The sequence below is a fragment of the Citrus clementina genome, unplaced genomic scaffold (assembly GCF_000493195.1).
Source record: "Citrus clementina cultivar Clemenules unplaced genomic scaffold, Citrus_clementina_v1.0 scaffold_7, whole genome shotgun sequence".
Taxonomy (NCBI): Eukaryota; Viridiplantae; Streptophyta; class Magnoliopsida; order Sapindales; family Rutaceae; genus Citrus; species Citrus x clementina.
The window spans coordinates 3,027,932-3,099,262 of record NW_006262075.1 but is presented as its reverse complement, the minus strand read 5'-3'; the positions used below and the strand labels follow the sequence as shown (position 1 = coordinate 3,099,262).

The 71,331-nt window shown below is 33.3% G+C and overlaps 6 protein-coding genes and 1 pseudogene across 8 annotated transcripts; 4 read left to right on the top strand and 3 right to left on the bottom strand.

Moving 5' to 3' along the window:
• Positions 1-3,738: 3,738 nt before the first annotated feature.
• LOC18036618 (cyclin-dependent kinase inhibitor 1) lies at positions 3,739-5,815 on the bottom strand. Its single transcript, XM_006425803.2, has 4 exons — positions 5,221-5,815; positions 5,029-5,084; positions 4,624-4,818; positions 3,739-4,371 (listed from the first exon to the last, which is right to left on the bottom strand). Exons 1-4 carry the CDS (start codon positions 5,509-5,511, stop codon positions 4,302-4,304), a joined length of 612 nt encoding a protein of 203 aa, XP_006425866.1. The 5' UTR covers positions 5,512-5,815; the 3' UTR covers positions 3,739-4,301.
• Positions 5,816-20,512: 14,697 nt separating this feature from the next.
• Positions 20,513-26,226, top strand: LOC18036606 (methionine aminopeptidase 1D, chloroplastic/mitochondrial). 3 transcript variants are annotated; one of them, XM_006425800.2, is made up of 10 exons: positions 20,840-21,363; positions 21,836-21,905; positions 22,056-22,284; positions 22,694-22,855; positions 22,955-22,996; positions 23,468-23,539; positions 23,875-23,954; positions 24,223-24,320; positions 25,145-25,192; positions 25,788-26,224. In XM_006425800.2, exons 1-10 carry the CDS (start codon positions 21,249-21,251, stop codon positions 25,931-25,933), a joined length of 1,062 nt encoding a protein of 353 aa, XP_006425863.1. In that variant the 5' UTR covers positions 20,840-21,248; the 3' UTR covers positions 25,934-26,224. The 3 variants fall into 3 exon arrangements, with proteins under 3 accessions (XP_024036319.1, XP_024036320.1, XP_006425863.1); XM_024180551.1 differs by lacking the exon at positions 25,145-25,192 and having other exon boundaries at positions 20,513-21,363; positions 25,788-26,226; XM_024180552.1 differs by lacking the exon at positions 21,836-21,905 and having other exon boundaries at positions 20,838-21,363; positions 22,064-22,284; positions 25,788-26,225.
• A 2,752-nt stretch (positions 26,227-28,978) lies between these two features.
• Positions 28,979-31,082, top strand: LOC112096754 (annotated as a pseudogene).
• Positions 31,083-31,526: 444 nt separating this feature from the next.
• On the top strand, positions 31,527-41,105 carry LOC18036605. Its single transcript, XM_006425798.2, has 12 exons — positions 31,527-31,966; positions 32,079-32,180; positions 33,484-33,564; positions 34,274-34,383; positions 34,470-34,605; positions 34,792-34,890; positions 37,860-37,965; positions 38,051-38,496; positions 38,604-38,738; positions 38,849-39,046; positions 40,097-40,423; positions 40,788-41,105. Exons 1-12 carry the CDS (start codon positions 31,676-31,678, stop codon positions 40,878-40,880), a joined length of 2,124 nt encoding a protein of 707 aa, XP_006425861.1. The 5' UTR covers positions 31,527-31,675; the 3' UTR covers positions 40,881-41,105.
• A 176-nt stretch (positions 41,106-41,281) lies between these two features.
• LOC18036603 (patatin-like protein 3) lies at positions 41,282-44,311 on the bottom strand. The gene is made up of 7 exons (XM_024180804.1): positions 44,177-44,311; positions 43,893-44,074; positions 43,600-43,789; positions 43,349-43,510; positions 42,939-43,238; positions 41,918-42,099; positions 41,282-41,681 (listed from the first exon to the last, which is right to left on the bottom strand). Exons 1-7 carry the CDS (start codon positions 44,309-44,311, stop codon positions 41,624-41,626), a joined length of 1,209 nt encoding a protein of 402 aa, XP_024036572.1. The 3' UTR covers positions 41,282-41,623.
• A 3,323-nt stretch (positions 44,312-47,634) lies between these two features.
• LOC18036602 (patatin-like protein 3) lies at positions 47,635-54,729 on the bottom strand. Its single transcript, XM_024180835.1, has 8 exons — positions 54,704-54,729; positions 51,916-52,024; positions 51,632-51,813; positions 51,338-51,527; positions 51,090-51,251; positions 50,681-50,980; positions 47,909-48,090; positions 47,635-47,692 (listed from the first exon to the last, which is right to left on the bottom strand). The coding sequence occupies exons 1-8, from the start codon at positions 54,727-54,729 to the stop codon at positions 47,635-47,637; spliced, it is 1,209 nt and encodes a 402-aa protein (XP_024036603.1).
• Positions 54,730-57,274: 2,545 nt separating this feature from the next.
• On the top strand, positions 57,275-61,198 carry LOC18036594 (nodulation protein H). The gene is made up of 6 exons (XM_006425795.2): positions 57,275-57,865; positions 58,478-58,812; positions 58,892-59,150; positions 60,126-60,305; positions 60,396-60,551; positions 60,753-61,198. Exons 1-6 carry the CDS (start codon positions 57,836-57,838, stop codon positions 60,924-60,926), a joined length of 1,134 nt encoding a protein of 377 aa, XP_006425858.1. The 5' UTR covers positions 57,275-57,835; the 3' UTR covers positions 60,927-61,198.
• The last annotated feature ends 10,133 nt before the right edge of the window (positions 61,199-71,331 follow it).

The following is a 71,331-nucleotide window of genomic DNA, read 5'->3' as shown; positions in this document are numbered from 1 at the left end:
AATTTAAAAATAATATTTATTTTTACGATATGATAAAATAGAAATATTGAAAGATAACTAGAAAATTATCTATATAAGTAGTCATTTAATATTCTATTTTTTTCTGACATCCGATCATCATAATGAGTGTAGAGAGAAACTTAAAAGATTCTCTAGGATAATTTATGATTTAGAAGGTAATCCACACAACTCTATAAAAACAATTAAGCATTATGAATCTATATATACTTTTATATATTTAATTATTGATTCTTAGTAATACAACATAAACGTTGTTGAGATTTAGGTGATGGTTTCTACAAAATGATTATTTTTTAGCATGTTAGATGTGCTTTTGATTTCGCTTTTTAGTGTTGTTGAATTTAAATCTGATATGATGATTTTACTTTGGTCATTTATTTTTAGGTCCGGTTATATTAGAATTATTTTATAATAAAATATTATTTCATAACCACATGATTAAAATTATAATATATTATTTATTATTTATTATTTTACGTATATAGTTATAATTCATTGTTACCGGTAGAACAACTTTAATATGACCATGTACTGTCACTTTTCCATCTTGTTTTGTTTGCTGCAAGCTAAACAGGACGTTTTCGTCGCATTTCTTGTGATATTTGTAGAGTAGTCTTGAAATCAACGTTTCGCAGGAAGGGGACCCACCTGGGCCATATGCAACGTATGGGTTTACGTGCTGTATTGTGCAGCAGATTGAAGAAAAAGTTAGAAATTAGCGGCCCCTGAGCAAGCTGTGCGATGCCATTCACGGTCTCACACTCAGCCTTTCTTCTGCTGCTTTCGGCACCTCTATTATATTATAATTTTATATTATTGTATATATAACGACATTAAATTGTACATTTTATTTCTCTATTACTGTTTTACCATGAATTCATTAATTTTATTAATTCTTGTTAGTGTTGCCTACTGAAACAAATACCATCAAATTAAACCATCAACCCTAATCATTCCTACTTTCGCCGTAAACACAATCTACGAAATTCTTCGACAAGCAGTACCAATCTCAATCTCAGAGCCTCTATCGCCAACTCTTGTGTGTGTTTTTCTTCGGTATCAATTTGCCATCTTCGCACACAAGTCATTTTTATTTTTTTCCATCAATCCCTTCTTTTTTTTTTTTTTCCAATTGCTTATGCAAGACTCGTTGAACATGTTCAATATGCATGCAGATTCGTTGCAGTTATTAAAATCAATATTCTTATTTGATGTCAAAGTTGCCAAGCTTTCTTAATATTATCTCATTAACACCTTTATTATCTATGAGAGAACAAGATAACGTGATTTTTGTATTAAAAAAAAAAGATAACGTGGTTTTTTCTTCTAGTGTTAGATGATAATGATCAATAGTTGCCGTAAATTGTTCTGTAAATTAAAATTTGGTTAATCATTCATCCCATCATTTATCTTCTCCACTAATCAACAGATTCCTACCAACATTCTTTTTCAAATTCTAATTAACCCAAAATGTTATCCTCTTTCAATTTTTGTACCACATATGCATTTATAACAATGTACCGATAAGATTTAGTATCATATAAATTGTTATCAACAATTACTAATCGCAAAATAAACCTCCACTACCAATCGTTCGTATGTGCATGTATGCCCATTCTCTTCCATGCATGAAAAAAGTATAAAACCGAAATCTGCTAAGTATTTAATTAGGAAATCAGAGGTTAAGTCGAACTAGATTTCGAAGAAGTAATGTCAATTCTACTTCTCATTTGTTCGTTTGATAGATAGAACAAATTAATGCTATGTATACCTTTTGACGGAACATTCTAAATATTGGAAGAACTCATTTAAGACGGTACATTGTATTGTATTCACTAAAATACATAACTAGTTAAATTTTTTTTACTATATTAATATCATTAAGGTGATATTTCTAATCTTACAATTAATTGATTTGACTTTAAGTCATACAAATAAACTTGAACATTTTACCTAATGAAAATTTGAGGAATGTATAGTGACATGAAGTGAGATATATGACATGTTATAAAGTAATTTTACCAAGAAAATAGAGATTTCTAATCGTATTTGAAGCAAGCATGGCAGGTTACTGTGTGCCAGTGCCACCTCCGGACGCATAACCACTGCCACTTCCTTGCCCAACTCGAGTACCCCCACCTGATCCTGAACTTGCCCCATACCCAATACCAGTACCACCACTACCAGCTCCGTAACCAACCCCAGACACACTAGATCCACTCCCATAACCATATCCAGTGCCAGCTCCTAACTCAACTACAGTGCCACGTCCATACCCGAATCCACCAGCCCATTGCTCATTGAAGGTTACTGCCGATTTAATCAATTCATCATTGAAAACCAATGCATTAGAAATGTTTTTATCCTTTGAACCAATTGATCACTTGTGTTTTTTTTTTTTAAAGTACCTAAACTACAAATTTATGCTGAATATTTAACATCAAATATGTAAGGTAAGAATTTTGAAATCTGATGTCTAAAAAATATATTTTTCTCATGTTTAATTGAGACTCTTTAACTAAACTTCATAATCTTAATTTGGTAATGAAACTTGATCCCCTTGATTTGACTCTTTAACTAATTTTTTTTTTATAAACTTTTGAAGGGATGAAAGAAACTTATTTAAAATAATTTTTTTAAAAAAATACCTTAATTAGGGGCATATAACAAATGGTAGCTCTCTATCTAATTTAAAACAAAAGACAGATATAATATTTTCTTGAATAAATAAGGGCATATAAGGTTCGAAGATTTAGCATTGAGATAGATTTTTCCTTTTTTTTATTAAAAAAAAGAAGAAGAAGAAGTGAGAGATTTTTCATGTCAAATGTACTCAAAAGAAAACAGCCGAATTATATACATAGTCATTTTTCATCGATCTCACGTCCTTCTAAACTTATTCTACATCCAGTTTCATATAAGTTCCTTTCCAATTAGACTCCGAGAGCCGACATAGAGAAAAAAGAATCAAATGGCTTTGACACATTGAAAACTGTGTTATTTACGCTTGGGGGCTTATGAAGTTGGACAAGGCTAGGTTGCAGAAGCTGCAACTGACAGCCTCGGCATTTTCACCTTGCATGAACAGCTGCCTTGGCCTGGGTTGCATCAGCACCAACACGCGTGGAGGATTCCCATTGGCTATGTTACTTGCACAAGCTGTAACATAGCAAGGTCCGAAAGAAGTTTGTTTGCACATCAAGATCAAGCGATCCAGTAATTGAGTTGACACTGTTATTTTACTTTTGTACAAATAAACAGTACCGAAAATTCACGTGGCAAATGGCAATGGCATTCAAGTATATATATATCCTCGCTCCCGTGATCGGACTTGCATCAAATTCAAATAGATAATTACATTTTTTTTTTACTGTACTTCTTTTTACCAGGAAAAGAATAAATAATAATAAAAATTATATTATATGTAACTTACATCTAATTTAAAAGTTGTACCAATGACTCAAGATATGCATTTAATCAAACACCACTTAAGTGATTAGGTATTACTCATGGATTGATGTAAGATACAAATGACACAATTATTGACAATTAATTAAAGAAATATACAGGTGGAATTTGGAAGCATACACAGACTACAAAGTAATTCCAACATGGAGATAAAAGACCAAGACTTCCAAACGTGAACACGTGTCCGTAACTTACAAGGCAATGTGCGTGCGCCTGCCCCTCCTACGCCCAACCATTTGCTTTGCCTTGCCCATCAACCCCTCCGAAGCCCCACGCTCCACGCCCCTCACCCAACCCCACTCCCCTTCACTCTTCTTCCTCCCTCACTCTATCCATTTTACTCATAAATGATATCCATCAATCGTAAAAACAAACTAATATAAATTCTTTTGTTTCTTTTCAACTTAATTTTTATTAAGAAAAAAGAAAAAGAAAAAGAAAAAGAAAGAAAAATGTTGAAGGACTACAGACTGCGAATCCGTACTAAATTACAAGAGCAGTAGCAGAGAAAAAGACACGAATTTTATGGAGGCTGAATTTAAAGCTAAAGTAAATAATAACACTTAGTTTATTCAACCATTTTGTTCCTCACAGTTTTTGCAGTTCCATTTCGTTACTTGAGGAAATCTCTCTCTCAGTCTCGGAGCTTCTTTTCCAGTACGGCTGACGAGCTGTACAAAAAATACGAAACACACCTTACACTAAACAACAGAAACTAAATCATCAATCACTGATACCTAGAAGTACAATACGTATATCTGCAGAAGATATCGCCATTGTTTTTAATTTAATTTCTTCATTGGTAATCTTCTTCATGGCCTCAACCCTACCCACTTGTAACGTCCTTCCATTGGCTCCTCTTTCACGAAGTCGAAGTTATACCTGTAATTGAATTTTTAAGAGTGTTGCTAGCATGCATCTTCAGGTTTGGTTGCAAAGAGAGTGCAAATTCGAATTTTTATTGGCCAAAAAAAAAAAATAAAGAAAAAAAATCCAAGATATTGTATAGAATAGAAATGCAAGAGTTAAATTCTTGGTAAACAAACAAAGAGACCGAGTGAAAATTATGTTCACTTTGATGCGTTAGTTAACAATGTGCATGGCAAAAGAGGCATTATTGTTTTGCGTACTTACTTCTGAGAAAATTGTTTTACGAGCTTTTTCTCAGCTTCAGCGAAGAAGTCCTCAATTTCAGACTTGGCAGGCATGTTCTCCACCGTTGATCTACGGCGAGAGTTTGCCTCTGATGATGGCTTCGCAGTTGAATCCAGGCTGTCTGATTCTTCTCCAGCTTCAGCTTCAAGCTCGCTGGACAGCGTCGCGTCTCTCCTGAGGTAGAAATGATGTATTAAGTAGAGCAAATTAAAGTAAATGAAAGAGAGAGAGAGAGAGAGAGAGACTGTTATAAATAAATGGATCACTCCATTTTGAATTCGAATTTTTGAAGAGATGTGAGTGAGATCAAATGATTACAAGAATCTTGAAAATAAATTTAAAAAAAATTATTTATCTCATATTAAATTAAAACAAAAATTAAACCTTTCTCTGCATCCATAATACGTCGATGTTTCAGCTTCCACATCAGCACTCTCATCCTGCAAAAAGAGATGAAATTCAACGAAATTCAAAATTTAAATACAACATGTTCGCCTCAAATTAAATGCGCCACCAAAACAATCAAATCCAAGAATTCAGATAAGCATACTGGTGCCAAACGGAATTCAATTTCACCTTCAGATCTACAAATTCTATTCTCTCACTGGATCCGTGACTGGAGCAACATGAAGTCGAAACACGATCATGATCAGATAATTCTAAGCCAGGACTTGAACACCGATTCTCCGTCGTCGTTTTCTCACCTGTATCAATTGTACGATTCCTGAGCTGAATATAAGACGCAAAGCTTTTGACTTCATCACACTCTAGTTTCCTTCTCTTAGCTAACTTGGAAGAAGTTGCAGCCGCCAGGGCTTCAGCTCGTGCTCGCGTTCGCGTTCTTACGCCAACTCGAGCGACCTCCATCACTGGAATTTCTGTAAGCCCTTGAGCCCTCAACTTTCTCACCGCGTTTCTATGTTGCAGTTTCTCTTTATCCTCTCTATTTTGTCATGGTTTGTTAATTTGTACGTCTATATGGACTATCGTCGTGGTCCAGGCTCCGTTAACAAGGACGGGTAATCTGTAACGGGGAATTTGACGGCGCCGTTCTTTATACCATTGGAGGACTGACAAGTGGAGTGGGACTTGTGAACTGTAGAGAACTGCACAGGAGTGATTGCTTTTTTATTTTTTTTTAGGGTAATATAGGAAAATCGTACTGTTTGAGTGAAAGAAAGTTGCACTAAATAGAAAGGACGGATAATCGTGCGGTCATAATTGAATGGAAAGAATTACAGGTCCCCGTTAGGTGGGGAAGCTGGTCTTAGGCAAAAATGGTGTGCATTAATTTAGAATTACTTATTTGTCCTTTTCCTTTTCCTTTTCCTTTGAACAGGTGTAAATAAAAAAATTAAGAGTATTACGGAATAACCTTTATAAATTATTAATCTCTATTATATAATAATTATCAGGGTCTTAATTTAGGTTAATAGGGTAAATTAATAATTTCGGTACATTAATAAAATAATACTTGTTTTCTTAAAACCCTTATATAACTTTATGCTCACATTCATATTAAAAAATAATAATTTGTTAAAATTACAAACATAAAAGTAATTAATTGTTCTTCCTTGAAACTTAAATGTAGTTGGATCTCATCTTTGATTTTGCTTCTTGCTTCTACAAGTTTAAGGGGTTGAATTCTCAAATTGCCATAATTCTTAAAATTTTTGGTTAATTTAATGCATGTTTAGTGGACTAATTCATTATTGATTAGATTGGTAAAATACAATAAATTTCTAGTTTATCAAATTGTATATACACTTTATAATTAATAAATTATTAATTACTTTGTCGAGTAATTAATACTTCTTTAAATTAGTAGATTTTGTATGGTCCGACATTATTAATTTGTAGAGGTTTTATTGTAAGTGTGAAATTAAGTTTAACCCAAACATGGCAATGTAATGATAAAAATAACAGTTTGATCGGATTGTAGATTGTCATTTTTATTTTCAAATTCAAATGTTAATAAAAATATCATCAAATCATGGTGCGGAAAACAAAAAGTGTCATAGGCAAATCTAATATGATCTATCTTATTTTAAATAAATTCTATTAATATGATTGATAGTTAATAAATTAAAAAAAATAGTTAAATTCTAATCATATACTAATACTAAAAGACAGATGACACAAAATCTGTAAAAGATCAGGAGTGCTCAGGAGAGAATCATAATCCAATCCATATTAGGAGAGAATCATAATCCAATCCATATTGGTTGAGCGGTAATGTCCTAATAACGACTCAATAACCTAGCACCTAATAACATCAATTTGCAAGGTCCGCACAGCAAACAAACAAACAACAATGCGCTGTCCGGATTAGGACTGATTTAACAGAGAATGTGTCAGCTGGCGGCCGCTTTACTTTACTTTGAGCTATAAGGCATTCTCTCTGAAACACAAAACAACAAAGAAACGTATGACGAAGCGTAAGAGCATATTAGTAGATGAACGTTGTTGAAGAATTTGGCCTCTCCTTAAAAACTCGCCAAGATAATTAAGATATAATCTTCAAAAATTAAGATATTAAGGCAGCCTGATGAAAAAATTAGAGCGTAGATAATGAAAATAATAAACAAGAAGGAGTTCGAGACTGGGACACGCGCGGGAAGCGTGGCCATTTAATTTCGGACCATGAATGCATTACAATTAGGTAATATCAAAATGAATGGTGCAATGTTGATGTCTTGCATGCTTAATACAGTGAGTGTTCATCTCACACGTGTACCCTCAATAGGGCACAATTTGTTGATCCGACAGTCCAAATTATAGGCAAATATGGACCACCTTTTTTCACATACACGAAAATTTTCACTCTCATCATTAATCAATTCACCAGCTGCCTTTAAATAAATATTTATCAGGCAACGTAACAAAAAACATATTTCTATATTTCTCTCTGGATTTTGTCTCAACTGCAGACAAGCATTATATATAAGACATACACGACGTTGTTTATTACTCTGTTGTTTTGATCTTCTTGGTAGCTACATACGAAATTGCAGTGCTGGTTCATGACTATTACTGATGCAGCAACTTTCCTTATTTACTTATAAACTGGAATTGGATAGGGCAGAATCATAATCTCTTGCTAGCATATTTTTTTTGATAAAATCAGACTGACAGTTCAGGTGCCCCAATTTTGGAGAATATTATTGTATACCTTATCAGGGGTCCGTGCATTTCTTCCGTAAAGCTTCAAAAAATCTCTCAGTACAATTACATTGCATGCCATGGTCTCTTTGATGATTGCATTTTGCAGTAAAGATGTAAGGCTAAAAAGATTGAGAATTTAATTCTTACCGAGAACATTCATACTTTGATTTGGATGGATCACTAGCTTGGTATTATATAGTATATGGTATATATGGCTGCATATATGTCATCTATTGCCGCATTACATTTTAACATTTTGGGATGTCCAAATTACAATAGCTGGAGTATTTCCTACAAGTCGGTGTTATATTTGCGAAAGACAGTAAGAATTTTTTTAACGCAGCAAATTTTACCTAACCGTAGAAGTTTAGGTAAAATTGAGATTATAAAAGAAATCATATTTGATAGACTGAAGAATTTTGGATGTTTTGGAAAATAAATAATGTTCTGATCGATCGATTGGTCAATGCTTTATTGGACTATTACTCCATAACTGTAGCTATAATTTAATTAGCTAGAGTACTCTTTATGTTTAATAGTTGCTCACAAGACTACATGTATGGTGAAACCCTAACCGATTCGATTTGATGGCTTAACTAAATATAAGGTTATATAAAATCTAGGCCTGCAGGTTTCCTGTAAAGAAAACGAGAAAACAATTTTCTCTTCTCTAAATCTCACAAAAATAATAGGTACAAGCGTAAGTAGTGATATTTCTTGCCTTTATTCTTGTTCCTTCTTTTTTTCTTTTTAATAAAAAATATCAGTTTCTAATTCACAATTAGCTGAAAACCTTGGTGGTGGGATATAATAAAAAAGCAATGTAGAATAATTTTTGTCCCTTGACTTGTAAGTACGACAGGAGAGAACTCAAACTGTTAACTTATATGATTATATCTCATCTTTCCATAGTTGTAGCACAGACCTGTTTTTCAAATAAATCCATTCTCAATAATGATAGTTTGAGTTCTCCCCTGAAAGTAAAATCAAAATTATCCAAATGGAATTAATGATGGTATGTTCTTGATCATATGAGACAGAATGGGAGAGGAGAGAGAGAGAGAGAGAGACATCCCAACTGTAAAGAAGATAAATCACTGTAATCGGTCTCTAAAGTGATTACCAATAAGACAATAATCTACAGCGCGAAATTGCCCATGAATGAATCTTTGATATATGGTTTAAATTAAAGGTCACAGGTCACCTAACGTTATGGCCCCTTAAATCAAAGATGAAAAACATAAAGTAAGATTCCTTTCCCTTGGAATGTGATGTATAATTTAAATTAGAAAGGGAAGGGACAAGGGCACATGGATCTTAGGTAAGGGTGGGCACAGAAAACTAGAGAAGTAATTTTAGTCCCCTTGTGCTTATATTAATGTAATATAAAACAACAATTCTAGTGGCAGTCATATAAAGATAGTGTGTTAGCTAGGTCCTCCCCTCTGGGCCTCGCCAATTGCTATGGCTAAGGTTCAACTTTAATCCGAAAGTGCTTTTGGCTTACTTTAAGTTGAAACTACACGTATATATAATTCTAAAAGTAGATTGAATGATTAAGGGTGACCTTACCAAAATATTCCCAATCCTAGTCTGTAGTAAACTTTTCTCCTTTCCATTTTAGTTACATTTTATGTATGTTCCAAAGGTAACCGATTGTATGTTATACAATATGAGTAGTTAGAGATATTCTAAATTTTTTATCTTAAATAATATGTCATTTATTTATTAATTAATAATTTATTATAAAATCTAAATGAATTAATTATATTATTTTTACCAACCAATTGATAAATACTACGTCATTTAAAATAATTTTTTAGAATAAAAAATTTAAAATATGCATCATAAATCATAAATAATGGCTATGGTGTTGGTACCTTGCAAACACTGCATTGAAATAATCATGGTCGTGAATAATGATACTCCAATTGACGTAACCAATAAAGAGTTAGAGATGAACATATACGGTAGGGATGGCAATGGGGTGGGGTGGGGGTGGGGAGGCCTACCCCATTCCCCACCCCGTTAGAAATTTTTACCTCCATTCCCCACCCCATTCCCCAATAAATTTAGTGGGGTGGGGATGGGGAATCCCCATGTGAGGAATGCTTTCCCCATCCCCACCATATTCCCCATTTATCTATTTTATATTAGGTATAAATACATAATTTCAGTAAGTTAAAAATTAGAAACTTAAAATAAAATCATCACCATATTATAAAGTATTTAAATTCTTTTAAAAAAATATCTAAAAGTTTGAAACAATATCTTAAAATGATATTAAAATTAAAAAAATATTTAAAGAACGTAGCACTTTAAAAGAGAAAAGAAAATATAACAATGTTTTATAGTTGAAAAATATTATAGGGTTTTCTTTCATTCATATCCTGTTTATATTGCATAAAAATTAAAAAAATATTAATTGACATTATAATTCATAAAATAAAAATTATTAAATAAGAATTAAAAATATATTTATATATAATGGGGATTGGGGTGGGGGTGGGGTGGGGAGTGTAAAACCAAACCCCATCCCATTAAGAATTTGGGGATTATTTTTCTCCCACTCCCCACCATATTCTCCAAAAATTATTCAAAATTTTTCTCGTTTAGGGTGGGGCTTCATGGGGCCTCAAACCCATGGAGGATTTTGCCATCCCCAATATACGGACCCATTTGCAATCCGAGGTATTATAAGCTGATGATGATCAGGTCAATAAAACTATTAAAATGGCGGTGGTTCCAAAGGGTAATAAAAAGGCAAGATACACCTGGCCATTAAAATTATTAATGATCACATAACATTACTTGCGATGTTTACAATACCAAGGAACTTTATGGTTTGCTCTCTCTTTATGGTGCTAAACATTAGAAAGATGTGTAATCAAGACTTGCTTAAAGAACTGGGAAAGTGATGAGAGAGAAAGAGAGGAAAGAAAAAAAAGAAGAAAAGTGGAAATAAATTAAAATGAGGAATCTCAAGGTAGACGATAATAAGATGGAAGAAAAAATTGATATGAAAAGAATTGGAGTTCTTGCGAGGTTTCAGATGCGATGATTCCTTTCATGTCCAAGACATGTTTTCTTTCCTGCACATTTATAGGGCTTAAATGGTCCTCTCCTCTGTATCAATTCCAAAAGAACTTCTTTTTCTTTCCAATGTCAGAGTGATCAAGCTCTTTTACCTTTAACTCAAACATTTTTTGGACCCTCCCGCCTGTGGCGATTGGCCTCCCCTTTTTAAAAAGTGCGACTTTTTGCGGCTTATGTCTTTTTATTTACTACTTTTTGAAGTCATACATGCATATGGGAGACTGTGATCAGGAGTGTCCCTATTTAATTTCATTCTAATTAACATGCTTTTTAAAGCTCCACAAAATCTTAATTTGATCAAATTGTGTATCGCCGTGGGGTAACCTATTTGGTAGGTGACTTTGCGGCACATTGTTTGATGTTGAAGTTGGGTTTGGCTGGATCGATTTCGACAAATAAAAGTAACATTTCCAATGATTAAATATCCGATACCAATTTGTTTGTGAGGTTTAAAACTTAAAAGGGAGTTTTAAGTATGGAATATCGAAACAATTATATTGCAGGGGTGAAATAAACTGTTAATTCTTCAACAAAATCAGCATAAAATATATTCCATGGTTCTGGATTTTTAATTTAGTGGACTTGACAGCAAATCAAACCCAATCAGCTCCCGTTAAACATGCGTATAAGAAGATTGCTGATTGCAGCATAAATTTCTCCCATCCCACTTGATTGCCATGGAGAATCTGTTTTTCCACTTACCAAAAACGAGAAGTGAAAGCCCACCAAAAGTGGGGTTTTGACGATCGGGTAAGAAAGCACTTTATTATCTCCGAAATTCAAAAACCATGTTCGCGTTAATTAGTCCCACAGAAAATAATGCGTGCAAACAAAAATATAAAGACAACTGTTTCCAAATAATAGACCTTAGCTTTCGCTATCCTTTGGGAATTCTACTGACTCAAAAGAAGGATCTCTTCATTACAACACACACACACAAGCGCATCCCATGGCGATTGGCCAACATGGGTTTTTGTTTGATGATCATGATCGATCAATGTGGTCCATGCATAACGACCATGTGCAGCGGTTGAAGTGACGTAGTGTTACTGTGGTCCATTTTTCAGCTAAGTTTGAGACTTTGTGTATGTGGGGATATAACATGCCTCTGTCCTTGGCTCAATTAACCCTAATGCCTACCAGCTTTTTGAGCCTGCTCCAGAAAATAGAAGCTATCATTTCTTCATCAGTGCTTAGGACCACGTATCTGTTTCTTACTAAAAGTTCTCGTAGCTTGGGTCTGGCCATCCCAGTATAGTGTTTGTTGGGTGCCTTTGCTACTAGCTAGTTAGTTGCTGCTGGTGCAATTAGACCTCGCATGCATGAGCATTTGTCTTCAATAGAAGGTTTGGCTGAGGCTCCTACAACAAAATTGATTTATTACGGCAGAGGTTTTACCGCAAATTTCAATTAAATACCATTAATTATTATTAAAGACGGCATGTCTAATAGCTATGCCGTTATTCACCACCAGTAAGATCAATACTATAGCAGGCTTTTAATATATGCTGTAAAAAGTATTAACATATCTCATTTTAATGGCATAAGAATAAAATATGCCGTGGAAACATTTTTTTTATGGAAAAAAAAATATGCCATGAAATGCAGTTGTTTAACAGCATATATATATTTGCCATGAAATATACAATACCTTTAATAGCATAAAAATATATTTCGTTGATATAAATTAAAGAGTTTAACTATTGGCACGCCTCTAACATTCTTTTTAAACCCCTTTTCTCTACATACTCTTCTTAATTCTTAAAATAACCCTCATTTGTTGTACTTTCTTAATAAACCCCTGCATCGATACTTTAAAAAAAAAATTGTTAGGCGCTCTCTCTCACCCTTCTCGCATTTCAAACCACTTTCAATCTCTTCTTGATTATAGCATTCATGAATTTATTATTTTTATCTATATTTGTCTTTGTTTTTCCTACTAGGTAATAACTATACATAAAGACATGTGTGCGAATCTTTAAAAAAAAAATTGGCCTAAGTAAACAAACTTCACAAAATTATATTTCCTACAAAAACTTTGTTTATATTTAGATCAAATTCTTATTCTATGACAATTCATTGTTTTTTCAAATTTTATAGATTTAGTGAGTTTATAATGGAGAAAAAATAAGAAAACATAGGTGGGTTTAATTAGATAAGTTTTATTTTTAATATAATTTAAATATAAAGGACAAATTTGTAAATAAAGAACAAAAGGGGTTTCATAAGAGATATAAAGGGGTGCCAATGGCGTCACTCTAAATTAAATCCTATATATATCTTAGAATTTTATTCCAACCCATTATATATCCATTGACTATCATATTAATTATTCAACCTCATCCTTCTATCTACATTTTTTTTTCCTTTCTTCACGGTAAAATCATTTTTTTTTTCTAAAAATTTAATCTATTCTCGCAATTCAAGGGAATTCTTTTAATTTGATGATGGAAAATACTTTAATTAAAATTGGATAAGGTAAGCTGATATTCTCTATATATTGAATTGGCCGTTTTACTGGAATAAATTATATATTACCATTTTTCTGCTTGTGGTTTTATTTAAAAATGAGACTTATGTTTTGTGCCCTAAATCGATCTCAAGCCTACTCTCTCTTTAATTCATAATTCTTCATCTATTCATCTAAACCTAGGTATTGGGGTAGTTTTCTTGAAGTTTACCCACAGCCCATGGTAAGAAATCTCCATTGATTATAATAATGACCCCTACATTAACGAAACTTGTTCTATTTATTTTCTCTATTATGAAATTTTAAAGACTTTTTAAACAATTTTACAATCAATTCTTCATTGATTTTGCTTGTTGAGTTTTTTTTTTTTTTTTTTTAGGATGCTTGCTGAGTTTTTTCTTTGAACATTGGTACCTGGGTTTTCTCACAGGAGCAAATTTGAAATTGAGTACTATTAATTCAAAGAGGAACCTAGTCAAGAAAGCTGTTTATCCATTATCTTCTTGATTATTTTTTTTAATATACGATTTTAGTTCCATTGATATATTAATGGCATGAAAAATATTTATTTTATTAAGATGTTTTCAGTTCACATAATATGTATGTGTATATATATATATATATATATATATATATATATATATAAAGCAATCTAGATTAATTTCTTTGGATTTTTTTTCTTTTTATCTTGCTGAATTTACTAATTTTTTTGCTAAACTATGTATAATGTATTATTAGTTCTTTTCCAAACATGATGAATTCATTTAATATTTTGCAGGGCGCTAGAGCTAGAAGAAGAATTGTTCTGAGGGCCACGGCTTTCGCATCAAGGATAGAAAATTATAATTTTAGTTTTTAAAGTAACAAATTTTTTTCTCTTTCTCTTCACTTGCCGAGTTGTTGTGTCAAAATAATAGAACTTAAGAAGCTTGATTGGTTGTCTATTCAAAATTCAAGTTATACAATTTTTGTTCCAATGTATCAAATGCAATTTTGTCATGTGAATGAAATAGAGAATAAATTTGAGAAGCATGAAATCAACTACAAAAAAAATTAATCGTATTTTTGTGTCATTTAAAAACGAAAAACTTTCAAGATATAATATTTTAATGATATATTCAGAAATGACGTTTTAAGTTATTACAACAATTTAAGTTTGGCGATAAAATGTAAATTGACATTATTACCTTAGTTATTAAAGCAGATTAATGAACACCGTTGAAGCAATTATTAATGGCTTATATCTCTTGCCATATAATCTATTTAATAGCCGTCAATTTTGTGCCATTAAAAGGGTACGATTTTCCACCGCTCCTGGATCAACGGCATACGAATCTTTGCCATCTTAACCATTTAACGGCACGTTTTGATTGCCGTTATAAGCTCTTTTTGCCATTAAAAGGGTACGATTTTGGCTCTTGCTAATTTACATTTATTATAACTTATAGTTCAACTAAAACAATGTAAAAAACATTCATTGATCACCTCTCTTGTTATTGTTTCATGTTTTAGCTGTATTGTAAATTACAACAAATATAACTTAAGAAAACTCAATAGATATATGATTGAAACAACTATATTAAATGTTGCATACTTTGAATAAAGTAAAGAGAAATTATCCACTAATCACCTAGTTTTTCAAACATTATAAAAAAATATAAATATTTTTATTTTTTTATTTTTTTTAACAATAATCCATCTGAAGTTTACAAGATATATCACTTTTCTACTATGTCATAACCCCCTCAAAAAATTACTAATGTAAGACAACTAAAATTATCATTTGAACTAAATCTTATTACTATTAATGCTATTGTTGTTATTACTGGTCTTTTTGATCATCATCACAAATTAGTTTCTCCCCCCAACTTTTTGCAGACTTACAAAACACAACAATCTCTCTTGATTAAAAATTTCAAAATTAAAAAAAGAACAATTAGTTATGCAAAAATGGCAACTAGATTGGTTCTTCACCTATGTGATTCCATTCCAACTTGACCTCTGAAGTTTATTTAGCAGAACCGACTAGTGACACTTTTTAACGCTGACGAAGCCGCCGCTACTTCTTCAAACCGCTCATTTGTTGTATCAACACCTGCTCCACCATGTTCTCATCTTTGCTTACCTCTAACATTCTAGTCTTAACCCTACTTATAATTACAATTGTTATTTTAACTTATGAGATGAGGATGTATGAGTGAAATGGTGAACCGTTCTTGAGCTCATCTTTTACGTGAAAAGATTTAAGATTTTTAATGTGCAGATGGTGATATTTCGATTTTTGATGAAGAATGAGTTGAGTTGTTTAAGAGTTGAAAAACAATCAGTTACAATCCAAAGAAAACAAGAAAATTAGAAGCTTGGAATATTGAATAATAAGTCTTGAAAGTAAATTAATCAATTAATTGATCATTCCATCATAATCAATGTTTGATAGTGCTTTTATTTCACAAATTAATATAGTAAATTAAAATGCTCCTTTAGTTTCCTCTTGTGGAGAGAGAAATTGAATTGCTAGTTGGTATACTATATATGATGTAAGGTGGTTACGTAGGATGAGAAAGATACTTTCCAGAAGTTATAATTTGGGCTATAGATATCTATTTTAGGCATTTAATATATAGTTTGAAAGCTTGCGACAAGAAGAATCAAACTAGAATAACCCTAGTCGTTTAGCTTATGGTCAAGTCAGAAATTTCACTTTTTTCTTAGTTATTTTTCTATTTTTCTCATTACTTTTAGGATTTTTATCTTTCTTTTAGGTATGGCATTTTGGTTTAATTTATTTTTTTTCTTATTTAGATTAGGAAAATTTAGTCATAAAATCATATTTTAGCTTTGCCTACTAGGGTTAGTATAAAAAGGGCTTAAAAATTTTGTTCATTTAGACTTCTCCAATAAGATTATCATTATTTAGAAACTTATTTTCTTTAATCTATCAACCTTTTACATTTTCGTATTGTCAATTTAGTATCAGAGTAAGTTGTTCGTCATCGTGGTATGACCAAACAATCAAAGGAACGTCTATTCTGAAGGCGATGATCAAAGAATGTAGGCACGGGCTATGAAGCATGTCAATAGATGGCCAGAAAAGTAGCCTTCCAAGCCATTGAGGAAGCTTGTAACTTGAGAATGGTGTTAATAAGGTAAGCGATTGAGGGTCTTAAGCTTTTTGTGGACAATATGAACAAGAAGAGAGATCAACGGTAAGAAGCTATATCATGAAGAAGTATTTCAACGAATTAATCGTAAAGAACAACCTCAAAATTATTAACTATGGGGAGATGCATTAAGGATATAATCATGAAGTAATGCTTTAGGGTGCCAATCGCAATGCGTTGCCTTAGTATCTAAGGCCTACGAGACTAATGTCTGTGTGTATGTGTGACGCCTTAGTAAGCGACTCGGGTGAATTCTTTTCCAAGTAAGGGGGATTGATGTAAGATGATTGAGTAGGATGAATAAGATATCTTCTAGAGGTTATATATTGGGTCATATGTGTCTATTTTAGGCATATAATATATCATTTCGAATCTTGCAATGAGAGGATTCAAACCAAAGCCAATTAATTTTTTAACCCTTTGGTCGAGCTAAAAATTCTACTTCTTTTCTAGTCATTCTACAGTTCTAAGTTATTTTTCTATTTTTTAATTTAGGGATTTTTATCTCTTTTTTTTTTAGGAATTGGATGTGGGTGTTATTTGTTTTGTTTTACTTATTTAGATTATGAGAATTTAATTATAAAATAATATTATTTGATTTACCTATTTTGATAAATTCGTAATATTTAAGGTTAGTATAAAAGGAGTTCAAAACCTTAATTTTATTCATTTAGACTTTTTCAATAAAATTATCATTATTTAGAAACTTAGTTTTTCTAACCTATCTTTCTTTTACATTTCTACATCATCAATATATCCATATCACAAGTTGATCAATGATTCAATTAAGTAAATTTAACAAGACGGGTTGGTGCTCATGAGATCATATCGTTTGCAAAAGAATTATTAAAGCATAGACTTTATTATAATTGTCACCAACTGAAAACATGAGAATCTCAACCAAGAAAGAAAAACCAAAGTGGAAACAACAGTTAAGCTCTAGCTTTTAACAATTGCATCAAACAAACTCTAGCTTTTAACAATTTCATCAAACACAATGCATACAAAGAATGTTCATGGAAAAGGTTTTGAAAATAAACGTTGTTAGTATTAATACTTATTCAATGAATAAGGAAACAAAATTACCAATCAGATTTTCCCTGAGTTTAAAATGAAGAAATTAAAGAAAACGAAAGCGGACCCCGATGACGGTGATGCCAAAAGAAAACGTGTTTTTGTAATTTTGTGGGAAAAATGAGGAAACACGCAACTAAAGATACCAATATTTCGATTCATTTATTGATGAATGCCCTCGATATCTCCTTTAATTTCTTCTCAGATACTTATCATCACCTTGGCAGTTTTGCACAGAATTGCCGGCGCTGAGACCCATGTACCTATAATCGCGGACATAACCTGGAGTCCTCAATTAATATATACCTACGGCAACGGTATCTGCGCATCGCACATGGATTGATTCATTCCTTACTCAAGACATTAATTTGTATTACTTTACAAGCATTTAATGTCACAATTCGCTTCTATATGCTTCTCTCTTAAAATTTGTGAAAATTTTGTGATTATCCCATAATTTTATTATATCATCAATCTCTTTCATTGTATGGATTGCATTGCACATTTAGTTTACACGGTATTTAATTCTCAAATCTCGATTGGCAATCTTTTGGTGCACGAAAAACCATTTGCTTGAAAATTGAAAATGGGATTGAGATCGAGCACGAAAGCCACATTAAAAACTAAAAATATCTCCGTTTGAGCTTCAATCCTTCATTTTATGTGTCTCAAACTCAGACGTTGAAGGAGGAGTGGACGGTAGTGGTTAGCTTAATTAGCTGGATTTCAGATTTCTTGTTTTATATAAATATATATATAGATATAGTACAATCTCTCACCTTCCAACACGCGGTGTGGACAGTCAGCATCACTATCTTTATTAAAACGGGCTTTCTAGGCTTCCACTGAGTTTATATAATTAATTTTGTCACGAAAACATACTTATAATTAACGGTAATTCTCGTGGCACTATGTTGTGGGACGTATTCTCAAAAATATGTTTATACCAATATATGAAGTCATCTTTCTTTTTACTTACATTCTTTCAGATTGTAATCTTTTAACTTATCCTCAGTCTTGTTCTTATCAAATAAAACTTGAATGTGCTTTGTAAATTAAAAAAAAGAAATAAATCATAGCGACTAACAATAAACAAATTCATTCTCATACTAGAGAAAAATTTATGCACTTGGTATCGTAGTTCATGTGTCATTATAGCGCAACCCTCGTACTGAGTTGCCACCTTCGAGTTTGAAACCCTGAACATATTGCCGGTCATAAGTCGAACGAAGATGAGGAGGACGTTAAGTCATCATGCCCCTTATACCCTAGGCGACACACGTGCTACAGTGGCCGGGACAAAGGGTTATGATCCTGCAAGGGTGAGCTAACTCCAAGAACCCGTTCTCAGTTTAGATTGTAGGCTACAACTCACCTATATAAAGTCGGAATGGCTAGTAATCACCAGTCAACCATATGGCGGTGAATTTGTTCCCAAACCTTGTACACATCGCCCATCACACTATGGGAGCTAGCCATGCTCGAAGTTGTTATCTTAACTGTAAGGGAGGTAATCAGTTGTATATTATAACAAAATTTATATCTAGTGTTGGAACTGATACGTACTCTTTAAAATATTTAGCCACATGTGTATTTATATTAATATATTGTTAAAATTTAATTAATTTTATATTTTTATCTAATAATAATTATTTTTTTAATACAATAACTATACTATCAATTATATCTTTATAAAAAATAATAAAAGATGAGGTCAGTAGTAAATTCAAGGAGAATATTACGTATCCTTTCTCTCTCTCAAATACTTTTATTCCCTTTTAAAAAACTAACAATATAGATATAGTTTTCCATAAGGGATATTATCATTTTTCCACCAAAGTTATTCTGACACATCATGTCAGTACCACGGTTTGGTAAAAATATCATTTTACCACCAAACGTTTAAATTATTAGTATTTTTCCACCATTACGTTAAAACTCAGTTAATAATTAACGGAAAATGCATAAAAAGTCAATTTTACCCCTAAATCGTAAAAGATGATTTTACCCTTTAAAAAGGAAGAACAACAAAAGATGATTTAATTATAAAATTACCCCCAAAAGACGACAAGATAATTTTATCCTTTAAAAAGGAAGAACAACAAAAGACGATTTAATTACAAAATTACTCCCAAAAGACGACACTGCTGCGAGAGTGAGAGAGATATGGGTCAGTAACAGTGAGCGAGAGAGGGCGGAAATGGAACAAGAAACGAGAGAGAGGGGGTTGATTTCGATTTCTAGGGCTTCCATGTCCAAATTGCTTGTCTTTTTTACAATTGTAAAACGCAACGTTTTGGCTTCGTGTGAGATGTCCAAAATATCCTTATGATGTCAACATAATTTTTATTTAGTTAACAAAATTATAAAAAAATACTAATAATTTAAATATTTAATTATAAAATAATATTTTTATTAAACCGTGATATTGATATGATGTGTCAAAATAATTTTAGTAAAAAAATGATAATATCCCTTCCCATAAAAACAAAATAAACAAGGAAAGAGATCAATCGGAAAGGGACAACGGAAGGGATGGGTCCCAGAGGATGGGCCACGGGCACTGACAGTTGGTTCTGAGCCAAAGTACCTTCGCAGGCATCGGATTCCAAAATTTGTCCTCGCCATGGCAATTGAAAACGACAATTCGTCGTGGCATGGACGGGACGCATTTCATGCAGGGACACCGCAAAATCTTATTATTTTCACTTTTTTTAGATGCATTTTTTTCCACTCCCATTTTCGTGAGAAATTATCAGGTTATACAGCCACCACCAACAAGTCATATAAAATTGGCGTGAATTAGCATTCTCACTAGAGTGTCTGTCACTTGGCTGTTGAGTTTTGATTTGAAATTTGGGGGGGCTGGGATTCATGTTGTTTCGATATTTTGTGAATTTGTCTTGCTCAAATGGGTCGGGTTGTTGTTTGGTTAGTGGAGAAGACAAAATTAGTTGGGTGGGCTACTGAAGTTTTGTAGGTTATACATCCGAGGTGGGCAGACCAGCTACAGTAGCTCATGATATGGTTCAAGAATATGAAAGGACCCGACCCGTGCCCGAAATAAGGAGCCTACAGCCGAAGCAATGTTCACGCATGGACCCTGGATGCTGGTTCAGCGGATACGGGGCTAGGTCTTTATTCCCTCGACATCCTAATCCAATTAGTTGGGTTGGCTGCTGAAAGTTTTGTAAGTTACAACGTCCATTCATATAATTTAGTACTTCATTCAGAAAATCTTGCTATACGATTACGATGTCGGTGCCTGTAGTAGTTTAAAAAAAGAAAGGATATCAAATTTGCTGCTCGTGCTTTCATTAAATTATTGCGTGGTTCAGGCTCCTGTGGTGTCAGTCGCTAATACTCTTAGAGTACATGCATAGTCTGCATATAGAAAGGTTACAGCCCAACTTCAGACAAAGTATGGGCTTCATGTTTAAAGCCCGGTACATAGGCCCAATAAAAGCCCACCCGGCAGCTGCTCTCAAAACGTATAGATAGACGAAAGGCGAAAGGAGAGCGCCAGACCCAGTGCCTGAACAGATAACAAAACAGAGGGAGGGGAAACAAGAAGACAAGCTCAGCTGCCTGAGAGTTGTATGTAATAAAACATTAAAAAGTTGAAAAGAAAAGAAAGGATGGTAGGCGGCGCTTGCTCTCTGCAACTGCAGCCAAGACTACTTTCTTCATTCGTGGGTAATCGCTTCATTCACTCAACTCAGCCTCTTAATCAACTCTTTGGCTACAACTCAGGTGAGTTGCCATCATATGTGTTTGTTTATTTATTTATTTTGTATAAATGGAGAATATCTTCCAGGAACAAAAGTTTTCAAGCAAACATAGCAGATTTGATAAAGTTTCTTAGGATGACCTGACGTCGAGATGCCAATTGAGTTAGGGGATAACAGGAGGCTAATTATCTTTCATCCAAATGCTTTAATATTAGAAGCTGAAGATATTGTTTATTTAATTAAATTCCATTATTTTTGGATTGATATTGCAGTTCACTGTAGTTTGTCTCCTTTGGGGACTTTATAACCTATGAATTAAATGGTGGTTCCCTTGTCTATATCGACATGCTGTTCTGAAATACCCATATCTTCAAAAATCAACTGGAAATTTGTTTGCTTAATTAGCAGCTTTCTTTTCTTTTCCTGGGTCAAGATCTGGAATCATGCTCTTTTTTTTTTTTTTTCTCTCCTGCTTCTCGCTGATTTCCACGCAGGAAAGAATCAAGTTTCAATGCAATTATCTAGAACATTTTCTGGCTTAGCTGACCTCTTATTCAATAGGAGGTATGCTTCATAATACTTTGTATGTTCGCCTGTGTGCTTTTTCTCTATATCCCACGCTATATCAAACCGCTTTCCCTTATTATAGTTGTGCATTATACATATAGACCCAGGATAAATATGCACTGAGAGTTTTCCTCTTGAAATTGAAAGAAATCTAGACGTGGAGCCGAACAGAAGACGTAAGAGACTAAGGCCTGGGAAGGTATCTCCGCATCGACCTGTTCCAGATCATATACCAAGGCCTCCCTATGTCAATTCTCAGAAACCAATTGGAATTGTAAGTGGACCTGAAGTGCATGACGAGAAGGGGATAGAGTGCATGAGAGTTTCAGGCAGATTGGCAGCACAGGTTCTTGAATATGCTGGGACTTTAGTTAAGGTAATATTGTGATTCTTTTTACCTTGTGTCTAACTTTGTTCTTCCTTTAAAACATTATTTCAATCGCCAACCAGATCAGATCATTATTTTGCTATGCTTTGTTTGGATAACTTCGGCAATCAGTAAATTTTAAACTGAGTGTTTTTTGTTTGCATTTTTCTTTTTTTTTTTAAGATTTTATAAATTGAGATTTTTTTCGTTTTTCTCTTATTGCCATTGTGAACATCCGTTATGGTCTTTGAACTGTATTCATAATACAACTATGTCTTCATAATCTGTCAGTTGATTTTTAAAAATTCTGGTAGCTACTGAATAGAGTTTTCAGAGATAAAGTGTAGATAGTACTGCATTACATAGGAGGTCCGCAATCTACTTCATCTGCACTTTGGGTTATTGCTTCCATTGCCAGCCAGGTATTACAACAGATGAAATTGACAAAGCAGTTCATCAAATGATTATTGATAATGGAGCATATCCCTCACCTCTTGGCTATGGTGGGTTTCCAAAGAGTGTCTGTACATCAGTGAATGAATGTATCTGCCACGGAATACCGGATTCCCGTGCACTTGAGGTTCTTTCTGTGTAAATTTTTCAAATTCTTAGTCCTATTGTGCTAAGTTAGCATTTTCTTAAATTAGTAGACATCGCTAATATGTGCTTCTGTTTGCAGGATGGTGATACTATAAATATTGATGTGACTGTTTATCTAAATGTAAGCATATTTCTACATGCAACTTTTTACCATACATAATTTGAATTAAATGAATCGACCCATGAGATTAATAAATGCTGCAACTTATGCACATTGTGCTGACATTTTATACGAGTTCTTTAACTGATTCAATGGCGCAATAGTGGTATCATAATTGATCATGCGGCAAAGCCATTGTTTTTGATAAGTTTCACTCTGCTCCTTCAGTAAGGAGCTTTGCTATATGATTAGTTTTTGAATTTTACATTATCTCTAAATTTCATGTTTTCCTGTGCTCGGATGTGTCCTGTCTTGTTATACAGCAAATGATAGAACCTGGGTTTTGGGGAGCTAGTGGGAGCTTACCCCTACCTCCTTGTAATGTGCTTCACTTAGCGTTATCCCTGTTGCGAGTAGATTTTCTTTGGTGATTTTTCTGTAACTTGTCTTGTTTGAGATTTGGTTACTAGTAATTTTTTTCTTATTGCTTAGGGTTATCATGGTGATACATCAGCGACTTTCTTTTGTGGAGATGTTGATGATGAAGCCAGAAATCTGGTGAAGGTAGTTTGCTGGAACTTCAAACTTCACAGAGTTCTATGTTTTCTCTTCATTTGTGTGATATAAAAATATGATGATATACATTATTTTCTTCACCGGTGAAGATGATTTGTTATTACCCATCGAGATTTTTAATAGTGTTAGATAAATGCTTTCAAATTAATTCTCAGTAATACACAAAATCATTCTGTTTCAAGTGCTTGGTTATTCATAGTTATTGTACTCGTGCGACTTTTGTCTATTGCCCAATTTTAGTTTAGATAAAGCTTAATTTGTTTAGGGCAGGCTTCTTCACCTTAATTATGCTTACAGGGATGAACATTGGGTACATGCTCTAGGTAACCAAAGATTGTCTACATAAAGCTATATCGGTATGTGCACCGGGAATGGAGTACAAGAAAATTGGCAAAACCATTCAGTAAGGCACCAGCTCTAGTATATTTTTTTCTATCATTTAATTTACTGAGAATAAAGATTCTATAAATTTCTACATTCTTAATGCCGTGGAGAAGAAATATATCCAGTGGCTATAGCTAGGTGGTTTGGAATTGCAAATGTCACTTTAAAAACTGTTAGCATTCTCATTTTATTGCTTAACTGTTGAAGGTATTATTAGCATTGTAGCTTTTATGGATATGGAATGCAACAAATCTCGATTTTCCGCTAATTACTATTGTTTTCTTTAGGGACCATGCAGATAGATATAATTATGGCGTTGTTCGACAATTCGTTGGCCATGGGATTGGACGTGTTTTCCATGCGGATCCTGTTGTTTTACACTATAGTAACTATCCTGAGCTTTATCGGTCCTCTATTTTGTTTTTGGTATAGACTATCATTGTCATCTGTGATTTCTGTTACTGGCTTGTTTGCAATGTTGTGTGTACTTTACCTTGGTGGGCAATGGTGTTGCTCTAGTATTCAGCCAGTGGTGCTGTATTTGCTAATGACGTGTTATGGTGTTTTTCCTAAACTGTACTGTATACATAGCAGTCATTGCTGTCTTGCTATTTTGATAAGCCAAATTTCATTAATCTTTATCTTCCTAAGGTTTTGTCTGATAACAGGCAGATTCCATCTTGTGTGGAATAGACAAAGACCACATGTTGTGGGGAACTTTTAGGGTATGTCTTTCGCAATTTTAGTGGAGGTTTATCATAAGTTTAGAATTCTATGGGAGGATTCTGATGAGGTTGAGAACCAGGTGGGATCCATATGCAGTTTAGCCAAACTTTTGGGGAGTTCAATGGAATTATCCTTTCTTTTCCTCTGTCCATTTCATTTCTAATGCTTTATTGATAGCCTTGTAGCATACAAGGCTTCCTGTATATGTGGAAACCTCTGTATGTTTGCAACAATGTATTTCTAGTTAAACCTGTCAAAGAACAAATATTGTGGATGTTTTGAAGCATCTTTGAGTTGATCAACCCGTCAAAGAGGGAATAGTGTTTCATGTTTTATCTGTCCTCTTTTTTCACCCTTATCTTTGGAGAATGACTTCATAAACATGCAATACTGTAAAAGGAACTTTTCTCTCTGCACATATGCATGCATTAAGTGTGAAAGTTCAGTGAATGCTGTTTAAGATGACGTACTTGTACCTTTCAGGGAACAATGATCATGGACGCATGGTGTTGAATCAAACTTTCACCATAGGTAATATAATCTTCTCATTCCAAGTAGCCAACTACAAAGTTGATTTAGTAAAATTAAATTAAGTATATATGTGCCTGCAAAATACTCCTATTTTTCAACAAGTGACAAATGGATGTTTTTCAGAACTCTTCAGGATGAATATTAAACTTAGTTTATAATGTTAAGATGACTTTTCACTTGAGAGGCAATATTTTAGAATAATGGTGATGTTACAGCTGTCTATGAGTGCCTACAGTAAATCTATTCCATTCATTACATTGAGAAGTGACAAGTAGAAACTATTAGGTGGTTTTCAGAAAAGTTAAAGATCTGATTACTTTAATTCTCAAGTTCACTGAACTGCAAAAATCATGCTTTTTGGAAAATCCAAAATGAATTCACTGCTGCATGGGTCTGCATACACACATCATTTATTGTGACTTCTGTGTCTCTCTCGTTGATGGTTTATGCATGTCAGATTGCTGCATCTATTTTGTGGCTTTGAGGTATATTTTCTACTTTGTGTGTGTTCTTTTAATTCAATGCCTAAATTTTTTTGTTATTTAGCATTATAGAATACTGATTCTTTTCATTGTACCTTAATAAACATTTGCAGAACCGATGCTGACAATAGGTAGCATAAATCCTGTTATGTGGGATGACAACTGGACAATTGTTACAGAAGACGGGAGCCTGTCAGCACAATTTGAGCACACTATTCTTATTACCAGGGACGGTGCTGAGATATTAACGCAGTGTTAAACATGGAATTCGTACCATTACATTAAATAGTTGCAGATCTGCCCATTCGGAGAATATACACCAATTGGATGTCATTGGATTGCCTCTTCCTAATCAAAATTTTGTTGTTGGTGGAGGCATTGCATTCTTGTTTTTATCATTGTTTCTTTTTCATCTTTTCTGTAAGTGCTACTTTTTAATCTTTGATTGGTGATTTTACAGACAATGAACATATAATTTTGCTTGTACTGAGAATCAATAATTCTTAAATGGTATTTGCATCGTTTGTCAATAATTAGACCAGGTTGCAAATGCCGTGGCCTCTCATGCGTTGTATTTACTTTCGTTCAACTTTCCAGTAGAATATATCCTCAGTGAGTCAATGTGCTTATGAGGTAATGAGCTTATAAAATCACAGATGGAATGTGGCGCTTTTATTACTCAACGCTGATTAGGATGTGATTGATCAAGTGAACAATATGTGTTCTCTCAAATCTTAAATTCATATTCCGTCAGACGTGCATGGCTAGGAGCAGCGTGGCCATTTGATCCGGGTGTTATTTCAGGTACAACGCTCTACCCCCGCCCTCCATTGGAAAAACGTAAATTTGCTGACCTTCCAAGTCCCAAGATTTCATATGCACACTGCTGCAGAACTACGAGGGTTCGAGATTGGTGAGCACCAGCTATGCCCAGCTCTTATTTTAAACTTTCTAAGCCTATGCAAATTTGTATAACAGAGTCAACCTCGTATTATTGGTGGTGGTTTTTATTAATTAGAATGACACATTGACTGGGGATGCATCATCAACTGACAAAGCAACAGTGAAGAATATGTAGTATCTTGTAAAGATTGGTGAAAGGCTGTTGAAAGAACCAGTTTCTAGAGTGAACCTTGCTACCGGAATTTTGGAACCAGTTAAAAATAGAGGCACTAATGAACAAGCTCTCGTGGGGTGATTCTATTTGGATTCCATATGAATTTGTGTCGACATTGATTGATCGAGCATATAATTTGTTTTTGTTGCATTGGAGGGTCGTATAATTGTTATCAGAGGAGAGGACTAAGTCTTGAGAACTAATTGTTGAATTAAAAGTATGATAAAGAAACAAGGAGAAAGAATCAATCATTTCAAAAACAAAATAGAAGGCATCATGGATCAGAGACTACAAGAGCTGAAAAAACTTTCTGGAAAATTGATTAAAGAATTTCAAGCTAACACAGTGTCATACATATCGATGAAAAATCCATTGTTATTAAAGAGTTTCAAGATGTACCAAGTGAAAAAATTGCCACCCTTGTATCAGCATTCTTTTAACCCCGTCTACTTCTCAGATCCTCATGACTTGGAAAAAGAGATTGAAAAAAAGAAAAAAGAAAAGGGAAATCTAGTTCATTTATTCATATGACATTAAATTTAAGGATGATATCCAACAGCTTTGCCACATAGCAGAGCGTTAGAAGGATTGATGTATTCATAGGATAGACTCTTTTAGCATTCCCCACTATGGGATAAAATTGTTGCCGAAGATATATCTTTATATTGTCTTTCCCACTTAGTAGACCTCATGTTCTACTTCCGCACACCTGGTTGTCTGAACTCTGAAGACACCAATATTAGTAGCCTTATTTTGTATGGTTTTATTTATGGGTAGGAAGGATATGCAATTTTCAATCATGGTCAAGGCTGTGTAACATACATCACACACAAAAGTTGTATGATTGTATCCTCGGTGCTTTCAAACTTGGGTATAGGGGATCGGGGCATGGTCAATATCAGACCGTACCAAAATAATAGCAGGTAAAATATTAAATTGCATTTTTAGCTGTGCATGGTTCTAACTTGCATTCATATCTCTGAAAATTTATCGGAAAGAGTTGGTGCCTACTGCCTAAGAACTAATTTTTCCTGTCTTACTCGGTTAAAGATAATCTAAGATAAAGTCTCTAAATCAAATTCTTCAGTTTTAGAAGAATTGTCTAATTTTGATTTGAGTGACGGAATTTCCTCATTCGAGGTTTTGATTATCTGAGCGTATATATCACACAAAATAAATCAGAGATTTTCCAAGTAGAAGTAGTTGTACAATGTGTATCATATTCTTTTATAGGAAGTGCTTTTATTTGAAAGCATTTTGACCAAAACACGACCTAAAGCATGTTGCACTAATAATTCTGGCAGCCGGAAGTGGGATATACTCATCTCCCAAAATTTTAGCGTATGGTTTCTTCTGTTTTCCTGAATTTGATCTCATCCAAAAGTTTAATAATTCTACACAAAACTAACCGTAAAGGAATTCCATTAACAATTAGCTTGCATTGATCATCTAGCACAATCAGATCGATTTTGTAAATCATTACTGAGTTCTTCTTATTAATAGCTATGAGGTCCTTAATAAACTTAGAAGTAATCTATCCAATTACACTTACCTATTTGGTACTCTAATTATCTGTTAGAAAATTTTGGTCGGTTATAAATCAATCATCGTCGTTGTCGTCAGCAATTATTGTATTACTTCATTTCTGACTATTTCGTTCACTTTTTTTATTCGAATTTAAGGTTTAGTTGAATTGAATATTATAGCTTGGACTAGCCACTATCTGTCAAATGAAACTTGAGTACTCTTAGTATGTATACAACCTACTTTATTGGAGTTCAATAATTCACTACGCATATCTGTTAACCAAAATACTGTTGAAGGGTGAATCAGAGGCTTGATTTATGAAATAAGAGTTTAAATAGGCTGTAATTATGTTTAAGGTTTGTTTTACACCATTACAAGTTTAGTAAATTTGGCTAGTGCAGTGAACTGGGGAAATAAGTTTTTAAGTTTCGATTGATGAGATGAGGGAAAGAGGTTCGATTGAGGTTTAGGATAGTATAGTGAACTATTAGGAATAAGGATGTGTCGGCCAGCATAGTGAATCGAGGAAAGAAGTTTTTAGGTTTCAATTGATGAGATGAGGGAAAGAGGTTCGATTGATATTTAAGCTAGTGTAGCGAACTGCCAGGAATAAGGATGTGTCGGCCAGCATAGTGAACCGAGGAAAGAAATTTTTAGGCAATGATTGATGAAACGAGGGAAAGAGGTTCGATTGAAATTTGGGCATATTGCTTTTGCTATTATATTTTTGTTTAAATTTTCAATGACAAAATTTGTATCTTAAGTTTATATGGTTTAGTGGTTTGCATTTTAAATATTAAAATTTTGAGTTAGAGGTATTAGGTTCGAGTTGGTAGATTTACAAATTATAATAAATTTTTTTAACCTCCGATACTTTAGTGTCAGTGATTTCTGATGTTTAATTTACTGACACACTAGTATTAATAATTTATGATACTTGTTTGTCTACATATTTTTGGAATTAAGGAATAACTCCCATTTTTACCTCATCAAAATTCATAATTCCACTTATGTCCTTGATTAAAATATTGTAATATTATCATATAATTATTCTTATTCTTGTAATTGTTGTTAATAATGATGATGATGATGCTGATAATCGATAATGACAATCATTTTATTAACTTGAAATAATCAATAAAGTAAATACAATAATGGCAATACATCTTTAAATTCCTATAATTAAAATAAATAATTTACCCTGATTTTTATTTTTTATTTTATTCCAATATATCATATCCAATTATTAATTAGTAAATGCACCATAATTGACTTGCAGGCTATATTGATGTGATTGCTGGAACTAGCTCGGTCCGTTTGATAACTGCAATGTTATCGATGTTAACGGCTTCTGATAATCGTGGGCGTCCTCTTTACCAGGCAAACGATATTATTCCATTCCAACTCAAGCATGGTCCTAAAATATTTCCTCAATCGCAGTACGACACTTAATTGCTTGTAAACTTCTTCCATTGTATTTGCGGCACATTTTATATGTTACAGTTCGGTTTAATATTGTGGTAATTATGATAATTCACTATTTAGTGAAATTACTCAGAAAGTAAAGGGTTTAATGGGACCAGAATACGGTGCCCAAGTATCTGAAATATCAACTTCAAGAGATGCTGGGATCTCGAAGACTTCATGAAACCGTGACGCGTGTTGTTATTATACCTATGTTCGACGTCAAGTTGCTTCAGCCAATAAACTTTTTTCAACCTTTGATGCACGTGTATGTTCTCAAGATCACATGCGTTTCAATTTTAATTAATTGCTTGTTTAGAGCTAGCTTAATTACAATGCATTTAATATAACACAAGCTTAATACGTATTAATTCTTTTTCTTCCTTTCGATCAACGTATAATGCAGGCAAAATCAAATGCTTCAAAAGATGCTTTCCTATCAGATATAAGTACTGGTTCTTCTCCAGCTCCAACTTTTGTTCCGGGCTCCCGGCTCATAAATTTGAAACCAAAGATTCAGAAGGGAGTTACACAGAGTTTCATCTTGTTGATGGAGGGGTGGCAGCAAATAATCCTGCACGTAATTAACAAAAATTAGCTTGTTTGAGTTAAGTTGTCCTCAAATTTGAAGTTAATTTCCAAGCGGACTTGTTGTGATTTGATTTATGAGGCAGTGCTGACCAGGGGCAAGCCAGTTGGGTTGTCGGGATAAGCTCAACAATGTGGGAGGTGCCTGGTGATATCGCTAGTCTATCACTGGAAATTCAAAATTGAAGAAAAAAATACAACGCAGAAATAGCAACAAATTGGGGAATTCTGGGCTGGCTTTACTTGGAAGGCAATTCTCCATTGGTAGATTTGTTTAACTCTGCTGGAAGAGACATGATTCACCTTCCAATGTCCTTTTGACTTTTTCAGATCCATTGCGAGTGAAAACAACTACCTTCGCTTCCAGGTAAAATAAAAATCAATATAACCCTCAGTACATATGCCACATTTATCATAAGATCAGCCAGCCCTTTTTTGATAAATATTGAAGCAAGGGTCAAATGTTTCTAATTTCGATATCGATCAGTTATGCGTTATGTCACCTTAATCTTGAGTTTAGGACAATTCATTTAGTGGGGGTGCACCATCAACTGACAAAGCAATAGAGAAGGAAATGCAGGAACTTGTGAAGATCGGGGAAAGGCTCTTGAAGAAACCTGTTTCGAGGGTGAACAAAAATTCATGCCTGTGTCAGGAAAAGCCGGCCTTTTTCAGTCTGCTGATTCCTGATTGCAACCAGTTTACGCCATGAGAAGAATCATTAATTCAGGCCTTTGCTCCAATTCCATGATTCTTGCTCGTCTTGTCGACGAGCGGCTTCAACTCTTCAACAATAAACTTGTGCTAGTTTTATTTACAGGATGTCTGTGGACTCTGATCCGCATGAGTATACATAAATAAATATATGCGTAAAATATATGTTTGTAGACGGTGATAGAGAAAATAAATCAATAATTAAGGATTAATCGTTTCGTTTGTGCTGCTGTTTTACTGTTACGTGTAAAAGTTGACTTTTTCAAAGCCGTTGACCGATCGCATCAGCGTCCCAGGCTTCCACATCAGCATCAGTGAGATACTAAAAATCACAAACCAAGTAACACTAAGTAAACAACCTTCCCAAAGGCATCAAATCACTCGACACGTGGCACGTATATAACCTCCAATCCAAATTGTTTACCTCGCCTCGCCGCCTTCCTTGCTTCCAGTAGAAATTTCCTCTCAAAATGGAAAATCCTTGAAAATAAACAAGACCAAACCCGAGCACCCCCAAATGAAAAAACTAATTAAAATAATTTTGCCCACTTTCTCTAGGAAACTTTTCCGAGAAACAAACAACTGACAATAATGGAGTCGACGCCTGTGAACTGGGAAGCTCTGGACGCACTCATCCTCGAGTTCGCAAAATCTGAGAACTTAATCGAAGACTCAATTGTATCATCTCCACCATCTTCTCCGTCTTCTTCTTCCACGTCTTCGGTCTCTCTCTCCTCTTCGTCTTATCACTCGAGATTGATCATTCGACAGATCAGACGGTCGTTAGAATACGGTGACATTGACGCCGCGATTGATCTCCTCCGCGCTCACGCGCCTTTCATTCTCGATGATCACAGGCTTCTTTTCCGGTTACAGAAACAGGTAAGAGATAAAAATTATGAATGCAGTTTAATGTAATCAATCGAGAAATGAGGATGATTGTGACGTGCAAATTCCTGTTATTCACATATATTTTTCTTTTGTTTTGCTGAAGAAATTTATTGAACTTTTGAGAAGAGGAACTACAGAGGATAGAAAATCAGCGATCAATTGCTTGAGGACTGCTCTTGCACCCTGTGCTCTTGATGCTTATCCGGTAACTTACAGTGTTATTTTTATGCATTCTCAAGTTGTACCTTCTTAGGGAGATGATACTTGCTTTTTGTAGATAATGGCACATGGTTAGATTTATTTTTATGGTATTACTTAATTTTACACTGATTAGAAATACTTCAAGAGGCTTTTGCAGTGATGTATTTGAAATTAGCATGCCTATTGCCTAGTTGACATTATGATGCTGTCATGAGCTTTGTTGTCCTTTTTAGGGTTCTTAGTTTCTTACTCTGTTTTATGTTTCTTGATGGACACAAAGATTACATGATTTGCAAATTTGACATACAATTAGTCTACAGGGCCTGTTCAAAGGACAAGGAGATTTGAGGCCTTAGACAAAAGCTTTTTAATTGGTTATTTATTTATTTATTATAGTTAACACTTTTACAGTAAATAAAAATAAGAAGAAAACAAGTATGATCCCTTATTCTCGATAGAAAAAGAAGCTGTGGTAATTAAAAAAAAGGGACAGTGACATTAGTTAATGGATTGTGGTTTCAATGTTTAAAATGTTCTCGAACCATGTATGGAGAGAATTTAGTAATTAAATTAGTAAGGAAAAATCAGGGATGTATTAAAGGTATTACAAAAAAAAAAAAAAATTGAAGTCAATAGCTGTGAACAATTAGGAAAAGTTCAATTAACTATATATGGAATTGAAGAAAAAGTTATTGATAACAAAAGAAAATTACTGAAATTATTAGTAATTCAATAAAACTTATTAAGAGCCCTTAAAATATGCTCGTCTTTTTATAATTCTTAATTTTTTTAGGTACACCAGTAAAATAAAATTTAGAGGAGGCTTATGTGAAAATGAGGCAATTGCTTCACTCGCCTAGCCCTAGAGCCAGCACCTCTATTAGTCCAGTGTTTAATGTATCGGCCTATTGAATCAGCTTCTATATTCCTAATTCTATAACATCAACATTTGAACACAATCAAAACCAACTAGGCTGTCCATTTTCCTTTTTCAGGAAAATCTTCTTAGAATCTGTCATGCATCTCTTTCACAAAGCTAATATAAATAAATAATATTGATATATTGTTCTTGAAAAACATATATTTGTGGTGGAATGTATTCTCCATATGTTGATTTCACAATCACAATGGGGTTACTTTTCTTGCGTTGCCATGTTATTAAATTTCAAATTAGTTATCATTGATTTGGTGCTTGCCTTTTTCTTTTCATCCCTTCATCCTTGACCTTTTGGTTTTAACGAATTCTTTTTAGCATTTTCTCTTTTCAGAAAATTGCTTTCTGACAGATGTTTGTATCTATGTTTAAGGAAGCATATGAAGAATTCAAGCATGTCCTTCTCACCTTTATATATGATAAAGATGATCCGACTTCTCCGGTCGCAATTGAGGTGGGTTGTAACTTATTGGTCTCTGTAAATGCTAACTTAATGAAGTCTTTCTTCTTTTCCCTATTCTCATCTGTCAGAGGGAAAAAGGTTCTTACACCTGTTCATCCTTGAACCACTGGTATTCTTTACCTATTCTATAGTTCCTGATATATATGCATTGTAAGTGGTAAGAAATTATGAATTCTCATTACTCTCCCACAATTCAAAACTGATAACAGGAACTTAGATATAGTTTTTTCGTGAAGCAAGTTGTCCATTGTTAAATATAGGCTTTCATAATGCATCTGCTTTATGCAGCCCCTATATATATATATAGGTTGAGCAGGGGTATGGAGCAGCTGCATCCCACTAAGACTAAGACCAAGTGCAATATCCTGCTAATGCTCGATTAAGTTGCTGTGAATGCAATAAGACTACGAGCTTTATTTGATTAGAATTTCTAGCTTTGTTGAATATTTAGTATTGCTCTTTTTCTTTTTTCTTCTTTCTTCTATGATATGTCTTCTTTCTCTGTTTATAGTTTTATCTTGTCTTTATTGGATGGGTAGTGTTTTTAAGAGCAAGCTAGCAACTGAGTTCTGGTTCTGCTGTTAATTCAGTTAAATTCTACTCCGGTATTGTCAACTATTCATACCTGCATGCTGAAATATTGTTGTTTGAGTAGCCATTAACCTAAGGCATCTGGTTTTATGTGCTGTATCTGTTTCAGTGGGCTGAAAGGCGGAGGTTTGAAATTGCTGGATTGATGTCCTCTGTCTTAAGGGCTCATTTACATGCATACGATCCAGTTTTTGCTATGACTCTCAGATATTTAATCAGGTAATCACTCTTGATATACTCTTGTTGATGATTATGATGTGTTTAAGTCATTTTGATTATTCTTTAAATTTCTCCCTATTCTACAGCATACACAAAGAATTTTGCTTTCATCAAGGAGTTCCGTCACCCATTTCAGATCTTACTGATAGGTTGCTGCTTGAGGAACGTGACCCCCCTGCAACACCTCAAGAGTCTCTGTATGAAGCACCTCCTTTTGATGAGGTGGGTTTTTAGAATTCCGTTCTAACTATTTTAAGATGTTTCAACTTCTGGAGGTATTGTCTTGGATGTACAGCTTTACCGCTTTGCTTTATGTTGGCATCTGGTAATTGAGAACAATTTTACACTGCTCAGAGCTTGTGTGTGTGTTTATTTATTTATTTTTTCATGTTTACTTTTGGAAAATAGGTTGACATACAAGCCCTTGCACATGCTGTAAAGATTACAAGACAAGGAGCAGTTGACAGCTTGAGATTTGCCCGGGGTGATCTATTTCAGGCTTTTCAGGTTATTAAATATTTGTTAATTTACTACATCTAAGACCTTTTTTTATGAGTTTGCGTTATTTCTTTAACTTGTATCCATCTTCCCATACCACGAGAATATGGTTATAGTTTCCGTACTCACAGGTAACTAGTAGCCTGGTGTGTACTTAATATATGTTATAGCCTGTGAAAATGGTTAGAGATGACCATTGGGCCGTGCCGGAACGGCAGCTAAATTTGAGGCCTGACACAACCAGGAGCATGGCACACGTGAGCTGTGGGGCCACAATTTTTTTTCCTTGAATAAGCCTCAATTTTTATTTAAATTTATCAGTTTATTTATTTATTTTATTTGTTTTATTTGTTTTATTTATTTATTTATTTTTGGTACTTGGTAGAAGTGTAGAACTCAAGACTCCTAGAAAACTAGTTGTCCGTATCCACTAGGCTAAGCAAATTTAATTGTCAAGAATCATAATGAAAATATATAAAGACTAAACTAAACTATAATGCTTTTAAATTAATTTATTAATTTGAAACATATAAATTGCTTTTAATGGAACAAATAAAAAATTAAAAACATACTATAACCTTAATAAGAGTAGAAAAACAACAAATCTTTCATTAATAATGCAAATTTAAATCTATTTTGATAGCATGATTTATAGTTTTAGAAATATAAAACACTAACTAGTTATACAAATCCAATTTAAATTACTGAAACAATAATTAGGATGACGATGTAGGTGTCCTGTACCATGCTTCAAAATTTGCAAAATGATACAAATGTTGATGATGAAGACAATGATGATGTCATGATGTTCATGTTGAAGTTGATGATGACGACAGTAATGACATTGACGATTAAAATTTAGGAATGCTTTTAGTGAATAAAATTGTTGTAATATGCAAATGATAGATAGTTCAGTCATTAGTGGTGCCAACCTAGTTAAGATGTGCTGTAAACTATAGTAATGCAAATTATGCCATATTTCATTTTATTTGTAATTTGTAGCTTTTCATTTCATAAAAATAAATTTTATTTTATTTATCTTTCAAATAATGTTATTTCTAATTCAATTGAGTAATATTTGTAGTTATTCTTTAAAAATTAAATTATCAATAATGATTCAAATCATTCAGTTAAATTTAAATTAACTCAGTTAATAGATGTATTGGTTTGAGATTAGAAATTTAGAATACAAAGCAAAATTTCAAATTTAAGTTTTAAAATTTGAACTTTAAATTGTTAAATTTGTATTTCATCCTATAACAAAACAAAATAAGAAATTAACAAAAAAATATTTCAAAAATATTGAAGTGGGCACATGGGCTCTTAATGGGCTTGTGCTTCTGTCATGCCTGACCATGGCATGGCTCATGGGCCAAAATGCTTGGCTTGGCACAGCCCATTGGTGGGTTATCCTGTGTTGATGTGCCGTAGGAACATGGGCCGTACCCGTGGGCTGGCACAGCCCCTTGCTCATCTCTAAAATTAGTTAACATGACTTATGTAATATGTATTATTTAAAATGTGAGAGCGTGTTTGGTTCTCTATTGTGCTCATTCTTCTTCTATCAATATTCCGCTACATTTGAGGGGATAATCTATATCCACATTGTCAAATTTACTCTTAGTAAGAAAGTGTGCAAAGGAAAGAAGTTTTGTTTCTTGTTCCCCATCACCTGAAACATTTTTTAGACATTGGTCGGATTAATCATTTAGATCTTGTCTCTTTATCCATGTACTTATTCCTGTAATTTTGTTTTTTGGAATTGGAGGCCTTTATGGTGTCTGAGCAGGAGTTTAAGCTTTTTTGAATGTTTTTAAGAAGAATATTTCCGATCAACCATTTCCAACTCATGAATTTTTAGTGTGAGGTTTCTGCAAGTATAAATACCCTTGCTTTTGCATTACAATATTAAAACATATGATGCAGTGGCCTTCATTGTTGCAATAAATGGTTGTTGTATCTTATGATTAAGCACTCAACCTCAAGAGGAATCTTCAATGGGATCTTCATAAACATCTTTCCATATACCCTAACCTAATTTGCCAGGTCGTTCCAAAATTCATTTGTATCTATAGAACTGCATATCCCTTTTTGCATTTGTTCTTTCCACATTTGAAAGGATGAAATTCCAAGAGTATAACAGAATAATTGCTGATTCATCCTTTTCAATTGAAAATGCAGTTGGTAATCTTTATGAACTTGTATCACTTTGACAGTTACTTAAAACTGGTGCTTTAACAAAGAGTCAATTTCTCATGAGGAAGCCCTCTCTTTATTAAAGTGAGGAACAAGGTAAAAGACTAGAAAAACACACATTCCAATGCAGTGTTTTTTGTCCGTTAGTGCATTGGAATTTTCTTTTTTAAATTTGTTAGGCCACAAGTGCGTTTCACATATGCAAGGCGCAAGGGTAATTCTGGAAATACCCATCGTGGCTGACGTGGCATTAAGTAGTATAGAGAGGAGTTTGTTATGCATTTCTGTTAGTAATAAGTTGATGGTTTTCGGTTTTGATAATTAGAGTTTTTCTGTTATTCTATTTTGGCGTAGAAGTGAGGAGGTTATATGGGAGGAGCTGGTTTTTTGGGGAGGGGATCCAGAGAATTATTTTGTAGTGAGCTTGCTCATTTTGGGAGAGATACCAAGCCTCTCGAATGCTTGGGTGTTTTGGGTTTATTTCTGTTGATAAATACAAGTTTTCCTACTTCCAACAACACTCTGCTCTCTACTGGGTTGTTTATTTAACCATTTCAGTTCTGGGCTTATCAAAATTTTTGGGCCTTTTAGCTTGACCTTCACTTCATTAATGAGGTCTTCCTCATTAGAGGGCTCATTTGACCAATTAACTATCTTAGTGCAATTCCAAACAACTAAAGATGGGCTTCTTGAGGGACTTGTTTTATACTTCATTTTATCAACTTGAGTTGGCTGGAATACACTTTGTATCCAATTTTAACTGATATGTGTTTTTATTGCAGAATGAGTTATGTCAAATGAGATTAGATGTTTCTATGCTCGATGAGCTTGTTCGTGAGTATTGTGTTTACAGGGGCATTGTTGATTCTGGCCTTTCAACCCCTTCTGGTAAAACCCATATTTGTTATCTGATTCCAATTTTATCAAAATTATTTTTTATCTAATTTTGATGAATTCTTTTAATGCACATCAGGAACGCAAACCATTTCCATACCTATAAAAGTCGATAAACCAGTGTCTGGGTGTTGTTCATCTAGGAACTGCTCACTTGAAATGGATTGTAGCATCAGTAAAAATTCGGATGGTGAAACCTCTGTCAGCAATACTATTATGGATGGTTCTCCTGAAAATAATACTGATGTGATTAGCATTCAAGGAGCTGATGTTGAATTACGATTCACTGGTGGGCCAACTGGCAGTAATGAAGATTGTAGCACGAGCGGATCACATCAACCTGAAAGTTCAAGGGTTCTGAGAAGCAGAAGCCATGGAAGTGGAGAAAGGAATAAACGCAAGAGGTGGAGGGAAAGGCAAGATGACTTCTGTTATAATCCTGAAATTTCTCTTGGTGGATGCAATAAGCGAGAGCTTAACTCTTCTACACTGATTCCTAGCACAATAATGTCAATGGAGCAACAGGTAATTGGTTGGAAATTTTTGCTTTGATTTTGATAAATTCATTATTAAATGACATTATTTTGCAGGGCCAGGAAAAAAATTTCACTTCGGATGTTAATTGTATGCAGGAAAATTATGAGATTGTGCTGGGGATGAAGGAGCTAGCCGGTAAAGGAATGGCTGCAGAAGCTGTTGAAGAAATTAATGCAATGGATGCAGACTTTTTTGTACAAAATCCGATGTTGTTATTCCAACTTAAGCAGGTAAGACAATCCTGCTTTGTCAATGGCTTCGTCAGGAAACATTGAGGATACATGGTGTCTCACTATATGAATGGATGTCGAATTCTCACCCTTTTGTTTGTTGGTGATAGGTAGAATTCCTCAAGCTGGTTAGCTGCGGTGATCATTTGGGTGCTCTACGGGTTGCATGTGCCCATTTAGGTCCTTTAGCAGCTAGTCATCCTGCCCTGCTGAAGCCATTGAAAGAAACTTTACTGGCATTGCTCCAACCTAACGAGGATGTACTTGTAAAGGGCTTCCCTCTACATACTCTTGCAACTTCACTCCAGGTATGGTATAATTCACTGATATAGTTGAACGGGTATTTCTTTCTTAACTTTTCTCACTTTCTTTTGCTTGGTCATGAAGCTCTTTTTTGATAGTTTGTTTGGCTGCTCTTATTTTATAATCCTGATGCTGCCTCTTTTAGTTTATACAAAAATTAAATCTTGGTGTGTTATTATTGGATGCTTGTGTTTCGGATGTATCTATCAATTGAAGACAATATCGTGTCTAGTATCTGTATTTGTTGACGAGTAATTTACCTGAAGACAGCTCCTGATGTTACTTTTTACCTTCATCATACTTTCCAAAGTAATGAAGTATAATAGCATGTGCAGTAGCTTTTAACTCATTCGAAATTACCTATAGGTAAAAGATGATATAATTTCAAGACTGCAGATACGTTATACCCTCTGCTTGATCATGAGCACATCCCTTATCATTGGGGAATCTACATTCCCTGCAACTGTTGAGTCTATGTTGTTACAATTTGTGCACCTACTGGAAAACGACACGGGCCCCATGTTTATAGACAGTTCAGATTCTCTATAATGCCTGCAACAATGGTAGTGGGTATGATCACATTTATACAACTCTGTCTTAAGGATCTGTCATTTCAATCAAGCAGGGGTCTCGGAGAAAGACCCGCTCGGATGTGTTCTTGTGTTTCATTGAGTGGGAAGAAGAAGGCAAGGTGCTAAAGGGACTTCTACCAATCTTAAACAAAGGGCTAGAACCCTCGCCAGATAGGCTATGATATTACTTTTCTTAGGTGTATTTCATGTCTGATTATGTTTAAGAATGAAAAAAAACGTATTGAAGGTATAAAGGATAATTCTACATGTAGTGGTTCTGGAAGTTAAGTTTTTCTTTTGTAGTTTATCTATAAGCAGAAGTTGTCCTTGCTCATTTTGGAAGTAAGTGATAACTGTACATCTTTGCTTTTATACTTGACCTATGTTTGTAAGTTAATCTTTTATCTGAATTGGTGATGATCTATTATTAAAAGGTTCCTTTTAATCAAATGAAATATAAGCTCTTGGTTTTACCCTTGACAGGTTGCAATTGGAAGGAGGCTTGGAATTGAAGAACCTCAGCTTATGAAAATTTTGAGAGCAACCCTTCACACACACAATGAGTGGTTTAAACTTCAAATGTGTAAAGATCGCTTTGAAAGTCTCCTGAGGATTGATCTATTGAAGGAAGTTTATACTCCTTTTCTTGCCACAGTTGCCATGTCGAAGTCACATGCAGATAGTTGCACCCAGGGATCTTCCCAAATCACAATATCGTCAAATGCCAGGGTTTCAGAAGATGGTAGCAGTCCAAATCAAGTGTCATCGGCAGATTTTGTCTGTGATGAAAATGCAATACTCAAAGTCATGGTGAGTTGATTATGTGCCTTGTTATTTCATTGTCAAGTAAATTTCTCTTGTTATATCACATGCTCTTCATTTTATCATGCTTTATGATAGAACAGTGATGTAAAATTTGTATTGCTGTCCTCTATTGGATGGATTCTTTCTTGGATCATGAGCTTCCAATTTTACTAGGCAAAGTAGGCCAAGATCCTATTGTGGTAAATTTTACTTGGGATATAAATATATTTTTTTAGTCCAAAGATTATGGGCATTGACTGATGGTTGCTATCAGAGCTGCAATTCCGAAACTTTACTTGACTGATGTTTTTTTATCATAGTATGCAGCAGTAAGGGAACAAGTAATTTATTGCATTTTCTAATGATGCAGGAATTTCTTGCTTTGCCGAGGGCTGATGCCATCCACCTTCTTGCACAATATAATGGGAATGCTGAGACCGTCATTCAGCAAATATTTGCATAGTTTAAATTGTCAAAAGAGTTTAGGGAAATTTCTATTTGTTTATTTATTTGAAAAATACTATGTTATTCAATTTGTGCCATAGAGTTCTATACAGTATACAGTTCCCTACTTGCAAGGGGAACCAAGTCCTTGTACCATCTCCTGTATAACATTGTCTATTAGACACTATTCCTTGTACATTGCATGAGAGTCGGACAATAAAAGAAGAAAAGAAGCTTTCGTTAATTAGAAGGAAAATTATTTTGATTGATTCAAGTGTGTTAAATTGGCTTCTATTTTAGTTTTCGCGAAGCTATTTGCAGAATCATTATTTATTTATATCATACTTTGAAGACAGGCCCACATGATTAATCGGAGTACAATTTTTCCATTTCCAGCTCAAGCAAGTGGTGATGATGATTTGTACTGCCGACAATGTTATTGCTGCGTTTCTACCATCCTGGCCATGATTGTTTGCAATCAGACTTTTTAATTCTGGTGTGCGCAACCATTCAAGAGGTAGATTATTCTAGGTCTAGGACATCACCAATTATTTGCAGAATAAAGTTTGTAAATCAGAAGATGGTGATGTTACGGCTCAGAGAAAATCTAGAAAAAGAAAGTTGGTCTTGCAGTGGCAACTTGCAAAGAATCGGGCATCTTTTATTGCTAATTATTTCGGACAAACCAACGTTACAAATGATGTTTATGGCACATGGAAATTGACAAATTGATTTTACACTCCGGTTCTGATTTTACTTCTTTCAGTGCGGAGACTTTGATTCACGGAGCTTCCTTTCATCGGAGAGCATTTTCGCGAATCTGCATACATTGAACAGAAATTACGATTAAGTAATGAATTAACTCATGGCCCTACTAAATGGAGACTATTTTCATAAATTTCATTTGCGGTTTAGGGAGAGCGGAATATATATATATATATGTATATATTGGATGAGATGAGACTGCTCTTATTATGTCGACACTGGGTTGAATATTCAAAATTATGTAAAGAATATTAAAACGATAGCATTCATATAAAATAATGATGAAGGTACCGTTTGAGTGCTTCTTCGTTGGTGCCAGCACTCCCATTTTCAATAGGTTCATACAAACCCGCGTCCAAATTTATGCGGGAAACTGGTTTTTTCAACAATGTCTCGCCAGCTCTAACAAGGTTTTCAAAATTCTCCTTTGTAGTTAGATCAATCGAAGTCACGTCTCCTTGTAGCGTGTCATCCTGGTTTATTCATTGCATTAACTTGCAAGAAAAACAGTACTAATATAATATAATATTATATACTATTATATATAACAAATAGGTATGTTGGTGGAATTGCATCGGAGAGATTATCTATTCTATTTCTTCAGCTGACTGATAATTCTTGAAATTTATTAATCTAAATTGTTCACAGAGAAGGAGAGATGACCAAGTGGGGACGACTTAAATTTTATTCCAAAGCTTAAGCTGAGCCATTCTACTTTAGTTCTGATGTCACTGCTAGTTTTTGTCTCGTTAAAATTTTTTTATTCCAAACCTCTAATTAAAAAATTAATTAGAGGTTGTGAATTATGATTGTGGTATATGAGGGTTTTTATTTGTTTGTTTTTTCTTTTTCCTTTTTCAGACTTACATCTTAAATAGCTAAATATAGACTTGGAAACCTGTCCCATATTCACTAAACTCCACTTAGAATAAGACAGTAATCTTGTCTTAAAACTTGAAGGAAGCCATGCATAACGGAGGAAAAACAAACTTAAGGATGCAAAAAACCAAAAAACGTTAGCCTGCCCGCCTGCCTGCGGGGCCAAAACATGAATTTCATCTAGAAAAGGAGTATATTTCATGGAAGTCTATTATCTTTTCTGAAATTTGTTCTGACCTCGGTAATTATAGTTCGGGGGGGAGTTCATGGATTAACTTATATTCAAAAACTATTTTTATAAGTTGAGAGTTACACAAATTTATTTAAAAACTATTCTTTAACAGATTCGAGATTAATTATCTCCTTAAAGATAGATTCAACCCGGCCATCACAGAGAAAAGGACAAGAGGAAGAATAATGGAAAAGAGCTCACCTCAATCCTGAGATAATTATCCTCCGATTGAAGGGCTTGAAAAACCACAGAGATGTGATAATCAACCATATCTCCAATTGCTCGACCATAACAATCCAGTAACGGTGTATCTCCATTGTCATACAGCCAACTTATAATTCCCCATTTGGAAGCCATTTTTGCGTTGTATTTGTGTTCGCTCTTTTTTGAGCCAGTCCCTATGGAGATCACAAGGAAACGAGTATAATCCAAGGGATTGATTGGACAGAAATCTGGGTTCTTCAGTATATGCTTGGTCATCTCGGAAATGGCTACCAAAGTCTGCATCATATCACACAGAGTTCACGCGCACAGATTGTTAATCAGTTTAATATGCTCTCAATTACTTCACTGGTCGTGATTTTTCTTTTAAAACCAGAAAGAAAAGATACCGGATTGTTTGCAGCCACACCACCGTCAATGAGATTGAACTCTTTCAAAGTTCCATGTTCATCTGGGTTCTTAAAATAGTGGGCAGGAAAGTAAGTTGGCGCTGCGGAGGTGCCAATGGCTATGTCTGCTAATTGAGCATCCAAATCAGGACTTGCTGCTACCTGAATGTACATGACAAATTCATGAATTAATTAATCCCGAATTACTTTGTCTGGAGCTAAATTGTATCCATGCTAGCAAATTAAATAACCTGAAATGAGGAGAAGATAGTAGGTTGAAGTTTCTTGATGTCAAAAGTTGGAATAGCAACGTTTGTCAAGGTTTGATGCAACTTTGTGTCCTTTAAATTCTCCTTTATCACCTTGTGAAGGTACTTCCCGTCATATTTGGTTCCCATTAGAGCTCTCACTAGATTTACAACCGAATTAGCTAGTATACCCCTGTGTATATTTTATAATTAGGAGGGAAAAAAATCAAAATTATGCATGCATATATGGAAGCCAGCTTTTGCTTATTGACTAATTAATTCTCAAGCATTGTTACCTTAATTGTGGGAAAATTTTGGGACCGTGCCTAATGTAGAATGGTACTATATCCTTGGCAGCGTACATGGGACGATTTTGCTCACTTGGTGCTGTTAACATAGCTGTTATAAGACCACCTGTACTTGTTCCTGCGATCACATCAAAGTAATCGGCAAGTCTTGCATCCTGACCGTCAAGTTCCTATATATAGTTGTAGTACTACTGTTAGAACCATGCATTATGCATATCTTGGTGTGAACATTAACGAAAATATTTTCTTCGGAATTAATTAATTATTGTTACCTGAAGTTGAGATTCAAGGCAAGCAAGAATGACACCTGGAATGATTCCTCGAATTCCTCCACCATCAATACTAAGAATTGTAATTAGATTTGCATATGTTGGAGGTTGATTAGCAGGAAATGCTCTGTTCTCCATTTGGATCAACTATTGGTGCAAGAAGTTGTACAAAATATTAATAAGTACAAAATAAGCTAGCTTAGAAAATTAACAAAATACAATGAGATGATATCTATAGAATATTGTCGCTTATACCGTTGATCAATGCTGTAATGAGCATATATCTATATATACACACGCACGCACGGGGCCGGGGGGGGGGGGGGGGGGTGGGGTGGGCGGGCGGGCGTTGTGGGGGTTAGCTTTGGACGTTGGATCGAAGTCTTGTTTGCTTTAAAGTAGTAATGACTTTTTAAGGTGTGGGACCAAATTGCAAATTGTAAATCCTTCAAAACGTTTTCTTGTTCATCCACACTATCTCATCAACTAAGCCAGTTGTTATTTCGGAAAGTCAGAAACAGCAACCTAAGAACTTAAAACTTATCAAAATTAATCAAGCTTTAGTTGAAATTAAGCAATACTGTATATATGTATATGATGTTTCTCTTAGAAGAAAACTTGATCATCCGAAATTTCTCGTAAGAAGTTCTTATTTTTTCATCGTCCGTGCTTGATGATATGGTCAAAGTATATATTTGAATATAAGAATTAGAAAGAAAAAAAAAATATTTTTGCAAGCTTAGAATGAAAATGTTGGATCCTTAATCTAACGTTGGGTTTATGTATGAATAATTATGTGATGCGAAATGTCATATAAGATTAAACCTAATTAAAAGTGATTTATTAAGGTTTTCAGTAATTTGAGTTTTAATGTATTTAATAGGGTGTGAGTTTTTAATGTGTAAAGATTTATGGATAATTTCTATATTCATGAAAGACTAAAAATAGAAGTAAAAAAAGATAACAAGGAAGATATCCATACAAGTGATTATGAACCCCATATCACACATTTATATTCTATTCTTTTATGACATCTCACCATCAAAGACAGTGTAAAAAGAAAGTTAAAGAATTCTCCAAGAAACATATTGATCTGGAAGGCAAGTCATACAGCTCTAGAGAGTAATTGGTTGTTACAGATTCAAATACATTTTTGTGCATATTTGATTATTAATTTTTGGTGATAAAATATAAATGTTCCTAAAACTTAAGCAATAGTTTTCACTGAAAATTATTTTTAAAAGAACTATTAATTATATTTTACACGTTGCCATATAGTTATATATGGTCATGGATGAATCCTAATTATTCTCTATTTTAAGTGTCATCAAGTAGAGTGCGATGATTCGATTCTTTTTAATGTGTACTCTATTTTTCAGTATGCACATGCATCAAAGTACAAAAGGGTACCAGATATATAATTCAATTTTATGATCTGATAACTATATATGTATATACGTGTGCTGGAGTGGACATATTAGCTCAATGAACATGAATCATGGCACGACCAGCTGTATCTATTAAAGCATATATATCTCTTGGCAAGTTTAACAAGCAAAAGTGTTGAGAACAAATTAGATAATTAGTGTATGATGAGATCATAGAAACCTGTAAAGTTCGATTATGTGTCACATCTCTTGTGTTGCATTTCCCCATCACTGAACCACGCCATGCGTGCGCATGAGGAGTAATCAAAATTTGATATTCAACTTTGGTTATATTCCTCAAAGTCCAAACTAGTACTGTTTATTAATTCGTGAAATGTGTTAAAACTAATTAACTCCTTGTCTAAATCAAAAACAACAAAATCTTTGAATTATATATATACACGTGCACACCTCTAGCACGCTTTCCATTATTCTTATGTCATCCTCTCAGATGAGATCTGCTAGCTGCTAGCTAATTTCAATAGTCGTGGAGCTGCCCTCATTAATCAACCAATTCCATTCGGCCACGTGGGAAATCTTAAACTTGTGATCATTTCTAACTACTGATCAGAAGCAGCTTCGCTGTACTTAGTTCATTGTTAAGTGAAAATCAAACGTAACAAAGCCTAATAAATCAACTTAGGCGGCACTTTCGTTTTCTTAATTTGCGTAATTTTTCAAATGTAAATTGTCAGCTCTGAGCTAACTTTCCTCTCTAAAAGTCAAATTTATTTCCTGATAGAACTGGTATACTTAAAAGGTCTCATCAATATAGAATGCATACACAAGCCGAAGGAGATTACAAACTAAACTTTCGCTCAAAAGGGAATTGATGGCACATGATTATAATACACACACACACACACAACTGGGCAATCTTCTCTCTGTCTGATGCTCAAGTTTGGATTAGGTAGGGAGGAGATTTGGAAGCGATCAACACGAAATGGTGACATAATTATATACTTGTATAAAATAAAATGGAGAGAATTCATAACTAAATTAAAAATATATATATGCATTCCCCTTTCTTGTCATTCAATTTTGACTTATCAAAATGAATTAAATCCGATTGACTGACCATTCATTTATAATACCTTAATTAAATTTTAGTTTTTATATCAATCTTCAATTGTCCACAAGGAATTGTATCAGCTAACCATGTCGTCCATTTTGATCAATGTCAGAACTGTCGTGCCAGCACTAATGATTTTTAAAAAAAATTTCCAATTATTGGCAAGATAACGTATTCCTCTCTGATCGAAGTAACAAATGAATTAAAAATCTAATTCTTGAACATATCCAAGGACTTTGCTCAGGCATGTTAACTTACAAGGAAGGAAAAAGAAAACATAAAAGGGAAACAGTTTCTCTGGTTGTTCAAATGTAAAATTCATCAGTTAACAATTGAGGTGAAAATTGGATGTCAAGAAAATATGATGTACAAATTTTTGGCTGAATACTGAAAGGTATATTAGTCCTCAAAATGGAGTTCATGGTGACGTACTGACATTTTTATTTCCTTTTTTCTTGCACTTACCAGTAACTCAATCTCCCCTCCATTTTTACTTTATACAATATATGCGTGCAATAAAGCCCTCAGAAGGTAAAAGCTTATTTGAATATATTCATGCTCATACTTTGAAGACAGGTCCACATGATTAATCAGAGTACAATTTTTCCATTTCTAGCTCAAGTAAGTGGTGATTATGTATGCTGCCAACAATGTTATTGCTGCGTTTCTACCATCCTGGCCAGACTTCTTAATTCTGATGTGCGCAACCATTCAAGAAGTAGGTTACTCTAGGTCTAGGACACCAACAATTATATGCAGATTAAAGTTTGTAAATCAGAAGATGGTGATGTTACAGCTCAGAGAAAATCTAGAAAAAGAAAGTTGGTCCTGCAGTTGCAACTAGCAAAGAGTCATGCAACTTTTATCACTAATTATTCCAGACAAACCAGTGTAACAAATGATGTTTATGGCACATAGAAATTGACAAATTGATTTTACATTCCGGTCCTATTTTACTTCTTTCACCGCGAAGACTTTGATTCACGGAGCTTCCTTTCATCGGACAGCATTTTTGCGAATCTGCATACATCGAACAGAAATTATGATTGAGTAATGAATTAACTCATCGCCGCACTAAATGGAGAATATTTTCATAAATTTCATTTGCAGTTTAGGAAGGAAAAAAAATTGATGAGATGAGACTGCTCTTATTATGTCTACACTCGGTTGAATATTCAGAATTATGTAAAGAATATTTAAAAAGATAGCATTCATATAAAATAATGATGAAGTTACCGTTTGAGTGCTTCTTCGTTGGTGCCAGCACTTCCATTTTCAATAGGTTCATACAAACCCGTGTCCAAATTTATGCGGGAAACTGGTTTTTTCAACAAGGCCTCGCCAGCTCTAACAAGGTTTTCTGAATTCTCCGGTGTAGTTAGATCAATCGAAGACAGGTCTCCTTGTAGCGTGTCATCCTGCTTTATTCATTTCATTAACTTGCCAGAAAAACATACTGATATAATATATAATTATATACTATTATATATAATAAACAGGCATGCTGGTGGAACCGGATCGGAAAGATTATCTATTCTATTTCTTCAGCTGACTGATAATTCTTAAAACTTATTAATCTAGATTGTTCAGAAAGAATGAGAAACGACCAAATGGAAATGACTTAAATGTTATTCCAAAACTTAAGCTGAGCCATTCTACTTTAGTTCTAATGTCAGTGCCAGTTTTGTCTCACTAAAATTTTTATCTTCTTCATAAATTAATTAGAGGTTGTGACTTATGATTATGTTTAGGGGTGGGCAAATCGTATTTCGATTCGGGTTGTTTGGGTTTCGGTTTGGATTTCAAACTGTTTGGTTTGGGAAACTCAACCCAATCAGGTTGAAACTATAAACCCGAACCAAATTTAATTCAGTTTGGTTTGGTTCGGGTTATAAATTCGGGTTCATTTATATTAAAAATCTTAATTTTATTTACACCCAAAAAAGAATAATTAACTAAATATCAAACAAAATTTTCATAATTTTATTCACAAATTAACTAATTAACATAAATTATTATATATTTAACAATTAACAAAAAAATTAACAACAATTAACAAAAGAAAATTAAGAAATTAACTAACAATTAAAACAATAAATTACTAAAAGATTAATTAATGGGAGATTAGAAAAAGAAGAAGCATTTGGTGGTGAAGGAAGAAAAGAAGAAGAAGAAGATGTTTGGCAGCAGCGAAGGAAAGAAGAAGAAGAAAAAGAAAGGAAGGAGACTTGAAGAAGAAGAAGAAGTTGTTCGGCAGCGGCAGAAGGAAACAAGACGAAGAAAAAGAGAAGATAAAGTAAAAAAAAAAAACAGAAAAAGAAAATAAGAAGATAATCTTTGGAAGTGGCGGAAGAAAAAGAGGAGAAGGAGAAGAAAGAGGAAAAATAAGAAGGAGAAGAAAAAGGTAAAAGAAGAAGAAGTGGAGGAGTGTGGCGGTTGAGAATTGTATGTTTAGGAATTGGGAGTTGTGATGTGTTAGAGTTAGGAATATGTTTTTAAGTTTTTTTTTTTTTAGTTAATCTGATCAGTTGACTATTCGGTTCGGGTAGAACTGGAATCGAAATACAACCCGATCGGGTTTGAAGGAATTTTCAACCCAAACAGGTTGTAAACTTCAACCAAAACCGAACCAAACTTGAAATAAATTTTGGGTTCGGTTCGGCTCGAAACAACCTAATTCGAACGCCCACTTTTTACAGATGCTATGCCGCCACTCGCACTCGAACTGAGATGCACTAGCACTGCTTCCTAAGAGCAGCATGTCAACCGATTTCACCATAGCGGCTTGCTTGAAATCATAATAACCTATTATTAGTCAATCGTCGAGATTGAAAAGTTTATTTCAATGGATTTTTATTCATCAATTTGAAATTTGAATACTTACTAAAAGCAAAAAAAAAAATTGAAAGGGAGATTTAAAGATTCGACCTCTTCTTTTGTTGTTTTATTTAATTATTTAAGGTTTCAATTTTATTTAACTTAACTTTCATAGTTTCTTATTTGATAAACTAGAACCTTGTAACAATCGTAACTAAATAGTTCTAACTTCACTCTAGCGAACAACTCAAAAAGGGTTTTTTTCTTTTTTCATTTTTTAGAACTTTTGTGTTTGTGTTTGTGTTGTCATAATTGCTAGGTTTTTTTCCACTATTAATTTGTCCTAGGATTGATCAAATCAATTAGGTATTGGGTTGGACGTAAGTGATCTACGAAGAAGAAGAAGCCTAAAACAAAATGAGAAGCAGCTAACCAAGTTCTCGAAGAGAGATAATTAATTGCATTGATCTCGGTAGCTACACCACTCACATAATTTAAAGAACCTAAAGGAGCATGAGTCATATATTCCACAAAACGTCGTTCTTGCCAAGGTTGTATGTCCTTTTTCAACCTACTCAAGTCTAAACCGTTGGGACCCCTTAGAGGTTCTAACCATGGAGCACGCAGATCCACAAAACACATAGTTTCTCCCACAACCCTAATTATGGTATGAGGGGGTGTTTATCTGTTTAATTTTTTATTTTTCTTCTTTGGTTCTTATTTGTTTACTTTTTCTTTTTCTTTTTTTAGACTTACAACTTAAATAGTTAAATATAGACTTTGAAACCTGTCCGATACTCACTAAACTCTAATTAGAATAAGACAGTAATCTTGTCTTAAAGGAAGCCATGCATAACGGAGGAAAAACAAACTTAAAGAGGCAAAAAAACAAAAAAATGTAAGCCTTAGGGGCCAAAACATGAATTTCATATAGAGAAGGAGTATATTTCATAGAAGGCCCTTATCTTTGCTGAAATTTATTCTGACCTAGATAATTATAGTTCCGCCTTGGATAGATGTAAAATTTCATGGATTTAACTTATTTTAAAAACTTATTTTGGTAAGTTGAGAGTTACGCAGGTTTATTTAAAAATTATTCTCAACGGATTCGAGATTAGTTATCTCCTCAAAGATAGATTCAACCCATCACTAAGAAAAGGACAAGAGGGAGAATAATGGAAAAGAGCTTACATCAATCCTGAGATAATTATCCTCCGACTGAAGGGCGTGAAAAACCACAGAGATGTGATAATCAACCATATCTCCAATTGCTTGACCATAACAATCTAGTAACGGTGTATCCCCATTGTCATACAACCAATTTATCACTCCCCATCTGGAAGCCATTTTTGCGTTGTATTTGTGTTCACTCCTTTTTGAGCCAGTCCCTAGGGAGATCACAAGGAAACGAGTATAGTCCAAGGGATTGATTTGGCAGAAATCTGGATTCTTCAGTATATGCTTGGTCACCTCGCAAATGGCTACCAAAGTCTTCATCATATCACACACAGTTCACGCGCACAGATTGTTAATTAGTCCAATATGCTCTCAATTACTTAACTGATAGAGATTTTTCTGTTAAAACAAAAAGAAAAGTCACCGGATTGTTTGCAGCCACACCGCCATCAATGAGATTGAACTCTTTCAAAGTTCCATGGTCATCTGGGTTCTCAAAATAGTAGGCAGGAAAGTAAGTTGGCGCTGCGGAGGTACCAATGGCTATGTCTGCTAATTGAGCATCCAAGTCAGGACTTGCTGCTACCTGAATGTACATGACAAATTCATGAATTAATTGATTCCCGAATTACTATGTCTGGAGCTAAATTATATCCATGCTGGCAAAATAACCTGAAATGAGGAGAAGATAGTAGGTTGAAGTTTCTTGATGTCGAAAGTTGGAATGACAACGTTTGTCAAGGTTTGATGTAACTTTGTGTCCTTTAAGTTCTCCTTTATCACCTTGTGAAGGTACTTCCCGTCATATTTGCTTCCCATTAGAGCTCTCACTCGATTTACAACCGAATTAGCTAGCATACCCCTGTGTATATTTTATAATTAGGGGGGAAAAAAATCAAAATTATGCATGCATAAATGGATGCCAACTTTTGATTGACTAATTAATTTTCAAGCATATATTGTCACCTTAATTGTGGGAAAATTTGGGGACCGTGCCTAATGTAGAATGGCACTATATCCTTGGCAGCGGACATGGGACGATTTTGCTCTTTTGGTGCTGTTAGCATAGCTGTTATAAGACCACCTGTACTTGTTCCTGCGATCACATCAAAGTAATCGGCAAGTCTTGCATCCTGACCGTCAAGTTCCTATATATAGTTGTAGTACTACTGTTAGAACCATGCATTGTGCATATCTTGGTGTGACCATTAACGAAAATAATTTCTTTGGAATTAATGAATTAATGTTACCTGAAGTTGAGATTCAAGGTAAGCAAGAATGACACCTGGAATGATTCCTCGAATTCCTCCACCATCAATACTAAGAATTGTAATTAGATTTGCATGTGTTGGAGGTCGATTAGTAGGAAATGTTCTGTTCTCCATTTGGATGAAATATTGGTGCAAGAAGATATACAAAGTATTAATATATACCAAAAAACTAGCTTAGAAAATTAACAAAATACAATAAGATGTTATCTATAGAATGTTGTCGCTTATTATATATATATATATAGACACACATGTAGAGAGAGAGAGAGAGAGAGAGAGCTTTGCACGTTGGATCAAAGTCTTGTTTGTTTTAAATTAGTAAAGAATTTCTAAGGTGTGGGACCAAATTGCATATTGCAAATTCTTCAAAACGTACATTTCTTGTTCACCCACACTATCTCGTCGACTGAGCCAGTTGTTAATTCGGAAAGTCAGAAACAAAACGTAAGAACTTCAAACTTATCAAAATTGATCAAGCTTTAGTCGAAATTAAGCGACATATATGTATATGATGTTTCTTGTAGAACAAAACTTGATCATTCGAAGTTTTTCGTAAGAAGTCCCTATTTTTCATCGTCAGTGCTTGATGATATGGTAAAAGTATATACTTCAATATGGGAATTATAAAGAAAAAGTTACCGGTGCAAGCTTAGGATGAAAAATGTTATTAGATTCTCAATCCAATATTGAGGTCATATGTGAATAATTATATGTGCAACAGTGCAAGATGTCATATCAGGTTAAACCTAATTAAAAATAATCTATTAATATTTTCAGTAATTTAAGTTTTAATGTATGTGTGAGTCTTTAATGTTTAAAGACCTAAAGCTATGTTTGGCACGCATGATTGGATTGGACTAACTATTATAATTGGACTAAATTAGAATAGATTAGATTAAGTTGGATTATATATAGTGCCAACTTATGTTTGGTATTGTATCGGATGGATTATACTAAATTAAATTTACATGAAATTAAATAGTATTTACATTAATATTTGAATTTAAATATCAACTATTTATAGATATTTAACAAGAAATATTATAATTAATTCAAAATAAAACTAATAAGAAATACACACACACACACACAAATAAAGAAGTATATATTATTTAAATTATAGGCTATTTCAAATGAGATATATCATTTCATTAAATAAAATAAATAAATTAATTAATAACTTTTAAGTAAATCATGAATAAAAAATAAATTACTTAATTAAAAATAATAAATAAATAAGTAAATAATTTTTAAGTTATAAATAAAATGGTGTAATAAATTATGGAAGATATTATAAATGGACAAATATTTTTCTTGACATTATCTAGTCCCAACTAAACCCACATGAAAGTTAGGATTAGCAATCCCATTAATTTAGGGTTAAATTTTGAATTTAGTCCATTAATCCAATCCAAGTGAGCATGCCAAACATGGTATTAATATTTTGTCTCAATAATTAATCCAATCCTACACTTAATCCTCGCTCCCAAACATAGCCTAAGGGTAATTTCTATATTCATGAAAGACTAAAAATAGAAATAAAAAAAGATAACAAGAAAGTTATCTATATAAATGATTATGAATCCCAAATCACATGTTTTTATTCTATTATTTTATGACATCTTATCATCAGATAGAGTGCAAAGAAAAATTAAAGAATTTTATAGGAAAACATGTTGATTTAGAAAGCAAGCCACACACTGCTCTAGTGATTAATTGATCGTTATAGATTCAAGTATGCTTTTGTATATTCGATTATTGATTTTTGATGATAAAACATAAATATTTCTGAAATTTAAATGATGGTTTTCATCCAAGATTATTTTTAACAGAAAAAAAAACTATTACATGCTGCTATATATTTATATGTAGTTATAGATGAATTCTAATGATTCTCTATTTCGAGTATCATCATGAAAAGTGCAATGATTCGATTCTTTTTAATGTGTGTTTCTATTTTTTTAGTATGCACACGCATTAAAGGAAAACAGGGTGCCAGATATATAATTCAATTATATGATCTGCATAACTATATATGTATATACGTGTGCTGGAGTGGACATATTAGCTCAATGAACATGAATGATGACGTGATCAGTTGTATTTATTAAAGCATATATGTATCTCTGAGCAAGTTTAACAAGCAAAAGTGTTGGGAGCAAATCAGATAATGAGTAGATAATGAGATCATAGAAACCTGTAAAGTTCGATAATGCGTCACATCTCTTGTGTTGCATTTCCCCGTCACCGAACCACAACATGCGTGTGCATGAGGAATAATTAATATCCAACATTGGTTTAGCATCACTGTAATTAATTAGTTCATTGTTAAGTGAGAATCAAACCTAACAGAGCCTATTACATCAACTTAGGTGGCACTTTCCTCTTCTTAATTTGCCTTAACTTTTCAAATGATATTGTTTACCTATATATAAACTTTATTTACGTACCTTACTTGTAAATGGTCAGCTCTGACCTATCTTTCCTCTTTAAATGTTTAAGAAAGTTATTAAAATTCGGAAATTTTATTTCCTGATAGAATTGTGTAAACTCAAAGGTCTCATCAATATAGAATGCATCCACAAACGGGAGGAGATTACAAACAAAACTTTTGCTCAGAAGGAAATTGATCGCACATGATGTAATCTTCTCTCTGTCTGATACTGGATTAGCTAGGGAGGAGATTGGGAAGTGATGAACACGAAATGGTGACATAATAATATACATGTATAAAATAAAACGGAAAGAATTCATAACTAAATTAAAAATATCTATATTCCCCTTCCTTGTCATTCGCCCTTGACTCACCAAATGGATTAAATCCTATTGAGAAACCACTCATTTATAATACCTTAATTAAATTTTAGTTTTTATATCAATCTTCAATTGTGCCACTAGGAATTATATATCAGCTAACCATGTCTTCCATTTTGACAATGTCAGAATTGTCATGCCAGCACTAATGATTTTTTTATTTTTAATTTTTCCAATTATTGGCAATATAACGTATTCCTCTCCGATCAAAGTGACAAATGAATTAAAAATATAATTCTGAACATATCCAAGGACTTTGCTCAGGCATGTTAATTTACAAGAAAGGAAAAAGAAAAACATAAAAAGGTAGTTGTTCAAATGTAAAATTCATCAGTTAACGATTGAGGTGAAAATTGGATGTTAAGAAAATAAGACATAAAAATTTTTGGTTGAATACTGAAAGGTAGATTAGTCCTCAAAATGGAGTTAATGGTGACGTACTGACACTTACCTTCGTCATTAATTTTGACAATTTTATTTCCTTTTTTCTTACACTTAGCAGTGAGCCAGTAACTCAATCTCCCCTCTCCATTTTTACTTTATTCCGTATATACGTACAATAAAGCCCTCAGAAGGTAAAAGCTCTCCCAATTTACCGGCCTCGTTTCAAAATGAAGCCCAGCCCGTGAAGACTTATTGAGGCCCATTAAGATTTGGTCCAAAGTTGGAAAAATTGCAGCATAATAATAATAATCAAATTAATAAATAAATAAAAATTAGAGGTTGTTGAATGTTGATGCAGAGAGACAGCGTAGTTGATACAAACAGGAGGATCGCAAATGGTAGCGTGGGGTTCACGTTGCCGGACTTGTAAAATAACATCATTGATTTCATTCAATTCTTTGTTTTTTTATTTATTTAAATGTTTTCGAAACTTGAACTTGAAGAAAACGTCGCAACGTTTAAAATCCATGAACTGTGAATGCGACTCCGAAATGGATGGATTACTCGCAATAATAACGTTGCCCTCCCCACTCACTCATCATTATCTATCATCATTCACATTTGCTTTTGCTTTTTCTTTTGCTTTGCACCTCTGAATGTATGTATGTGCATGCTTTTTTATCATTTAATTTTTCTTAGACGTCTCGAAATTAATCATAAAAATTATGGTAGCTGATGATTCTCTAGTTGTTTCAACCCACGAACATTTAATGGGTCAGATCTTACAAGAATCTCAGAGAGTAATTTAATTAAGACTTCAGAAAATATATCATTCTGTACACGGAGCTAGAAAATAAAATTAAAAAATAGATGGTGATTAATTATTAATCAGCAAGAATCAAATTAGTCATTTTTATTTATATATTTATTCTTGGTTTAAAGCTAATGGCTTTACCGCATTTATTTAGTACTTTGTATACAAACAATTTTTTATAAAATTCTATTGTATTTCCCAACGACCAATTTTGACCGTGTCAATTAATGATCGATGAGTTCTAAAACATTTTTTAAGAAAAAAAAGGTTGGAATCTTCTCGAGTTGTGCATCCTTTTTAATGCCACACGATTTAATTAATTAACTTTTTATTGAGAAGAATTAATTTAATTTAAGCTCGCCGTGTCAATTGTCAAATAAGCAAGGCGACAAAATCAAGGGTAATCGGTGGCCTTGTTCAGACCTTTCATTATTGGATTATGGGCAATAGAATTTTCGTGAAAATTTAAGTTGGCACTCCCAATTCAACCGAAGGGAAAGGAAAAATGCGTGGAAAGGCTTACTAATTTTATTAAGGACGTCCTTTTTAATGACGAAGACGAACCAACCAAGCAAAAGAAGAAAAAATCATCCGCCCCATTAATGCCACAGGTATGATGCTATTTTATTTTATTAAACACGTAATTGACAAGTTTTCATCATTGATTTAGGATGCTCTTGAAATTGAAATTGAAATTGAGTAATTGGAGCTTAAAAATTATAATATTAAAATATTTAATAAGCACTATCTTAATCCCAAATATAATCTACCTGTATTTTAGTTTAATGTTCAAAAAATCAATGTAAAGGCAGTTTCGCATTTCTTTTCAAACTGAAGATCTTCATTACGAATTGAATTACACCCTTATATAGATGATGTTTTGTATATTTTTAGTATTAGCATATTATTATAATTTGATCATTTTTATATTTTAATTTATTAATTACAAATCACCGACCCAAACTTAAAGAGAAACTCATATGATAATTAAGATAATTCTAGTCTACAAAATTTCAATGGAAAATAAAATTTTCTCACTACATATATAACGTCTAAAGATTCAAGTTGTTCACATTTAAAACACAAGAAAAAGTGAATGGAACATTATCCCAAAATGTGAATGATAGAATTTGATCCCATCTAAGATATTAAAAATCTTACATTAGTTTCACATTAGTTTAATTAAGTACTCTAATAGTCGTTGCATTGTAATAAATAACTTATCCCTATTTTCAGATGACTGTACATAAGCAGAGAGAGATTTTTAATTATATCAGCAAATTTCAAGGACGAGAAATTATTCTATATTTGAAAAACAGAAAGAAAGAAAGAAAAACAAAAGTCAAAGTCGTGTTGGGGGGTAGCGGTCCGAGAGAAGAAGACACAGGAGAAGTAACAACATTTAAGATTAAGAATTAATCTTAGTAGAATCCGAGATTTTAGCAAAACAAAACTAATCCCCCGGATTCAGGGCCTCTGTTTTTATTTATGTAAAAGGCTAAAACAAGTGATTCTGATTTCTGTTCTGAGTCACCAAACTTCTTAAATAAATCGATAATTAGAAAAACTACAGACCCATTATCAGAAATACATATATTTATAATTTGCAAGAGAAGAACGAGGACGCTCTCTCTTCTGATCTTCTCTTGCAGTCTACTAGTCTTGGGTTTTTTATTCAATATATAAGGGCGTTGTTTTCCACGAGGCCAATTAGCTACAGAACAGAGCTGAGACACATTATGCCATAATCTTTTTGGCTGCTTCTCCTTCTTCTTCAATTGCTTCGTGGAGCTGAGTATGAGAGAACAAGAGGGCTTTATTTTATTTTTCTAATTTTTTGTTTTGCTGGGTGGGTCTGTGAGTTCCTCTCAGTTTCTGGAAATAGCCATGGCAGAGTACATTTATTTATCCAACAAGGTACGTTTTTGTTCTTGTGCAAGATGGTAACTTTTCAAAGTTTTATTATCTGTTCATGTCGTCTTTGGATTTTTTTTTCAAAGTGATTTTTCCCCTAGTTTCTGAACAAATTATTGTTGATTAGTATTTGTGAATGATTGGTTTGGTCGGCATGGCATTTGTGTTTCTCTTCTCTGCTTGCTCCGATCTGGGATTTCTCCACGAAGTTTATTTATTTATTTATTTTCTAATTTAGATATCGATATTGGATTTTGTGGGTTGTTTGTGTCTCTGCCTCTCCAAGGAAATGATACCCGCATGTTTTTTTTTTTTTTTTTTCAGTTTATGGTTTCTTTTATTTTACCCTCATTTGTGCAACTGTGCTGTTCACAAGTTCCATTTTTTTTTTCCCTTTTGGTACGTCTTTTCTGTTAATGTCGTAATATTATTATTTTGTCACATGAAAATCTCTCATTCTGTTCCCTTGTTCTCTTTAATTGAAATAGCTTAGATGAAATTATAGTGTAAATCTCTGTAATTTTTTATTTTTATTTTTTATGTTTTGCCCATGAAGCTGCTTCGCATGAATATGTTAATAATATTTCACATATTTGGTTATTTTGTGTCTTACAGGATACCCTAATTATAAAGCCCTCAAAGAAATCCCCTTTATTGTTAAGGTTGATAGCTTTGCTATTTGCAGTGGTCTGTGGCGTTTTTTTCTGTTCAATCCGTTTAAAGCAAATGAGCATTGGCAGTAGAATTAGGTTTCAACCCTTCCAAGTCCTTGGAAGATCTTATAGTGAGTACGGAATCAAACAGATAGAAATTTCTGGCGAAAACGACACCAAACAGCTAGAAGTTCCCCCTGTGTATCACCTAACCCAGATAGAAGTTCCTGGCGAAAATGACACCAAGCAGTTTGAGTTTCCTCCTGTGCATTACCCAAAACCCCAAACTTTTAACAGGTAACTAAGAATTTTTTATTTTCATAAATTTGGGTTCATAAGCCTGATTTCATCATGTTTTGCTTTGCTTTATTAACAGAACTGAATGTGCACACAATCCTGTACAATACTTTGCCATAATCTCAATGCAAAGATCAGGAAGTGGATGGTTTGAGACCTTGTTAAATAGTCATATGAATGTGAGTTCAAATGGGGAGATTTTCTCTGTTATGGATCGTAGGCAAAATGTTTCTTCAATTATAAAGACTCTAGATACAGTTTACAACTTGGATTGGTTTACTAGTGCTTCCAAGAATGAGTGCTCTGCAGCAGTTGGCTTTAAGTGGATGCTCAATCAGGTATAACGTTCTCGTCAAATTTGTGTTTTCTCTTGTTGGTTGCTATTAAAATACCTATTGGTTACCCATTATCATTATTGAATGTGAAATTATGGCAACTGCTGCCCACCTTACCCTTGACCTGTCAGCATATGTGAATTTATTTATCATGGTTGACCCAAACAAATTGATTTGTTGTTACAGTTCTGAATCACTGGGATCATGTATTCATGTTTGCTCCCTTCATTGGATGACCACAGATTGGAAAATTTACCCAATAATTGAAGCTATTTTATTCATAATTCAACTAACATATCTTCATCTATTTTATTTCTGTCAAGATGAGCTTATTATTATTAGGGATTTGGGATACTTGTCTTGTTATCTGTGTTCGCCTCATGATTTTGTTTTGTTATGTTAGAAGAAAATTTTATAACCTCCTCATAGAAGAATAAGTGCGGTAATTGAAGAGTTGTCAATTAGAAAGTAAAAAGTTGTAGGATGAAGTTTGCAAAACCACGTGTAATAAGAACACGTCAATTTGGGTCGTGTGGACTATTAGGTAGGAATACAATATAGAATATCTCGTAACTGTAAAATATATTCATCATGTACAGAGCTTTAGATGTTGGGCATATTTTATTTCTGTATTGGATGGATGACTAAGGATTGATACCAATTTTGGGCCACTGAAGTGATAGAGAGGAAACAATCATTTGTATTAAAAAAGTGCTTCATAGGCAGACTGATGTTATGTCATCCTTCATAAATTGATAACTTAGTTGTTTGGTACACAAGGTCGGTGTTTTAGTCTATTTCACCTTGAAATGGTTGTGCATTCAGCATTAAGAAAAATTCTGTGCACATATTGTTTTCTTGCATTTGTCAGAACATCAGCAGCTTTTGTGTAAATATATGTTAGCGATTGCCATTTGTTATTTGATTTACAGGTTACTACTCGGAAACATTATAGTTTTGGTTATGCTCTGTGTACAGGGCTTGATGCAGTATCATAAAGAAATAGTTGAATACTTCAATCGTAGGGGTGTTTCTGTTATATTTCTCTTTCGACGAAATCTGCTCCGTCGGTTGGTTTCTGTACTTGCAAATTCCTATGATCGCTATGCTAAACTGTTGAATGGAACTCACAAGTCCCATGTGCATTCACACCAAGAGGTTACCCTCTCTCTTTCTCTGTCGCTTTGCGCGCACACACAACACACATTTACATTGCACGATCTTGAACGCTGTGGTAGTAACTTCCAGGCTGAAGCCCTCTCAAGGTATAAGCCTGCCATCAATTCCACATTGTTGATAGCTGAGCTGAAGGAAATGGAGTTGACTGCTGCCAAGGCCTTCGAATATTTCAATAGTACCCGCCACATTGTTCTGTACTATGAGGATCTCGTTAAAAACCGCAAGGTAACGATTATGAAATTCTTGAAGTTTACATGCACTTTAATGGTAGCCAATTTGGGCTGATAATTTTCATACAAGTCTGTCTTAAAATACTCTACTGTGAAGATGGATTGTGAGTAGATGCTGATCTTGCAATTTTTCTCAACTGATTAGTTTCCATCCATACCTCTGTATGGTGGTCATGACCCTCATCATTCATTGCAGAAACTGAAAGAAGTTCTTGAGTTTCTGAGGCTGCCCCAGATGAAATTAAAAAGCCGTCAGGTTAAAATACACAGAGGTACATTATCAGAACACATACAGAACTGGAATGATGTTAAGAAGACTCTCAATGGAACAGAATATGGAAGTTTACTCCTTGCTGACTATAGAAGATGACAGACACTTTGATAACCACCCAAGTAACCAGTGAAACTACCAACTTCAACTGATTTTATTTCTAGTCAGGATACTCACCCCCATTCAAAATTTTTGCTGCATTAGTGCTTCCACGCATGTATCTCTCTTTCTTATCTCAATATCTCGTTGAGCCCGACATTTATCCTTCATGTTCATGATAATGATGGAGAGAGTTACAATGTAAATTTTAGCGCAAATCTAATTGCAAATGCTGTTCCATTTAACTTCCATTTCATCGTTTGTCTTTTATAGGCAATTTTGTAATATGGTGTAAATGAAAGAGAATGAAGTCATTTAATAACACTCTATGACTTTAACAATTTTACTTTTTTTTTTCGTTTATTACTCTTTTTAACTGAAAATTAGCTCCAGCCTCAGCATGAATGGATAAAAATGGTATCTTCGTTATTTGGCTAGTTTTTAAATCAATAATCATTCTTCATCGCCTATTCACCTTGCACTGAAGAACGAGGATCTTTCAATCGGCATTCGGAGCGGAGACGGGAGAACCGACGGCTGCACTCCCCGTATTACTGAGTACACCCCACGGGAGGTTGTACCTAACTACAAAAAGGGTATATCAATAAATATAATGGAGTCGTGAGAGAAATGCACGCTCCTCCAATAACCTCTTAGGTAGCGTTTACTTTTTGGATTAGAGTGAGAATCTTGAGGAGTGGAAATCCTAAGATTGGGAGTGTGGAGTGGGAGTAGGTTGTTTACTTACACTGGAATGGAAGCATGGAATGGAGATCAAAATCAAATTTATGTGTTTACTTTGTCTTAGATTGGGAGTAAATAGTTTCAAATTACAATTTATCCTTATTTAAAGAATTATAGTTTTTAATTACTAAGCTAATAAAAAATATATTTAATGAATAAACATTTATTTTATTATATTTTTAAAATTATAATAATTATTAATATTCTTAATTATGAACATCACAATTTTTTATTAATTTTAATATAAAATGAAACGTTATTTTATTTTATTTAATATAATTATATTAAATTTAAATATATTAAATTTATTATTATATAAAATAATAATATATTATTATTTAGTACAAAATTAATATTTTCTTAGAATAAACTATTTATTGTTATTAATTATTAATATTAAATAAATATAGTACTATTTTTAAAAAAAATAAATATAATAATATTATATTTATTAATTCTCTATTAATATAATAATATTATTTTTAAATAATTTTTTAACTTAGAATCAATGCAAATTATTATTTAGTTAAATATAATAATATTATTCAAATAAATATAATTTTATTAATTTTATTTTATTAATTATAAAACATTAAATTGAATTAAATTTAAAAAAAGGTAGAAAATGGAGAGGTGAGAGTGGATTCCCACGCCTACCTCCCCCAATGGGAGTCCCACTCCCACTCCTCACTCAAAAAATGAGTGAAACCCACGGAATGAGATTCCCAATTTCTCCCCAATTTAGTAAAATAAACACTAAAATAAAAGAAATTTATACTCCTCACTCCCATTTCAAAAAATAAACACAGCATTAATGTGTTTCACTTCGGTTGAAGCATCAATCAGAATAACTGTACATCAGCCCCTCAAACGTTGACTTCCCAGTCTTAGGCCCAATTATATTGGGCGCAGTAAGTTGCGGCCTAAAAGGGAATAACTCTCTGTATGTAGCCACAAGCCACTATTACATGTTCCCATGCATGTGTGTAAAGAGCACTAGTCCAAAAGCTAGATTGATAACCTATTCTATATTTCATGTCAAATAGCTTTAGGCACATGTTGAAGAAAATTGACAACGGGTTTTGGCCCAAAGGAATAGAAAATCATGTTCAACTATATATATATATATATATATGAATATTCCAATTCAGACTTCTAGATTTGTTAAAATCCAGAAAAGTTATTAAACCATATAATTTAATAGTGTAATGACCGTAAAAGTTATTAATTTTCTAAATTAAGACTACTTTTTTCCTTCATTCTCTATATCTATATGTATTTCGTTGTTTAATTTGCTCTGTGCTTTACAATTTAGATTTGAGTTGCTGATTTCTTACATTTAAAATAAAATAAAAGGTAAAATCTCGTTTAGTCCTTATATTTTGAGGTTAGTACCCGTTCAGTCCTTATATTTTTAAAAATACCTCAAAACATCCCCGACATTAAATTATTACCACATTTATCTTACTTTTTGTTGCTTTTGGCTTAATTTTTACAATATTACCCTCTTACAATATTTTTTTGGACATTAGTAAAAAGAAAAAAATTAATTATAAATTTAATCTAAAAAAATAAAATAGAAACAAAATTAATATATGTTACTTTTTTGTAACACACTGTTGAGGAATTAATATATTAATTTTTTATTACTAATGTCCAAAAAAAATAGGTAATTTAATTATTTTTACAATAAAAAATTTTTTGGACACATGTAAACTTTCACAAAAATTAATATATATTCTTTTTATTTTTAGGATTAAATTGCTAATTTAATTTTTTTTCTTTTTATTAATTTTATAAAAAGAAACATTATTGTAAGAGGGTAATATTGTAAAAATAAGCTAAAATAAATAAAAAAGTAACATCAGGGATGTCAATAATTTAAGGGTATAGATGTTTTGAGACATTTTAAAAAATATAGAGACTAAATGTACACTAATCTTAAAATATATGAATGAAACAAACTTTTATCCTAAAATAAATCTTCATTTAATTTATCGCTCTAACAATGACGATGAGAGGGCCATTGTACGCACTATTCCCAATTGATGTAATACAATTGTAATTATTAAAATATATTTCTTTAATTTCTGGATGTTGTATTTGTAGATCGAGATGTTTGCATATTTGTGAATGCATGCAATGTTATTTTCGACTGAGAAAGGCCTACGTATACAAGACTTGACATTATCAGAATTGAATCTGAGCATAATTATTATCATATTACCTTTTTTTTTTGTTTGGGGGGGGGGGGGGGGGTGTCAAGCACCATCCTTAATTAATTATGTACTCTAGAACTACGCATTATGCATGCATGAGCTCGTTTTCCAAAGAGACCATGCTACATTGCTAAATCTTGTCACGTAATTGATCTTTACTGCTTTAATTTAGCTCACTTAGCTTGAAAGTTGAGAACAATAATTTACATCAATGCACTCCTTAAAAATATTTTTGAAAAAATCTCTGCCTGCAATGTCGTGATGATGCAATTAATTGAGTGCATTGCCAATCGTAGGTATCTTGTGATATATATATATGTTCTTCCTCGAGTTATTTCGCAATTAATCGTAAATGCAAACCAATATCCACTCTTTAGCTACATCATAACGAATTTATTATCTACGGAAACAACATAGATTATGATCAAGATTCTCTCCTAATCTGATCTTCATATAAATAAATTCTGTTAATATAATTAGTGATTAATAAATTAAAAAAAAAGTAATTAAATTCTAATCATTCACTAATACTAAAATACAGATGGCAGAAGATCTATAAAAGACCAGAAGTGCTCAGATCAAGAGAGGATCCTGATCTCAAAGATTAAGGACAGCTTGGATTCAAAAGTTATGTTTTAGGTTCTTTTATCTTCAAACAAAAAAGTCACTATCAGCCAATTACGCAAAGCCTTGGACCATATTTATTTTTCATTTTTTAAAAGCTCCCTAAATCGTATTTAATTAGTTTTATTAGTTGCCACTTGGGCTTGTAGCCCAATGGTAAACCATTGCCCTTAAAGTCAAGTATGGCTATGAGGGCAATGGTTCGAGTCCCCAAGGACTCAATCTCTCTCAACTAAATATAATTGTGTGGATACTACTTATAACGTTTTTCTCCCTTACAAAATACGAGTGGAGTAGAGACATCCCTCATCTGTGAGGGATATTTGATTGGATATGTACTTGATAGAATAAATATGTAATAATGTAAGTCCTAAATATATATCTGCTTATAAATATCAGTGCAATGACTTGCTGTCATAACAGTAATAATTGTAAATATTTATGTGTAATACAATAACCTTATGCTTAATCAGTTAAAAAAAAAAATTATTTTATTAGTTTACAAATTACAGCCATTAAAGTAAAGGAACGTGCACTAGCACCACAACCTAACAAAACTAAAGAGAAAATCAGAACGCTCTTTGTGGTCTTTATTAATTAGTAATCAGTTAATAATTAATTAGAACCAGAATTAGTGGGCACAGACTGTACCTGACACAGGCACTTTCCCCAACTCGGGGGTTAACTGTAGACAGAAGCCTTTTTGCGAAAATATATTTCTTAATTAATTGGAGGAATTGCGGCATGACACTTCGATTTCGAGCTCATAATTTTCTTGTTTGCTTGTCCGATCCAAACGGAGTTCAATTTACGAAGCCATTTAGAAAGGAGTAAGAGTGGCATGGAGGTGCCCCATCATGGGAGTTGGTGACTTTGAAAGTGTTTTGAGGGCACCATCAAAACTTTTATAATTTTATTTTTTAAATACTTATTTATTTATTTATATAATAAAATAAATTTTCTTCTAAAAAATTCTTCAAATATAAATAAATATATATTATTTAAATTAAATTCTTCTCTCACTAAGTTAATTTTTTTCTCGATAATATAGTTATAATACTTCTCTCTCTTTAATAACGACGATATAAGAAAAAAAAAACTCTTTCTACCCTTAAGATTTGATATAATAATCCATTTTATATTTACTATTTAAATAAATATCTCTATATTATTACTCTCGTTCATAATTATCCAAAAGTTAAGATTTGTTTTCTTAATAACAATTCTATATTTTATAATTTTCACCTTAAAAATAAGATTTATTTTATAAAAATTTCATATGTTATGATCTTCACATATGGTTTAATAAATGGTTTTACCAGTTAATTCTTTATCCTCTTATTTTTTCTAAGGAACAAAAATTAAATAATTTCGCTTTCAAAGAAGAATATTTTATTAAAATTATTAACATTATAATTGACCTTTACTATTCCTTCAGTAATGCTATAAGCCCATACTTACTTACTACTGATACTAAGTTTGTATACTATACTTACTACTGATACTAAGGTTGTATACCCATTGACACGGCAGGTTATAATTAAACGTTAATTCTCAAGCCGTCTTCTTCATCTGTCAATTTTTTTCCCCTCTTTTTCTTTGCCTTCTCTGCAACAACTCAAGAGCAACTAAGATTCGTCCCTTTTGTTTAATCACTCCATGTACTTTCATAACCATTCTTGAAAAAGCAGTTTGTGCATAGGTAATAATCTCTTTTTTTGTAAAAGAATTGATGAGGAAAAAGGATTCCTTTCTCTATTATTTTGATTAATTTTTTCTCAATATTTTCCGCTAATTTTCTTGAAAGACAAAGGAAAATAGGAACTCTTTTTAATAATGGTTATCAAAGTACATGGAGAGATTAAACTCTTTGGAAAGCTACGCACTTTCTCTCGGAGAAATTATTAACATCTTTTTAATGAAAAAGTTTTTTTTCCCTTTGAGTGAAAGTATAAGGAAAATATTAAGTGAACTAAACCCTAAAAATGGCGACAAAAATTATTGTTTTTGGTGTGTTTTTTTTTTTTAAAAAAAAATCAAACTCACCGAAACAACATCATTTTAGGCGTGTTTTCGATTTACTCAGAATTTGCTGCAAATGTCGATGCTCTAATGATAAATAACTGCAAACGATTCAAGTCAAAATTAAGTGTTTGAAAATATGCATGGTGCATGGATTGAGGGCTAAATAGACCAACTTGTCCGCACAGATCTCGGGCCGCAACACATAATATTATCTGACTTCCAAGTTCCCAGCATTTTCTTATCTTAGTCTTGGCAATTGTACCAACAACACGATGGGCGTTCAAGTGCTTGGAATATTCTCCAGCTGTTTGGCTAATGATCTCAACTTTGAATAGAATGGATGGTGTAAAATATCGGCCAGGGAAAAAAAAATAAAAAAGGTTCCGGGATATTTCGGCACTGCACACATCACTTTCTACCGTTAGGGGGATTTGAAAAAACTAAGCCCCAGGCTACAATGACTGCATGCGGCATGCAACCTGTCGACTGACCATTCCATACAGAGTCCTATACTATTTGCTGTAAAAATCACTAATCAGAGGAGTAATAAAGCACATGATAGAGTGTTACGTTCTTTATTATTACTCTTACTATATATCTATATTCTAATAAGTTAATTGATCGATAAACAAATTTACGCATATTCAATATGAAGATAGTGTCTAAGATTGTTATTTTTCATCTTGTTGCAGCCACAATGCCGGCGGATAGAAATCACTTGTCAGAGAAGGAGTAAAAAATCACTCGAGACAAAGGTAAATGTTTCTACTTTCTTAATTGTTATTGTCTGAAGATGGTATTCTATGATCCCTAGCTAGTAAAACATGGAATGGAATTACCAAAGGAGACAGTCAATGACTAAAGTTGTTGTTGAGTTGTTGCGGGGGTATATAAGAGTGCTACATATCTCAAAACGTTCATTTTCAAATTCATCATGTAGATTATCAAATAATAGAATATTTAGATTATTATAAATGTTTTGCAAAATCATTCGCAGATTGATGAGTGTCACGGGCGTGTAGTGGCTAAGGGAGAGAGGGCTAGCCCTTGGAAAATATTTTTCAGGCCTAGTATTTTTTAAAATATTTCTCATGAGCTGTAAATAATTTCAAATATATATATATAGATAACAATTTGTAACCATTATTTTAGTATAGCTCGGATTGAAATAATTTTCTAACTTACCCATTGATTACATGTCATTTCATTTAGAATATGTACTATGAGTTATAATAGTTTATCCTAGATGATAATATTTAAGTTTCTATATATGAAAAGTTCGGAAATAAATTTACCCGTGTATATAGGTAAACCGGAGAAGTAAATATTAATATAGAAGAGAAAGACTCGGTATTCTACAAAGAAGAATTTGAGATTTGCTTTTAGTAATACAATATTAAATTGTAGTAAGTCAAAATAGTATTGTTTTAAATTGTACTAGAGAACTGAAAAACTACTTCTTAGCAAGTAATTAGGCAGGTTAAAATACTGCAAATAAATCCATTTACATACCAAGCATGCCCCTTAAACCAAATGATGCATGAGTGAATTCATCTAAACTGGACATGCCGTACACTTAATGTTGTATATCTTCAGTAACATGTTAAGTAGTTGAAACGTCGCTCCCTCCTTTTGTTTTTTTTTTTAACACGATTTTCAACTCAAAAGCGACCCCCACTAGGCAACTACTGATGCTTTTCAGCCTCCTGCAGCTCTCTAAGCTCTATAAATACCGTGAAGAGGAAGGGGTTTAGGCACGCCTCAGCTTGCTTTATTGTAGCCAGTTATACACTTTTGCACTGTTCTACAATCTAGCTAGTACAATAAGTTGCTCCGTTGCTTTAACTTCCCTTTTTTTCTCTAAGCAACTTGCTTTCTTAGCTCTCTCTCGGTTCCCAATGGCCCAAAATAAATTAACCTTTGTTTGTCTTCTCCTCGTATTGATTTTCTGCCAAGAAATTCAATCCATTGAAGCAAGAAATTTGAAACTAGAGAGAGAACAAAAAACCCCAAAACTTCAAACTTACAACAAAGCCCTTGAAAAAGAGTTAAAAGAGATTAACCCTGAAAAGAATACTAACTTGCACGGTGATGAGTACACTACAGTTAAAGAAATTAGTGCCAGCAATGCGTCTTTAACGGCTGCACCAAGCGTGGTAGTTGGCCAGTCTACGCCTCCACCACCAAGAGACGTACATGATTTCAGGCCCACAGCTCCTGGTCACAGCCCTGGTGTCGGCCATTCCCTTCAAAACTAGGGCTACTTTCACAGTACTTCTGTTTCATTATTTGATTCAAGTTTAACTAGAGGAGGCTGCCGTTGTTGTTGTTGTTTTTTTTTCCTCTTTTTCTGTTGTTGTTGTTGGTTTTTTTTTTCCCTCTTTTTAGTATTTTCTTTCATTTAAAAATAAAATAAATCTCATTCGTTACATGTGCTAAAATGAGATTGTCATTGTATTCCCAGGTTATATGTACTAAGTAATGCGATTGCAATTAGTATTTCTTTTCAGGTGATTCTGCTCGTACAGATGTGTACATTTCTGCATGCATGCATTGTATTTTGGCTCCTCTTTATTTATTTATTTTTTGGTTAATCAATCAAAGTATTTGCTCAGTAATCTTCTCAGGAAATCAATTATGAACTTTATAATAATACATGCATGTGCGCTCCCGTTTTAATAGAGACGATGCTGTTGCAGTATTGCTATGGTGCCAAATCTTGATCACACGGCATACACTTCTATCAAGCATGATATATTCAATATAGGGAAACTTGGCTGCTGCTTTTAAAGTTTTTTTTGCTCCATGAAATGTGGGTTTCCACGATGTTATCATAAATATATATAAGATATATTAGAGATGAAATCACAGGTAACCTTAAGCTAGCTAGCTTGAGAACTATGTCGCTAAACAAAAGAGAACCTTACTGCTTCAAGTTTGTTTCTCCATTAATTATTTATGGAAATTAATGGAACTACTTCAACTTCAGTGCTTGTTGATGTAGCTAGGCAGTGCAAAAGTTCCCACGTACTTTCTTGCAGTTAAAAAACAATGGATGTTGTAAGTAATGTTTTTCCATTTGCCCTAACAATTTGCTCACTTTCCCAACTGTGTGATTGTTTTTCCATTTGCCCTAACAATTTGCTCACTTTCCCAACTGTGTGATTGTGTGTCAAATAAATGTCTATTAAATTGCCAAATTCAGGAATTCTTTTCAATTTTTTTGCTAGTTTTAATAAACGAGGACATGAATGGGTTTGAAAAAAATTAAAAAAAAACTAAATAGTTGTTAAGAAAAATATATTAACTCTTGAGCTAGTTTTCGAGTTAAGTTAGGGTGGCCCCACAAAAAAAAGACCCACCCGCATGTGATGGGGGATATTAAGAAAACTATTCAACATCGACCGAGTATTGAATTTAGATTAAGTATATAAGAGTTGGATAATCCTTAAGTACTCTTGAGTTAGCTTTTGAATTGAGTTAGGTCCATAAGCTTTTATATACTTTATTTAAGATTAATATCTAAGTATATACTTAATTTAAGTTTGATATTCAGTTAATGTAGGATATTTTCCTTAATAATGCATGGCCTCTCTAAAATAGATAGAACAATAAACAAATGTTCGGTGGTGCTGCAGATGCTCTGGCAAACTTAAGTTATGATATGCATGACTCCGTACGGCTATCATATATTCAAGATCTAGTTGAGGATTGCCCTATGTTTATATACTTAGCTCAAACAGATATACTATACTTTATTTGGTCTGCATTTCATTGTATTTTTCATGCTATATTTGCATAAGAAAAGTTTAATTTCTAAGATTATTTTTGAACTATTGTAGTAACTTTGAGGGGTGAAACTATAATGTCTCCATCGAATGAGTGAAATTTTAATATTTTCAATCAATTTCTCCTCGTTTACTTTTGCTAGTGTGCTAGTGCACTTATTGAATATCTTCATAAACACTGTATGACCCCTCCCAAATTGATATTCGGAGTGCATTATCTTTAGAAGCAAACAGCACAACATGCATTTTAATGCCAAGAAAGAATATCCTGTTACTGATGCAGTACTATTCCATTAAAATGGCATATTCTTAAGAGATCTTTGTGAACGGACATTAAACAAGTAACAAAATCTCCCCTTTTTTTTTCTCTATTTTTGTACTTTATTGATCTTTCAGCAAAAATCTGCAACACTACTGTTGCTGATGTAATTTTATTGAGTACCTCATACATTGTTTATGCTTTTTCACTCTTTTCCATTTTCTTTTGGGTAGTCTATTTTGCACTCTAAAAATTACTTTTTACACTTTATTAATTTGTACACTCATCTATTAAGTTTAAAATTTAAATTTTTACTTTGTACGCTTGTTAAAATATCAAAAATATTCTAACTTAAACCATTTTAATTAATTTTTTGAAAACAACATGACATCTATTATGAATGACAAAATTAGAAATTAAAAATTAGTATATACTTTCAACAAATAGAATCAAGTCAAGTTGTAAATAAATTCTTTAACACAATTTTAGTTATTAGTTTTGTTTACTTAGGAATACTTTCAATTGATTTTTACACTCATTTCTTTGTTTGCAATAACAGTTGAAAAAAAAAATGTCCAATTCGCAGAAGAAGTTAGGAGATGCTGATACTGGATGCAGCAGTCGATTTGGCTTCAATTTTCGCTTCCTCTCCCTCTTCCGATCTTTTTTTTTTTTTAAATTTAAATCAAAAGGCAGATATATGAACATCTTGATAATACCTTAATTTATTTAACTTAATATTTTGA

Bases quoted from the DNA above. Each gene is read 5' to 3' on its own strand.
- LOC18036618 (XM_006425803.2), bottom strand. From the start codon at position 5,511: ATGGAGGTCGCTCGAGTTGGCGTAAGAACGCGAACGCGAGCACGAGCT. The intron at 4,819-5,028 runs GTTTAATTTTTG...TTTCTACCTCAG, and splicing joins TATTATGGATGCAGAGAAAG to GAGAGACGCGACGCTGTCCA. The intron at 4,372-4,623 runs GTAAGTACGCAA...ATTCAATTACAG, and splicing joins GTAAAACAATTTTCTCAGAA to GTATAACTTCGACTTCGTGA.
- LOC18036606 (XM_006425800.2), top strand. From the start codon at position 21,249: ATGGTAGGCGGCGCTTGCTCTCTGCAACTGCAGCCAAGACTACTTTCT. The intron at 21,364-21,835 runs GTGAGTTGCCAT...ATTTCCACGCAG, and splicing joins ACTCTTTGGCTACAACTCAG to GAAAGAATCAAGTTTCAATG. The intron at 23,540-23,874 runs GTAGTTTGCTGG...TACATGCTCTAG, and splicing joins AAGCCAGAAATCTGGTGAAG to GTAACCAAAGATTGTCTACA.
- LOC18036605 (XM_006425798.2), top strand. From the start codon at position 31,676: ATGGAGTCGACGCCTGTGAACTGGGAAGCTCTGGACGCACTCATCCTC. The intron at 33,565-34,273 runs GTGGGTTGTAAC...TATCTGTTTCAG, and splicing joins CTTCTCCGGTCGCAATTGAG to TGGGCTGAAAGGCGGAGGTT. The intron at 38,497-38,603 runs GTAATTGGTTGG...AATTGTATGCAG, and splicing joins TAATGTCAATGGAGCAACAG to GAAAATTATGAGATTGTGCT.
- LOC18036603 (XM_024180804.1), bottom strand. From the start codon at position 44,311: ATGGAGAACAGAGCATTTCCTGCTAATCAACCTCCAACATATGCAAAT. The intron at 43,239-43,348 runs GTATCTTTTCTT...GATATGATGCAG, and splicing joins GTGTGGCTGCAAACAATCCG to ACTTTGGTAGCCATTTCCGA. The intron at 42,100-42,938 runs GTGAGCTCTTTT...TGAATAAACCAG, and splicing joins ATAATTATCTCAGGATTGAG to GATGACACGCTACAAGGAGA.
- LOC18036602 (XM_024180835.1), bottom strand. From the start codon at position 54,729: ATGACAAGGAAGGGGAATATAGATAT. The intron at 51,528-51,631 runs GTGACAATATAT...AAATATACACAG, and splicing joins CAAATTTTCCCACAATTAAG to GGGTATGCTAGCTAATTCGG. The intron at 47,693-47,908 runs GTAACTTCATCA...CGATGTATGCAG, and splicing joins AACGAAGAAGCACTCAAACG to ATTCGCAAAAATGCTGTCCG.
- LOC18036594 (XM_006425795.2), top strand. From the start codon at position 57,836: ATGGCAGAGTACATTTATTTATCCAACAAG. The intron at 57,866-58,477 runs GTACGTTTTTGT...TGTGTCTTACAG, and splicing joins ACATTTATTTATCCAACAAG to GATACCCTAATTATAAAGCC. The intron at 60,306-60,395 runs GTTACCCTCTCT...AGTAACTTCCAG, and splicing joins ATGTGCATTCACACCAAGAG to GCTGAAGCCCTCTCAAGGTA.